This window comes from Neomonachus schauinslandi, chromosome 6, assembly GCF_002201575.2.
Source record: "Neomonachus schauinslandi chromosome 6, ASM220157v2, whole genome shotgun sequence".
Classification (NCBI taxonomy): Eukaryota; Metazoa; Chordata; class Mammalia; order Carnivora; family Phocidae; genus Neomonachus; species Neomonachus schauinslandi.
Window position 1 is genome coordinate 135186423 of NC_058408.1, and position 72089 is coordinate 135258511.

The window sequence follows — 72089 nt, forward strand, 5'->3', positions numbered from 1 at the left end:
CAGGATGGCACTCATTAAACACATCAAGTTAAAAGCAGGCTTGTGATAAGGGCAGCCAAGCACGCTTTCCCCAAGAGAGGAGTCGGAAAAGCGATTGTTTCATTTTGGGTACATCAAGTGACAGTCACAAATATGACCAGGAGTGATTGGCAAAAGATTACCAAGTATTCATATTGCGTAAAGAAAATGAGTCCAAATGCTTCATAAAATCAGCTATTGCAGACAAGCTATAGACTTCGAGGCTGGGCAGGTAATCAGAGAGAGTAAATCACTGGACCCAGCTAAATTCTAAATTCCCAGAAGGTTTTCTTAAAATCTTCAGAATAGACTTCACTGAAGTTTGCAACCATCCCTGGAAAAGCGAAAATTTCCACTTCAAGGTCCAATACCTGGAACCAGATCCCTTCCTTAGCCTCTCTCGGACTCCACAGCAAAATCCCAATTTCCTTCTGTCATCTGTGTTAACACCAGGGTGCTTGTCCTCGGGGCATCGCTCAGACTCTCTGGACCTCAATTTCCTCAATAGCTAAATGGAAATTAAAATTCCTACACTTCGTTCTGCATCCTGATTGTGATGCTAGTTACATGAATCTATACGTACTAAAATGCACGGAACATACATATCAGAAAGAAAGAAATCAATTTTACTGTATAATAATTTTTAAATAATTTTTTAAAAAAATCCTATGCTTCAAATAAGAAGCTCCTTACATATCCTTTTTTTACCTGTTTATTTTCTGTGGCATCCAGCACAAGGCTTAGCCCATAGACATTCAACAAGCTGAATATTTGTGGAATGAATGAATACTAGAAAGAGCAGAATGCTGATCCCAGGCAGGCACTCAAAAATTGTTTGATTCTGTCACCCTCCCTTTAGTCATTTTGGATAGTAGGAAGTCTTCAGACTATACTAGCGGCTTGCTCAGTTCTCTGCCACTTGGACAATGTTTGACCTAAGGGGAGAGAAGAGGAAAGCGGCTGGCCGGGAGAGTGACCTAGCTGATTCCTTGTAGCCATGGATACAGTTTATAGTGACGGAGTGTCTTCTCCATGCCAAGCACTGTGCTAAGTGGTGTGGAGACTGAGACCATTCAGATACATCCCTCCCAGGTCGACTTGCACAATGGAAACTGAGCTTTTATCTCAATGCCCTGGGTTACCGCATGTGGGGGCGGGGAGGGGGCGGGGATCACCCAGCTTCTGGTATTTATAGAAGCCACAGCTTATTTCAGATGACCCACTGGGAGCTAGAGTGAAGGAGGCTAAGCAGGAAAGCAGCTAGGGTAGCAACGCCTGCGAGCACGGTCCCTGGGCCTTGACCCACCAGGTCCCCCAGCCCTCATCGGGTCTGGAGGGATGGATGTACTCTAAGACATAACAAGAGTGGGAATGAGGAAACAGGAAATGAAGGTATTCATTTATAAGGCGATTCCTGGAGTCCAACAGCAGAACTGTTCCCTCTCCTGAGGATAAGGCAAGCCAAGGCTACTACATAAGCCGAGGGTTGCTCCGACCACAGAAAGAGCACAGAGAGAACTGGCAATTCTTTATGGGGGAAGCAAGTGGTGTCGTAGAAAGAGGGTGGCCTATGAGCGCGAAGGAATTGGTTTGAAATCGTGGCTCCGGCACTTATTTAACTGTGTGACCTTGAGCAAGTTGCTTCAAGTCTTTGTGTCAGTTTCCCGGTAAACAAAGTGGGCACAATAACACCTAACTCATACTGTTTTGTTTTTTTATTTTTTTAAAGATTTTATTTATTTATTTGACAGAGAGAGACGGAACACAAGCAGGGGGAGTGGGAGAGGGAGAAGCAGGCTTCCCGCTGAGCAGGGAGCCCGATGTGGGGCTCGATCCCAGGACCCTGGGATCATGACCTGAGCCGAGGGCAGGTGCTTAACAACTGAGCCACCCAGGCACCCCCCATACTGTGCTAAAGTATAAGTGGGATAACGCGTATGGGAAGATCCAGGCACAAACTAGACATAACCAATCGGTCACTTCCTTTTAATTATTTTTTATAGATAACTTTCATTTGCAAAGGTAACACATGCTAATAATTGAATATCGAAAATATCCTATAAGCTAAAAGATAAAACACTAAAACCTCCCATAATCCCATCATCCAAAGGGTGCTATTGGTAGCATTTTAGTAATTGTCCTTCCAGGCTTTGCATGCTTTTTAAAAACAGAACAGGGCGCCTGGGTGGCTCAGTTGGTTAAGCGATTGCCTTCGGCTCAGGTCATGATCCTGGAGTCCCAGGATCGAGTCCCGCATCGGGCTCCCTGCTCGGCAGGGAGTCTGCTTCTCCCTCTGACCCTCCTCCCTCTCATGCTATCTCTCATTCTCTCTCTCTCAAATAAATAAATAAAATCTTTAAAAAAAATAAAAATAAAAACTAAAAACTAAAAACAAAACAAACAAAAAAGATGGAATCCCACTCTCATGCCATCTTACAATCCACTCTTCAATTATGAGTGTGTACTAACATCTCATGTCTTGAAATGGTCTTCGACATTTTATTTATTTATTTATTTATTTTTTAAAGATTTTATTTATCTATTTTAGAGAGAGAGTGAGAAAGAGCATGAGAAGGGAGACGGTCAGAGGGTGAAGCAGACTCCCCATTGAGCAGGGAGCCCGATGAGGGACTCGATCCCGGGACTCCAGGATCATGACCTGAGCTGAAGGCAGTCACTTAACCAACTGAGCCACCCAGGCGCCCTGGTCTTCGACATTTTAAATCTGGCATAGTGTCCTACTACATGGCCATACCATCATTTATTTAACAATCCCATATTGCTGAGCATTTGCACCATGATAAACAATGCTAAAATGAACATCTTAGCAACTGAACGTCTTTTATTTGTCCCCTATGATGAGTTTCCTAAAGGAGAGTTGTTGGTAGAAACTAACAAAGAGCCTTCCAAGAACTTGATGTCAGGTTGTGCTCCCACCTACCAAGTCCAGTAGGGCCTGTTTCCTTGATCACTAGTGAACCCTTTTATTCTCTCCAGCAGCAGTAGCCTATTTTCTCTTCTCCATTCTAGGGATATTCCTGTCCAAATACATAAATTTGGCTTCCCAGCCTCGCAAATCCTCCTCTGCCCTGTCCAGTTGTGGAGGCACAAGGTCTGATGATTGTCTCCTACCAATTTTCCAAGCCAGCCACCACATCTTTCTCACAGAGGACCCATGACAATTAGACGACTGCTTATCTGCTATTGGCTACATTTCCCAAATCTCATCAGCCTTGTTCACATCTCATCTAGGGTGAGTTCTTTCTTGAAAAGATTTCCAGATAGCTAATAGCACTCATTTCCTGTTGGCACTCCTGGTTTCCACTTTGAGAGTAAACTCTGGCTTTGTCTCTAAAGGCGGGGGTGGGGAGGAGGGCACTGCATCAAAGCTGAAAGTAGCAAATTTGGTTCCTGGGACAATGAGCAGGGAAAGAAGGCTCAGATCGATGGAAGGGCACCCGTGGAGTAAAGGGGTATGGGGAAATCAGAGCTCCCTGTTCACGCATGCACGGGTTCCTCAAATCATTGGCCCCACATCAATCCAAGTCCTGTTTCTATCACCACGTTGACTTCTCTGACTCTCCTGTTTCCTTCTTTCCAAGGACCCTTTTGATTACTCTGGGCCCACCCGGGAAATCCAGGATAATCTCCCCAACTCAAAATCCTTAATCACACAAGCAAAGTCCTTTTTGCCATGTAAGGTCACATAATTATAGGTTCTGAGGATTAGGACTCGGACATATTTGGGGGCTATTATTCTATTCACCTCACCTGACCTGAGTTTTCTCATCTGTAAACTGTGAATCTTTAACAAAATATTCTCCAGGGTCCCTTCCAGGTTTGGCTGGTGGGACTATTTCAAAACATGAAATGTAGGGGGCCTGACATGTAGGAAGTGCACTGAATTTCTTTGGGTTTCCCTATTTCTTCCTCTAGGACTCCACCCTCTCCCCTGAATGCTGCTGATGTCATTTCTGCCTATGCTTCTATCGACTGAACAAGCCCACATAGTTTGCTTACCATGTGCCAGTCTGTTCTAAGCACTTCGCAGCTACGAAACCATTCAAACTTCATAACAATCCCATGAATGAAATGGACTGATAATCCCCATTTTATATTATTTTATAGAGGCACAGAGAGGTTAAGTCACTCGGGTAAGGTCACAGAGTGGCAGGGCTGAAGTCTGACTGCAGAGTCTGGCCTCTCCTCAAAGCCCTTGACACACAATCAGGTAGCCATTGTTTAAGTTTTGTAGATTGTGAGCAACTCAAGAGCAGGGGCCTTGTCTAATTCTGTGAATCCCAGCTCTAACAGCCTGGCACACAAATGAACAAAAAATGAAGGAAGGAAGGAAGGAAGGAAGGAAGGAAGGAAGGAAGGAAGGAAGGAAGGAAGGAAGGAAGGAAGGAAGGAATATGGGCATTACTACTTATCTACCTGAGAGTCTCTTACAGATCAGAGCCATGGTTGCAGGACATGCTAATAAACATTTATGGGTCACTTCAAAAGAGCTTGATCCTCGTACCAGCACCAGGAGCTAGGTACTATTATTATCCTCATTTTACAGACAAGTTAAATGCAGCAGAAAGAGGATCAGTAACTTGCCCAAGGTCAGGAATTGGATTTGAGTTGAGATAAAGCTGCTTGACTTCCATGTTTGCATCATGAATGTCGGCATGAACTCCCTGAGGCTTGCATTTTTAAAGTTAGGACCAGGGCACCTGGGTGGTTCATTCTGTTGAGTGTCCAGCTCTTGATCTCAGCTCAGGTCTTGATCTCAGCCTCACATTGGCCTCCATACTGGGCACAGATCCTACTGAAAAAAAAGAAAAAGAAAAAGAAAAGAAAGAAAGAAAGAAAGCAAGCGAGCCAAATATGACTCTGGACAACCAAAGAGAAGAAAGGACCCAAAGGAACATTTTATTGGGCAACTACTATATGCCAGGCCCTGGTACCAGGTGCTTTACAGAATATCTCCATTTAGTCCTCAGAACAACCTGATTGTCCCATTTCTCAGATGAGGAAACTGAGGTTTAGAGAGATTAAGGGAACTTCCTGAAGTCCAGGGGTAGAGTCAGGATTCAAACCAGGTCTAACTCCAAAATCTGTCATCTTTCCACCATTACTAGGCTACTGGGCCTCAGTTCTCCCATCTGTAGAATGAAGTGGGGTAAGATGCACTCTGAGCTCCAGTTCAGCTTTATTGTGTGCTTATTGCATGCCAGGCACTGTGCTGAGAACTTCACATACATTTTATAATATCATCCTTACAACACCCTTTGAGGATGTTGTTTCCACTTTAAAAATGAAGATAGTGGGGCTCAGACATACAGACATTGTGCAAGGTTAGAGAGCTACCACGGGGCACAGCCTGGGTTTTAACTAAGGCTTGTTTGATTCTTAAGCCAAACCCTTACCCATACCCTACACTGCTCCCAGAGGTGTCAGCCCGCCTTCAGAGTGAGGACATTCCTGTGTTCCTACAGATTCGGAAAAAGGCTGGAATAGACGTGGGATGAGTTCCTCAAAGCGTGGGCCCCTCTTCCTTTGGATCTCAAAGAATCACTTCAGTGAAGTTCTGTTAGAGTCAAAAGGTGACATCCTTCCACGGACAGTTGGCCAAGGCTGAGTCCAGCCCTGGCACCTCAAGGGCTTGGCCATTTCCCCTGATCTTGTTGTCAAGGCGACCCTAGATCGCTCTGTGGTTCTGTAGCTCTTCTCCCTCTTGCTTCCTTGTCTCCCCACCTTCTCAAGAGAACGCTTGAGAAACAGCTCCAAGTGGCCTACTTGCCAGTGATTGAAGGAGATGCAGGACCTTCAAGGCCCCAAACAGAAAGAACTATCTTCTCTAAACACCTTGAGGCAGAAGCTCATTCACAGCTGTTCTCCAGAGCCTTCCAAGGTGCCTGGAACAAGGAGGTAGTTGGTAAATGTTGAATGAACTGACTAATTATGGAGAGAGGGGTCCTAAAACAGTTGACTTTGGAAAAGTAGGGTAAAGCAATACCGGAATAAAAGTACATGTGTGTGTAAGTGTGTGTGCCCCAGAAAAGAGGCTCAACCGCCCCTTTGATGGGTCAGCCTGTGTGTCTCCACTTCTCTCCACATCTTGTGAGCTGGAGTTGTCAATGTGGACGGTTCCTGCCCACTCCAGGCTTCTGGCCTGAAGAGTCTCTTTCTGTCTCTCTCTCTCAGTGGTAGGGAAATACACATAATACAAATGTTACCATCTTAAGCATTTTTAAACGTACAGTTCGGTAGTGTTAACTATACTCAATAAATGGTCACTGGGTAATTGTGCTTGCTCTGTTTTATTGTTTCCTACATGTTTCAGTCTCTTGGTTTAAGAGCAATTTTGGCTTTAAGATGCACCCACAATTATAAGTACTTCTTGACTGCCCTCTAGTGGGAAGCATGAAAAAGTGAAACCCCAAACAGCTCATCTTTCCTGCAGGAATGAGTGGTCCCTTTCTGTGTTTTGTTTTGTTTTGTTTTGTTTTAAGCCCACAGCACCTAGTATTCCTAGGCGGAATCCAATCTAAGTACTACTCAGGCCTGACCCTGCTTAGCTTCCCAGATCAGACAAGATTGGGTGCATTCAGGATGATATGGCCATAGACTGAGTGGTCCTTTTTTTCCTAACTCATTGGACTTTACACCATCCAAAACTGTGTTGGATTCAAGTTGGCAGTTTATCCTAACCTTACAGATGAAGGTGACATGTACAGAGCTTCTCACACTATGGTGAAGAACCAGTATTTAAAAAAAATTATCTGTTGCAAATCAATCCATTTATAAAATTCAAAAAAAATGAGTTACTAGATAAATTATATTACAAAATTTTTAAAAACCTAATATAATAATATAATCAAAACATAACACAGGAAAAAGTAAAATAAATGCAAAATCTCTACATGTTGTTCATTCAATGTGCATATTATAGATGATTAATATAGAGAATTGCTATTGTGCTAATGACATTTTGTCCTTCTGCATTCACAATTAAACAGAAAATTATAAGTGAAATATAGTGATTCCCTACTTCAAATAAACAGTATATCAAGATTATGGGTTTTTAATGGACAAATGCACATTTTTATGGCTTGTTAGCCTATTTAGTCCCTGCAGAATGGAATATAATGCTACTCACAACGTACAATGGTCATCAAAACTGCTTTTATGTTTTGTCTTAATAAGAGCTTTAGTGGAGAAATCAGTCTCATAGAGGTTTGTTGATGGAAATGGAAGAAGACATTTTTTTAGAGATTATTTATTTATCTTGGAGAGAGAGAGCGTGAGCACACCGGGGGGAGGGGAAGAGAGAGGAAGAGAGAGAATCTCAAGCAGACTTCCTGCTGAGCACAGAGTCCAAGTTGGAGCTCTATCTCACGACACTGAGATCATGACCTGAGCTGAAATCAAGAATCGGACGCTCATCCAACTGAGCCACCCAGGCATGCCTGGAAGAAGAAATTTTAAAGCAATTTCACGAAGCTCAGGATTTTCATATTTTACTTTTATCCAAGATGAAGCAAATGATTCTGATTTTCAAAATACATCTCACCTCTCCATCCTTTGCCAGTTCCACCAATTTATCCTGTAAAGTGATACAGCTGACCCTTGAACAACATGGGGGTTGGGGAACCCCATGATGTTGAAAATCCATGTGTGACTTTTGACTTTCCCCAAAACTTAACTATTTATAGCCTACCGTCAACCAGAAGACTTACTGGTAACATAAGCAATTAACTTACATTTTGTATGTTATATGTATTATATACTGTGTTATTATAATAAAGTAAGCTACAGAAAGGAAAATGTCATTAAGAAAATCCTAAGGAAGGGCGCCTGGGTGGCTCAGTGGTTAAGCATCTGCCTTCGGCTCAGGTCATGATCCCAGGGTCCTGGGATTGAGCCCCACATCGGGCTCCCTGCTCAGCGGGAGGCCTGCTTCTCCCTCTCCCACTCCCCCTGCTTGTGTTCCCTCTCTCGCTGTGTCTCTTTCTGTCAAATAAATAAATAAAATCTCTAAAAAAAAAAAAAGAAAAAGAAAATCCTAAGGAAGAGAAAAGACATTGACAGTACTGTATTTACTGAAAAAACTCTGCATAGAAGTGGACCTGCACAGTTCAAACCTGTATTGTTCAACAATTGTACAGTTAAATCAAATTATCTTTTTTTAATTCTAATTAGTTGACATACAGTTCAATATTGGTTCAGTAGTAGAGTTCAGTGGTTCATCATTTGCATACAACACACAGTGCTCATCATAACAAATGCCCTCCTTAACACCTATCACCCATCTATCTCATCCCCCATTCACCTCCCTCCATCAACCCTCAATTTGTTCTCTATAGTTAAGAGTCCCTCTTGGGGCCCCTGGGTGGCTCAGTCAACTAAGTGTCTGATTCTTGATTTCAGCTGAGGTCATGATCTCATCAGGGTTATGAGATAGAGCCCTGAGTTGGGCTCCACGCTCAGTGGACAATTCTCTTTCCCTCTCCCTCTACCCTCTGCCTTTCCCACCTAAAATAAATAAGTAAATCTTAAAAAAGAGAGAGAGTGAGTCTCTCATGATTTGTTTCCCTCTCTCTCCTTTTTTCCCACCTCCCAAATGTTCATCTGTTTTGTTTCTTAAATTCCACATATGAGTGAAATCATATCGTATCTGTCTTTCTCTGATGGACTTATTTTGCTTAGCATAATACACTCTAGCTCTATCTGCGTCATTGTAAATGGCAAGGTTTCATTGTTTTTGACGACTGAGTAGTATTCCATTGTATATATACATTTACCACATCTTCTTTATGCAGTCATCAGTTGATGGGCATTTGGGCTCCTTCCATAGTCTGGCTATTGTTGATAGTGCTGAAAATTATTTTTCAATGAAGGCAATGGTTTCAGGATCTGTGAATTTCCCATGCACAGATCTTCTTTTGATGGAAATAAAATTTAAACAATTTTGTCAAATCTGTAAGTCATTTGGCTGTATCATTTTATAGATGTGCAATAACAAGATCATCACCTACTTTTTTGGTAATTGCTGTTAAATGATGGAGCATGGTATAACAGTGTGGAAACTCTTTTCTTCCAAGCTGCTTTTACTCTTACTCTCTGATCTTATCTGCCATTGAAAATCATATTGTAGTCTTTCCTTGCTTAGAAATAGTAACATCATCAAAAATGCCAAAAATATCACACAAATAAACAAGTCTGTTGTTCAAACCACATTTTCAAAAGGTTGGACCCTTATAAGGGTGGGTGGTTTTTACTTTCTAGAAACACCAAAAGTTTGTTTCACATTCAAACATTCCCAATAGAACTTTCCCCTTCAGGAAGCACCCTATCTTAGTATGCAACAATGGTTGTTGATGATCAGCTTCCATGTTATCACATAAAAAAGAGAATAATCTCAAATTTAATACATTAGCTTTTGCATAATTCATAATTTTTTGATATGAACTAGACCCTGTTTAATTTAACTGAAATGTTTTCATTGTAAATTTTTTTTTAAAGATTTTATTTATTTATTTGAGAGAGAGAGAGAAACAGCATGAGAGGGGAGAGGGTCAGAGGGAGAAGCAGGCTCCCCGCTGAGCTGGGATCCCGATGAGAGGCTCTATCCAGGGACTCCGGGAGCATGACCCGAGCGGAAGGCAGTCGCCTAACCAACTGAGCTACCCAGGCACCCCTCACTGTAAAATTTTCTTGATGAACAAAGCAGTGTGTTGATTTACATTCTCATGCAAGCTATTTAATTTGGGTAATAATTTCAGGATGTTTTTCTGTCAAAGGAGCTGCACCATTAGAGCGTATTCCTACGCCAAACTTAAACTCAAACCACATTCATTAACAACATAGTTCTTCATAGTTTTATATGGTTCACTGTTAGTTGTGTTTGTCATCAATGAAGCTGAAAAAAATTCTCCCTTGGGGTGCCTGGGTGGCTCACTCCCCCTGCTTGTGTTCCCTCTCTCGCTGTGTCTCTCTCCGTCAGGTAAATAAATAAAAAATCTTAAAAAAAAAAAAATTCTCCCTCATATCTCCACCATGTTCAAATTGCCTATACACTCAAGTAGTTGTCACGTTAGCAGTATGTGAACATTCAACAACTTGCAATGAAAAATACTTTACTAGCTGTATTTCTTTTGTGACTTAATCTGCCATGTTATTAGCTGGTTGATAAATTTATCTAGCTATGAAAAATAATACTTGACTTACCTTCTTTGGCACAGATTCAGCCATAATTTCCAAGATCTTTAAGACAGTCCTCACTAATGTCTATTTTTTTCAATTTTAGCATCTCAAAATGCTACTTTGTAAGACACAAATTTCCAATGTTTATATGTGAAATATGGAACCTCTGCTTCTATCAGTTTTTTAAATTCAATGGTCTTTCTTCCCAAGTGTTCTTTTTTTTTTTTTAAAGACTTAATTTATTTATTTGACAGAGAGAGAGACACAGTGAGAGAGGGAACACAAGCAGGAGGAGTGGGAGAGGGGGAAGCAGGCTTCCCGCTGAGCAGGGAGCCCGATGTGGGGCTCGATCCCAGGACCCTGGGACCATGACCTGAGCCGAAGGCAGACGCTCAACAACTGAGCCACCCAGGCGCCCCTCTTCCCAAGTGTTCTTAAAAAAAAAAGACAGAGCGAGAAAGAGAAGTGAGTCTCTCATGATTTGTTTCCCTCTCTCTTAAGGTTTTGAATGTATTTCTTTTGTTTTCTGTGTAAATGCTACCTAAGTTCGATGACTTTATTTACTAGCTTTATCAGCTAATACAACTCTGCAAATAACACACTAGAGTTTCAGCACTTCAGTAGCAATTATGGCTACAAAACTGAGCTCAATATGTGAGGAACCATACTTCCAAGTAAAACTGGTACAAATTCTTTTGGTTTTAATTTCTTCAGAACCACTTTCATTAGTCATTGTTGTTGTACTATTGTTGCTGCTTGCATGGTAGGAAAAGTATGTTTTTTCTTGATTAAAAGCAGTTGAGTGAAGTTTGACACCTGTAAATTATAGTTAAATATTACTATGAAAATTTGCTTCCCTAATTTAGATAATATTTTTATTAAAGATTTTATTTATTTGTCAGAGAGAGAGAGGGAACACAAGCAGGGGGAGCGGCCGGCAGAGGGAGAAACAGGCTCCCTGCTGAGCGAGGAGCCTGATGTGGGACTTGATCCCAGGACCCTGAGATCATGACCTGAGCTTAAGGCAGACGCTTAACTGACTGAGCCACCCAGGCGTCCCTTAGCTAATATTTTTAAATGATAAATTTTAAATATAGTTTTTACAAAAAGAAGTTATCTTTAATAGGTAAAAATAACAATCTAAAGAAATACTTTTATTTTCTCAGATTTTTACATGTGTTGTTTACCGTTGACCAACTAACCTTGAAATATCACACATGGTAACATGGTCCTACTACATACACAGCTCTCAAAACACATGACTCATGGACAGTACTTGGTCTATCCCTTGTTCAACAAGATAAGTTCCCTGATCATGCACTTGGATATTAAATGACTATGAACTTTTCTAAAAGCCTACTCTTAATTCTGTACTGCTTTCCTTGTGAAATGGTAACGAGCAGTTCATAGGCTTCAAGGATTCGGAGTGCACTTGAAGTAGTACTGACCTGAAGACCTGCATGGCTTGCCCAAGGTTCCCAAGGTTGTTGAGGACTAAATATTATCCATGAATTGTTTAGCACAGTCTGGTATAGAGTAGATGCCACAACTATTATTTTCAACTCACTGGTGTAAGGGAGACGAGATCTCACCCACCAGCTTCCCAGCCTTCAATATCTTCCCCAGGGTAAAGTCATGTGGGGAGGGGTCAGTTACTTGGCACCATTCAATGAGCAGAGACACCTACCAAACTTCTCTTCTCTCAGTCTTTCCTGTTTGAGAAGGAGCTTCCATTTGCAATTTTTATCTATAGGTCTCCATATTGCACAACTATGGGAATGGTGCCCCCAGGAGCTGTGCAGTGCAGTCTACACAGTTGTACTTGGTGGCATTGTCTAGACCAACTAGGATGAAACCTGGGCACAGGGACACAGTCCTCTTCCATATAATAGATTCACCAGCTTTCCTCCCACAGAAGTCATTATTAAGACTATAAAACCAGCTTAGATAATATAATCAGGACTCCAATGACCACCCCTTTCTCCTTTTAACAAATCAATTGAGAAGGTAACATATTTCAGACATGATCTGCAGACAGCAAAGATTTCATTTCATGACTTCCGACTCTTTCGCCCAGTACACCCTGTAGCTAATGTTCACCTAGACATCTGGTCTAGGGCTGATGAGACTGTCTAGTTTCCTTCTCTGGGATGCACAAATGCTGGGACAAAGGCAAATCCAGGACCCTGGACAACAAAAGGCAAGGTAGCTAGGTAAAAATTCGAAGAGCGTATCTTCCTTTCTTCTTTGCAGAACCATGATCGTCACATTTTGTGACGAATGCACAAATGAATGAAAAACAATCAACAAGTGTGTGTATGTCATTATATAATCCCAAGAGACTGTATTATACACCTTAGAGTGGCCAATAGCCCAGCCTTTAAGGTGTGTGAAATCCAGATGGTAAGATAAGACAAAAGCACGTGGAAACATTCAAAGCCAATAGAAGACTAAAGAGTAACAACACAAAGGCCACACACATGCTCTCAGTGCAGGGGACTAGAGATTCCATACATGTCGACAGACTCTCTCCTCAAGGGTGTGCCACTACAGCTGTCTGGTTTTCTGCCTTCAGTCTTTCTCTGAGGCTGGGGAAGGCTGCACAGCTAACTACAGGTGCAGTTCCCAAGCATGGGTGAGGTACGCATCCAAGGGTACTTTTCAAGCAGTGGGAGATGGGAATTGGCAGACGAATGCCTCAGTCTCTCTGTCCTTTGGTGTGACAGTCCTGAGGCATGTGGTACATGTTTCCTCAGGAGTCTCCCAGTGGGATTGATCATCTGTGCCCACGTGAGCAAAAATTTCACCATTGCACACGTTCTCGACTTTTCTCCCTTCCTGTTCTGTCACTTCCCACTCTATCACTTCTGCTCCCTGGGATCACTCCCTGCCCCCAAATCCTACTCTCAGGCTCTGCTAGTGCAGGGAAACTAAAAGAAGGTCCATGAGTAGCTGCCAAGGAAGCTAATCCTTTCTTCTCTATATTTGAGCCTAGGAGATCCCCTTCAATTAGGAGGACTCTTTTTAAACATTGAAAAGTTTCATGGAGCCTCTGTTCACCTTCTCATAGTTGTCTCCGGTAGTTATTTTTTATTCATTCAACAGGCACTATTCCAAACCCTGATAAAGTACAGAATGACCAAACTCTATGACATCTATAATCCTTTTAAAGAAATGTATTTACTTATTAAAATAGCATCTATTGAAAACAATGATGTTTATACAGAAAGAAATAAAGATGATTTTTAAAAAACCATTTTTATTTATTTTTAAGTAGTCTCTACTCCAATGTGGGGTTCAAACTCATGACCCCAAGATTAAGAGTCGCATGCTCTACCCACTGAGCCAGCCAGGAGCCGTGATGATTTTTTTTTTTTAAAGATTTTATTTATTTATTTGAGATAGAAAGAATGAGAGATAGAGAGCATGAGAGGGAGGAGGATCTCAGAGGGAGAAGCAGACTCCCCGCTGAGCAGGGAGCCCGACGCGGGACTCGATCCTGGCACTCCAGGATCATGACCTGAGCTGAAGGCAGTCGCTTAACCAACTGAGCCACTCAGGCGCCCCTGATGATTTTTTAATGTATGAGAAAGTGCTAAACCTCACTCACAGAAATAGAACTGCAAATTGAAAGATGTTTAAATACCATTTTTCATATTTCAGATTGGCAAAGATGAAAAAGTTTGTTAACACTGCGTTGGAGATTTGAGGAATCATTAACAAAGTATCATTAATCACCTATTACAAGTCTATGCTGGGCACTGAGTAACCAACAGTTGACAAAGTAAACAAAAATTCCTTCTTTCCAGGAGCATACATTCCAATGTGAGAGTGAGGTATGCAATAAATGAAAATGAAAAAGAGGAGAGACAGAGAAAGAGAGAGAGAATGTCAGATAGAGAGTGCTGTAAGAAAAATGAAGCAGTATCAAGGATGGTGAGTAACCAAGGGGTAGGTTACTTTAGATAAGGTAGTCAAAGGAGACCTTCCTGAAAAGTTAAAATTGAGCAGAGGCCTAAATGAGGTGAGGGGTGAGTACTGGAGATTTCGGGAGAAGTGTTTTCCAGGCAGTGTAAAGTAGTCAGCTGACTCCTTTCATAGATATCAGTTATCAAAATTGGACTAAAATTTAGGCAATGATTTCTTAGATATGACACCAAAACCACAAGCAACCAAATAAAAAAACAGATTAATCAGATGACATTAAAATGTAAAAGTTATGTACTTCAAGGGAGATTATTAAGAAAGGGAAAAGACAGGGGCCTGGGTGGCTCAGATGGTTAAGCGTCTGCCTTCGGCTCAGGTCATGATCTCAGGGTCCTGGGATCGAGTCCCGCATCGGGCTCCCTGCTCCTTGGGAGCCTGCTTCTCCCTCTGCCTTTCTCTCTCACTCTGTCTCTCATGAATTAAAAAAAAAAAAAAAAAAAAAAAAAAAATCTTAAAAAAAAAGAAAGGGAAAAGACAACCCAAAGAAATAGAAAATACTTGCAAATCTTGTATCTGACCTAAAGATCTAGTGTCCAGAATGTATGAAGAACTGTTACAATGCAGCAAAAAGACAAACTTAAAAATGGACAAGGTATTTTCTCCAAGTAAAATACATAAATTAACATGAAAGACATGAGCAGATGCTCAACATCATTAGTCATTAGGGAAATAAAAATCAAAATTACAATGAGATACCACTTCACATCCACTAGGGCTGTTAAAATAAAAAAGACAACAATAACAAGTTTTGCCAAGAACTGGAACCTTCACACATTGCTGGTGTGAATATAAAATGAATATAAAATGGCACAGCCTGGGGCACCTGGGGGGCTCAGTCAGTTAAGCGGCTGCCTTTGGCTCAGGTCACGGTCTCAGGGTCCTGGGATGGAGCCCTGCATTGGGCTCTCTGCTCAGCAGGGGAACCTGCTTCTCCCTCTCCCTCTGCTGCTCCCCCCTGCTTGTGTCAAATATAAATAAATTAAATAAATAAATAAATAAATAAAACAAATAAATAAAATGGCACAGCCCCTTTGGATATCAGTTGGGCACTTCTTCAAAAAGTTAAATGGAGAGTTCCCATATGACTCAGCTCTTCCACACCTGGGGACATACTCAGAAGAATGGAAACCTATATCCACACAAAAACTTGAGCATGAATGTTCATAGCCATTTTATTCCTAATAGAAAGTGGAAGCAACCCATGTGTCCATCAGCTGATGAATGGACAAACAGAACGTGATCTATTCCTACAATGGGATATTATTCGACCGTAAGACGGAATGTAGCCTCTGTACTATTACTATATGCTACAGGCTCCAACATGAATGAACCTTGAGAACATTATGCTAAGTGAAAGAAACCGGGCACAAAAGGCCACACATTGTATAGTATCATTTTTATGGAATATGAAGGCTGTGGGGATTTGGTGCAAGTATAGAGGTAATTATGGAGGTTAACCCAAGGTTTATTCAGGCAATTATTTTTCCAATGACTAAGTTTTTCATTATAGCTCCAATTTCCCCAATGTGATTGATTCTATGGAGGGACAGTGACTGTACATTCTGTAAGGTGTTGAGAATTTGGTCCTTAACTTGTTGGGAATATTTAAGGTACCCAAGAAAGTTTATCTCTAAGTTTTATTTTATTCTCAAGGTCTTTATTCGGAAAAATGACTCCAAACTTGGAACTACAGGGGGAAAAAAAAAAAAGATTGCATGACCTTTTAATGTTACTAACAACTTAGTATTCACAATTGATTAGGGCCCAAATAGTGTACAATTTTGTAAAAACTGGAAGAAAACTGATAACCTGTGATGAATCTCTTTTGACTAGTAGACTAGATTATCTTAAAGGTTATAGTTTATCACCCTGTATTTACCAGTTTTGTGTCTAATTTAGGAATAATATTTTAGCATTCTTTTTTTCTCCCAATGACTATCTAAATTTCAGTTTTTGATCTTTTAAACCAGCTTCGTCATCTTATTGAGCTTCTCATTAATTAAATAGAATGTTAACACATGCTTACATGAGAATTTGAGTTTTTAAAAATAAAAATATGAAGATTACTGTGGCATAAAGATAACACAAATAGGGAATCGAAGTGAAGGTTATTGGTGGTTTTCAGGCAGTTGTTTTTTGAATGGGTTTGAATGGGTTTTTCCAATAATGACAATTTCCCCAACATCATCCAGTAGAGGGATGAGAATGAGGGATGAGAATCTTTACTTCCTGTGAGGTATTGATGAAGAATAACTGGAAGAAAGGCAGGCGGGGACGAGGAGGCCTCCCCACTAAGAGGAAACCACTCTTTAAAGGATTTTACACCCACCCTGGAAGGAGCCCTCCACCCTTTTGCATGTGATAGATAGATGACAAAACTCTGATTGGATGACAGGTACAGGGAGGGTTAATCAGGTTAAAACAGCCCTCCAACAAAGCCCATAAAAACCCCTAGACTTAGAAACCCCGATGGGTTGGATGGCAACCCTCTCGGGTCCTCTCTCTCCTCCTTTGTGCTATCACTTTGATATTGTTCAATAAACCTGCCCACCACTCTGTCTGGTCTACCTCTTTCATTCTTCGAAGTGGCGTGACGCGGGCACCAACAGAGAAAAAAATCCTGCCAACAGTATCAAGTGTTTAGTCTTGGCTTTTGGGGCATGGTACCTGAAAAGGCTTCCTCCCAAGTTTTTTCCCTAAAGAAGTTTTGCAATGTCTCCTATATATCCAGGAGGGAAGCAATAAAATATTTTGTCTTTCTTTTGAATCTCATCTTCCCACAAATGCTATAGTTCTATCTTGCTTGGATGAGAGTTTTCTAGGTTTTCTTAGGTGATTTGGGACTTGAACAAGGAGTCACCAAGAGAAAATTATAATTTGGGATCATCTCTGCTGTGCTAGTTCTATCTCTTAGGGACCCTAAGAACTGAAAATGAACTGAGCGATAATGAGATATTTCCTTCCTGATCATTGGACTGGAAGGTACCCATAGAAAATCTGTGTAGCCTAAGAATAGATAGGGCACACTTTAAAAAAGAATCTTTTTTAAGAGGTTGGGAGAAGTAACTTAGAGATAGGTAAATTCAGTCTGTGATCCCTTTCCGGGATGATAAAAGATTGTGAACTGACAATAGCTTAGAGATAGAGCTTTATTTTGGAATGTCTTAACAATGGAGGAGTATGAGGAGGAGAATGAGAAACTATGACATCCAGGGTCTTATATCATGTGTGTACTTAGCCCTTGCCCTACACTTCACCTTCAGGGTCCTTGGAGTCTTTATTGCTCCAGATACTGTAAACCAGGTTGAGTATTTGTGAGAAAAGGTCTACAGCCTCAGAACTTTTTGAAATACGGTCCTAAGTCTGAGCAAAGCATAATTGGGTCCTCTCCTCAGGTGTCATTAAGCTGAAATCAAGATGTCAGCCAGACTGCAATTTCATATAAGCCCCAGGGGCATCCATCTCCACAATTTGAGTAAATATAATTATTTTATAGATTCTATTTTTAATTCTAAAAATTAAGTGATTTTTACCATCCTCATTTTATAGAGTAGGAACTGGAGGTTTCAAACTTTATTAACATGCCTACAATCCCACAGAAATGGACAGTGTAGGGACACTAATCCTGGAGAAATGTTTAAGAGGTTTTTTTTTTTTTTTTAACCCCAAGAGCTGTAAAGGATTGGATTCTGCCAGCACCAAGGAGTGCTGACAAGGATGAAGTTAGCAGGCTATTAAAAATAGTTCCATCTAGAAATAATTGTGGCTGGAACAGCCCACAGCTGCGGGAGGGGCAGCAAGGACCGCCAATCTGAATGGCAGGTAATTTCACAGCGGCCCAGAGATCCAATTTCTAACTAACTAAAGTTTTTCCCTTAAGACTGATGAGATTAGGGCGCCTGGGTGGCTCAGTTGGTTGAGCGACTGCCTTCGGCTCAGGTCATGATCCTGGAGTCCCAGGATCGAGTCCCGCATCGGACTCCCTGCTCGGCAGGGAATCTGCTTCTCCCTCTGACCCTCCCCCCTCTCATGTGCTCTCTCTCAAATAAATAAAATCATAAAAAAAAAAAAAAAAGACTGATGAGATTAGATACATCTAGGGTGCTGCTAGCACCTATTATCTTTGAGGCTGTTAAAAAAATAGAAGAGCTTTTATTCTTACCTAATTTCTTTTTGTTGCAATTGTCCATGTCTGACTAGATTTACAACAAATAGAAAAGTAGTAAGAGCTCCCAGGGTATTAATTATCACGTTATTAAAACAAATTTTCGAGCGTCAAGCCCCTTCCGGGCTGTGCTGTGAGTGTGCGGTCCCGAGCCAGTGGGGGCCATTCTAAGTTTACACAACTTCCCAGAGCGAGGGAGAATAAAGCAACAAGGATTCTGCACGCCGAACACCACACGTCCACAGTGCTCCACAAGTTCCCGCACAGGCGCCCGCGGCGCGGGGTGAGCATTTTTAAACAGCCAGAGATCACGTGGTCACCGGCAAGCTCCGCTACTGGCCCTCGGGCTCTCACACTTGGCTTTGGCGCCGAACCTTTCCCCCCTTGTGGACGCAACCATTAGCTCCGCTCTCGGAGGGAATACGAGCCAACCTCACGATCAAGGCTTTTCCGAAAGAAGCTTCCAGCGAATTCTCAGGAGAAGTTCAGCTACAAATAAAGCAATCAAATGAAACCCACTTAGGGACGCCGTAGAAGGCTCCTTTGGTCAAAAGGAAAGAACAGACCTGACCCTGACTCCCCCTACGCTCTGTAGGGGCCGCGAGGATGGTTCCGTCTAAGGCGCGGACTCCGCCTCCACGGGCGCCGCCATTTTGTTTGGCTGGACGGGAGCGAGCGACGCTTTGGGGGAGGGGTCTTGTAGGCGCCTCACTGGACCCCACGGCCGCGCTGTCGCTTCTCGGGGGGAGTCCTCCCCGGCGAGGGGCGCGGAACCATGTACATAAAACAGGTGAGGCCTGTGCGTCCCGCCCACCCCCTCACGGGCCTCTGAGGAACACTCCTTGAGGCTAGGGTGTCGCGATGCGACCCGGGGCCTCCCGCCTCCCGGCAGGGTGGACCCAGAGCTGGACGCGGGCGGCGGGGGAGGGGAGAGGCCCCGCCCCGCGAGCGCGGGGGGCAGCGGAGAATTGGGGCGCCTGCCTGCAGCGCGGGGCTCCTTGCAGGGCGTTCGTCTGACGGAGCAGTCTCTCCGAGAGGTTTGGAGGGCGCGGGCCTTCCCGGGTGGGCCGGGTGCGGGCTGAGGGCCCCGAGCTGGCTGGGGGCCGCGCCGGGGGCGGCAGCGGCGGGGCGGGAAGCTGTGTTGTCCTGCGCGGATGGCCCCGCGCGGGCCATTTGCGTGGGGTATATGGAGAGGTGGTCTCCCCGGCCCGGAGGCGCCTCTGGGGGGCTCAGGTTGGGGTGTCAGCTTAGCCCGGGGTCTTTGTCCCCGAATTACGGGAGACGTGAAAGGGACCCTCCTCCTTGCAGAATACGTAGCGCCACCTCGTTCACTTGTTTACTCCTGTCAAAATGGTCTTCCCGCGCAAGAGTCCACCGCGAAGATGAGCCCATTCACGCTCTTGGAGAGAAGTTTCTTTGTTGGGTGTGTTGGACTTGAAGCACCTTTTTCTTGGAACGGCTGCTTATTTTGGCTGGCGGGTGTGTCCGAAAGAAGCGCCCACCGCTCCTGGAGTAAGGGAAGCTGAGGCCAGCCTGCCTGCTTGACACATTTTTATCAAAGCAATGTAATGTTTAGCATTCCAAAGAATCTTATACACAATGTACTTGATTTTGAGAGTTCCTTAACAGGTTACTAATTATAATTCCTAAAAAAAAATGCCAGTGGTTACTAATAAACGGACTGTTAAGATTTTTAATCACCACTTTTCAGAATGAGTTTCTCTTACAAGAAATAGAAAGTTCTCTATCTTGCATTACATGAGAAGCCAGAAAGAGAAGAGCAAGGAAAAACGTTAGTTTAGGAGTTACTTCTTTTAGTATGTATTCTCTGAAAAGTATCTTTTTTATTTATTAGGTTATTATCCAGGGTTTTCGGAGTTACAGAGATCAAACAATTGTAGATCCCTTCAGCTCAAAACATAATGTTATCGGTAAGTGTTGATGGTTTACAAAATCAGATTGATATGTATAGACCATTTAAATTCTGTCTAGGCTTAAGGAAAGAGGAATTGGGTTTGAATATTACATGAATTTATACATATTTTTTCTATATGAAATAGCATGTCTTTTATCTACACTGATGAATTGCTTATTTTATACATTTAAAATATTTGCATAAGACGATCATTAGTTACTCATTTTTATTTAGGTAGCCTTGTATGTGTGAAAGTGTGTCTATGATTATAGCGAATGACACTAAATTTAACATTTGAGCTATTCTGTTCTTGATATGTCATTTCCTAATTAAAATGCCCACTGTTGCCTTATTTCAAAGATGACCATTATTTATTCACAAATTAGATTGTTCCCAGATTTTTTTTTCTGTCATACTGTTTAAAGTTACACCATGCAGCTTGTTGGGAAGAGCATAAACTTTGGAGCATAACAGAATGAGTTTCAAATCCCAGTTCTGAAACATACTCTTTCAAACTTGACGCCGGGAGGGGCTTTAGTTTTCTCATTTGTAAAGTGGACCTAATGATACCCATCTTACAGGGCTGTTGGGAAAATTAAATGAGAAAGTATGTGTGAGGATAAAGAGCTACAATGATTACTGTTCTGAAATACAGTATTTAGGGGCACCTGGGTGGCTCAGTCGTTAGGTATCTGCCTTCAGCTCAGGTCGTGATCCCAGGGTCCTGGGATTGAGCCTCGCGTCGGGCTCCCTGCTCGGCGGGAAGCCTGCTTCTCCCTCTCCCACTCCCCCTGCTTGTGTTCCTGCTCTTGCTGTGTCTCTCTGTCAAATAAATAAAATCTTTAAAAAAAAAAAAAAAGAAATGAAATACAGTATTTAGTCTAAAGACTCTTCGGATGAGAGTGTCCATTTTTTGCTGATACAGCCAGCAAAAGTGTTTTTTGACATCCTGCTGAATTTTTAAAGGCTAGATGAAACTCTTATAAACAGACTTCTATACGTTATCCCCCTTATGTGGTTTATTGGTATATTAGACTGCTAGGTCTACCATTAAATATAGACTGGGTGGCTTAAACAACAGTAATTTATTTTCTGTTTTGGAAATTCAAGTCCATGATGAGGGTGCCAGCATAGTCACATTCTGGAAGTCACCATCTTCATCATCATGCTCACATGACCTCTTTGGTTCTCTCTCCCTCTTCCTTATTAGAACACTGATTCCATCATGAAGGCCCCACCCTCACAACCTGACCTGATCCTGATTTATCTCCCAAAGGCCCCCATCTCCAAATACCATCACATTTGGGATTAGGACTTCCAACATATGAATGGGGGGGGAGGGGAATGACACAATTCAGTGTGTCGCACTCACCGAGATTAGTAAAGGGCAAACATTATTTAGGGGCCCCTGGGTGGCTCAATCAGTTAAGCGTCTGCCTTCGGCTCAGGTCATGATCCCAGGGTCCTGGGATCGAGCCCCGCATCGGGCTCCCTGCTCGGCGGGGAGCCTGCTTCTCCCTCTCTCTCTGCCTGCCACTCTGCCTACTTGTGTTCTCTCTCTCTGTCAAATAAGTAAATAAAATCTTAAAAATAAATAAATAAATAAATTTTAAAAATTGAGGGCAAGAATGTCAATATACTTCAGTTAAAAAAAAAATTGAGGGCAAGAAAAAAACCTACCCTCAGTACATCACTTGTAGCTTGTAGTTGGAAATAAATTATGAAAACATTTTCCTCCCTGCTGTACCTATTGAATAGTTAATAATTTGTGTGCCATAAGGATAGCTTGATCCAATATTTTACTTATATTTTGATTACAAGTGCCTTCTGATTGTCATCAATCAGAAAATCTTTAGAAATGGAAAAAAAATGAATAATTACTAGATTTCTGTTATTTCTTACAGGTTAAAAGTAGGTGGATATCTTAATTATATCAATGGTATAATTTTATAAATGAGCTATAATGATGACCATTATTACCTATGATGATTAGATTTTGTCTGTAGGATCTATCAAATATTTTTGTTTTAGCTATTATCAGATAGCTGTTTACTACTTTGTTTGCAACATTAGTGTTGTTAATAGTTACAGTTACAAAGGAAATTGTCTAAGTGTTCTTTCTTTTCTTTGTTTTAACAAACCTAATATGATTTTACTGCTTAAACATGTTTTAAAAACAGGTACCTTAATAATATAAGAAAGATCCAAAGTAGTATAGACTGAGATGGACATTAAAAATATCCTGTAAAAGCATACTACTTTGGTTATTTAATGATTTTGACCTTGAAAAAAAAAAGATTGGGAAGCAGGTATCTCTTGTGGTGATGTTTGATGTTTGAAACTCTTGTTTTAATAGTTAAATGATGCTTGAATGTACCAAGCATATACCTTTTTTTTTTTTTTAAGATTTTTATTTATTTGTTTGACAGAGAGAGACAGCGAGAGAGGGAATACAAGCAGTGGGAGTGGTGGGAGAGGGAGAAGCAGGCTTCCTGCTGAGCAGGGAGCCTGAAACGGGGCTCGATCCCAGGATCCTGGGATCATGACCTGAGCTGAAGGCAGAGGCTTAACCATCTGAGCCACCCAGGCGCCCCCAAGCATATACCTTTTTAAGGTTACCTTTTCTGTAGCTTTTTAACAAAAGAAATATATGTTAATTATAGAACATTATGGAAGAGTTTAAACGCTAAAAGGAAAAAAAAACTATAAACTGTAATCCTGCCCAGAAATAGCCATTCTTAATATTAACAATCTATCCTTGTGTTAAACCTGGTTTCCTAGAAAACAGTGCAAGGCGCACTCAGCTACTAATAAGCTTTAATGGGAAGGTGCAGTCTGAGGGCAAGAGTGAGTGGGAAAGCTGGTCATAGCTTTATAAAGAAGGCGCAGCTAGTTTGTGGTCACATTAGATAACTTCCAGACGGACTTTGGGAACCCACCATGTGTGGGAAAGATCAGATGGGAAAGGAATAGTCTCTGTCTCTGATTGGTCAAAGTTTACCACACAGGGCATTAATTTCCCCCATGCTCTTGGATGGTGTTACTCTGGGGACTAACCCCCCCCTGAAGTAGTCAGGGAACTATAGCCTCCTTTGGTTTTTCACAGATCTGACCTGAGTGCATACTTAGGGTAGGCTGAAACAACCTACGGTGATGGATACTGAGCCTCTCCATTGACAGGCAACCAGGACTTGGGTTGGGGCAGGTGAATCTGGGGCACATATAAACTGGATCTACATTGTGTACATCTATATAAATAAGCCTTTTTAAATAAAAATGGGCTTGTGTAATCTGTTGGTAATCTTTTTTTTTCTGTTTAAGAATAAGTCTTGGGGCGCTTGGGTGGCTCAGTCGTTAAGTGTCTGCCTTCGGCTCCGGTCATGATCCCAGTGTTCTGGGATCGAGCCCCACATCAGGCTCCCTGCTCTGCGGGAAGCCTGCTTCTCCTTCTCCCACTCCCCCTGTTTGTGTTCCCTCTCTCGCTGTGTCTCTCTCTGTCAAATAAATAAAATCTTAAAAAAAAAAAAAAGTCTTGAATATCTTTTTATAATCAAATATTCAACATCCTTAAAATTATAGTATTTCACTGTGTGGGTAAGAGTAATTCTTAAAGGGAAATTTAAAAATTTTAAGTTATTTATTCATGAGTAGATTATGGTTTGAACTATATGTAATTCTTTTAATGATAAATTATCTTTTTAAACTTTTATTTAGAGATAATTTAAGATTTATAGAAAAGTTGTATAAATAGGAACAATACAAAGAATACTCCTACCTCCATTACCCTAATCTACCTGTTAACATTTTCTTCACTTGCTTTATCATTTGCACTCACTCTCACACTTTTTTTTTTTCCATAGAGTAAGTTATGTAGGTCATGGTCCTTTACCTTTGAATTCAATGTATACTTTCTAAGAATAGGGATGTTTTCTTACATAAAACACAGTACAGTTATCAACTTCAGTAAATTTGACATTAATAAAATAAACTCTTCATTTTCCAGTTGTACTGATTGACCCAAAAACGTTCTTTATAGTATTTTTTCCTCCTTTACTACAGGATCTAATTTAATTTAGCGTTAGGTACTGCCACTAGTTGTCATGTCTCTTTAGTCTCCTTTGATCTGGATCAGTTCCACAGCCTTTCTTTGTCTTTGTCTCTAATAACATTGTTTTTAAAAAATACTACATAAATTATATGGTCTTCTGAGGATATTACATCTGGAGGTAAAGAATCATTCTTTCTACTTCTTTTTAAATGATGTTACTTTTGATCACCCAGTCTAGGTAGTTATCTGGTTTTTCTACTGTATAGTGTTTGTTCTCTTGCAAATAATAAATAGTATGAGGATGGGAAATACTTTTGGACCATGCAAATATTGTGCTCCTTTTCAGAATTTCCCCCTAGATTTAGCATCCATTGATAATTCTTGCCTTTATTCTGATGGTTACAAAATGATGATTTTCCATTTCCAGCATTCCTTTCACATTTACTGTGTGGTATTCTGTGAGCAAGAGTTCTCCTTCCTTAGCTATTTGTCATTTTATTATCAGTTTGGAGTCATACTGAAGGGGGATTATTTCCCCCTTCCAGCACAAATTTATAATTCATCCAATTATTTTGGTGCTCAGATTGTCCTAGATTAAGCCAGTGGAAATCTTTTTCAAGCTGGCCTCTGTGTCATATACCTTTTTTATTTATTTTTTTTAAGAATTTTTTTTTTTTTATTTAAGATTTTACTTATCCATTTGACAGAGAGAGAGAGCGAGAGCAGGAACACAAGCAGCAGGAGTGGGAGAGGGAGAAGCAGGCTTCCCCCCGAAAGGAGGGAGCCCGATGTGGGACTCGATTGCCAGGACCCTGGGATCATGACCTGAGCTGAAGGCAGACGCTTAACGACTGAGCCACCCAGGCGCCCAGTCATATGCCTTTTTTAAAAAGCGATTTATTACTTTCTGGCACAACAGAAATGATTTTTTTTTTAGGCTTTACTTTGCACTAAAGATGATAACTGTAAGGACTAATTTGTTCAGGTATCTTGGTCAAGATGAGAGAGATTGGGAATTTTGCTGAACAACAAAATTCAAATGAATTCATTAAATCTGAAACATTTGATATCTTTTTATGTATAGAATTGTTTATTTCTGAATTCAGGGAGTTAAAAAAAAAGTGCCTTATACTTAACCTATACTTTTGTGATTCTGAGATTATACATGATATGTAGGGCTGATCATAAGTACTTTAATAAGCAAATAGTTTGAGAATTTAAAATGATTATTTAAGCATTAAAAATTTAAGTAACGTGAATCTTTAAATTATTAAAAAGATTTCCATTATATATAATTTATTTTTTTATTTTTTATTTTTTTCCATTATATATAATTTAAAAAGAATTATATGTCCATAGTAATGATTGTAAATTATGAAAACCTGGTAACGTTTGGTTATTCCTGTTAATTTTAAACTATTAGAAAAGAGCAAAAGGGCGCCTGGATGGCTCAGTCGTTAAGCGTCTGCCTTCAGCTCAGGTCATGATCCCAGGGTCCTGGCATCGAGTCCCACATCGGGCTCCCTCCTTTCAGGGGGGAGCCTGCTTCTCCCTCTCCCACTCCTGCTGCTTGTGTTCCTGCTCTCGCTATCTCTGTCTCTGTCAAATAAATAAATAAAATCTTAAGAAAAAAAATAGAAAAGAGCAAAATAAATAAATATAAGAGAAAAAACCATCTGATGTCTATACAAAACTTGTACTCATTTGGTGATTGAAGCTGTTTTGTTTATTGATTTCTTTTGTTTACTCTTTTGTATTTAATTTCAAATATTAAGATGTTAAGTTAGTAGAATATAAATTTTTTAATATTTTCAGTAAAGTTTTAATTTTATTGGTTTCTATGCAAAGTAACATGTACTTTTTGAAATTTTATAGTGGGAAGAAATGGATCTGGAAAAAGTAACTTTTTTTATGGTAAGTATTGTTTTTTAAATTCTAAATATGTTAAGACCTGGGTATCTTCAGCTAATTTATTTTAAAAATTGGTTTTCTAAAAAATAAAAATAAAAAATAAAAATTGGTTTTCTGAGAGGCTCCTTCTGAGGGGTGCCTGGGTGGCTCAGTTGGTTAAGCATCTGACTCTTGATCTCAGCCTAGGTTTTAATCTCAGCGTTGTGAGTTCAAGCCCCTCATTGTGCTCCATGCTTGGTGTGGAGCCTACTTAGAAAAATTGGTTTTCTGAGGTTGTGTCTGCATGAAACTCAAAATACTTCTTCACACAGGGTTGTAGTTTAGTGTAGAGGATTTCAAGTATAATGATATAATGATCTGAGTTCTCTATACCTAGTGATTAATTAGGTGAAAAACTAGGCAAAACAATCTCTTAAAGTACTCTTTGCACTTTAAAAAGAGGTCTTTGAGGGCGCCTGGGTGGCTCAGTTGGTTAAATGACTGCCTTCGGCTCAGGTCATGATCCCAGAGTTCTGGGATCAAGTCCCACATCGGGCTCCCGGCTCAGCAGGGAGCCTGCTTCTCCCTCTGACCCTATCCCCTCTCATGCTGTTTCTCTCTCTCTCTCTCTCTCAAATAAATAAATAAAATCTTTAAAAAATAAAAAAAATAAAAATAAAAAGAGGTCTTTGACCTGCCTACTTTGATGGGTTGTGAGAATCATGAGATAACACAAATGGAAGTGCTTTTTAAACTTGAGTGCAGTATCTGAATTTTGCAAATGCATATACATATGTATGTATATATATATATAAAAATATAAATGCAGTAGAATAGCTAATACTGTTTTGGAGAATGGCTTATCTTTCTGTTTCATTTATTTATTTATTTATTTTTATTTATTTTTAAAGATTTATTTATTTATTTGAGAGAGCGAGAATGAGAGATAGAGTACATGGGGGAGGGTTAGAGAGAGAAGCAGGCTCCTCGCCGAGCAGGGAGCCTGATGGGGGACTCGATCCAGGGACTCCAGGATCATGACCTGAGCCGAAGGCAGCTGCTTAACCAACTGAGCCACCCAGGCGCCCTATTTATTTATTTTTAAAGTAAGCTTTGTACCCAATCTAGGTCTTGAACTCATGACCCCAAGATCAAGAGTCACATGCTCTACTGACTGAGCCAGTCAGGCACCCCTCTGTTTCATCTTCTAGAAAAATGCTTTTTAAATCTTTTTTTTTTGAAAGATGGAGGGGTGTAAAAAATCACAGATTCAACAGAGACTGTTGTCAATTTGAAAATAGTTAAATAGGGGCGCCTGGGTGGCTCAGTCAGTTAAGCGTCTGCCCTTGGCTCAGGTCATGATCTTTGGGTCCTGGGATCGAGTCCCGCATCGGGCTCCCTGCTCAGCAGGGAGTCTGCTTCTCCCTCTGACCCTCATGATCTCTCTATCTCATTCTCTCTCTCAAATAAATAAATAAAATATTAAAAAAAAAAAGAAAATAGTTAAATAGCTTTGAAAATTAAGTGGGGCACATGGTGGCTCAGTCAGTTAAGCATCCAACTCTTGGTTTCAGCTCAGGTCGTTATCTTGGGTTGTGGGATCAAGCCCCCCATTGGGCTCTGCACTTAGTGCAGAGTCCACTTGAGATTCTCTCTCCCTCTCTCTCTCTGCCTTTCCCCACCACACTCTCATTCTCTCTCTCTCAAATAAATAAACAAATCTTTAAAAAATGCAATTAAGTATAATAATGCTTCTGTTAAATCCTTCGGAGAGAAAAAACATTTTAACAGTTTTGGACTATACAAGAAGCAAGTTGAAAAATATTGAACCTCTCAGTTGGGTAGTGCTTGAGGAATAGCGGGGAACTTAGTAAAGTATCCCTTCTGTGCTCACAAATCCCTTCTGTGCTCACAAATCAATAGGCCTTCAGTGGTTGTAATTTGGTGATAAGAGAATGGGATTGGAGTAGAAGTACTTCATGACCTCCAGGGGATGAAGGCAATTTGAATCTATCCTCCCAAGGTGATTATAAAAGATAAACCACTCCACCCTTAGTGTACACATTCATAAATGCACACTCAACTCTTAGAACGTCAAAGGTCTCTTGGGGGTGGATTGGAAACAGGACAGCTGAGTAGAGTTTCATTTCTAGGACAGGGTGGTCTAGTTAGGTACCCTATATGGAAGCAGGAATAGTTTCTTACAGCTGATAAGGGCAGTGCAAGCATTGCAGTAGAAGGTGGGAATCTGAATAATGTCCCTGTATTTCCCACTTAGTTCAATTTCTTTTGACAAAAAGTATCCAGTTAAGGATATTCTAAGAATATATTCTATTTTGTTAATAAATATTTTGATATATATTATTTATATCTAGTGGGTACAAACAAAGTGTTAACCACTCAGTGTATACTTTGATCAAGAGGTAGACTTTAGTTTGCATGTCTCTTTTTGTTACCTCAGTGTTCTCTTTTTCTTCCCTTAAATGTTTCAGTGGAAACTTCTTAGTATTTTTCTTATCATTTCCAAGCTAATTAGTCTGAAATACATGCAAATCTTCTGCATATATGGAATAGATAATCTACTTTTTCTGCCTTGTTCATTACCTGGTAGAAAGTATGGGGAGTTATAAATAAGGCATAGATATTTTTTTGGACTGTACTAATAGTTACGTTTTTGTATTTTTAGCAATTCAGTTTGTTCTTAGTGATGAGTTCAGTCATCTTCGTCCGGAACAGCGATTGGCTTTGTTGCATGTGAGTGAAATTGCTTTGAGAGGTTACTGATACTTTGTATTTTTTAAACTACCCTGTTGATTCTGATAAATAAAATCATTTGTTCAGACTTCAGATCTTTTGTAAACATGATGCAGTCTCTCTTAAGTGTATTAATTCTGCTGTGGAGTTTAGCCTCCTATATTATGCATGACAAAGGCCTAATTTTTATATAATGGTAAGAAAATTGTAGGATTTTTCTATAGATGGGTATGTCTTCCATATAAATTCTTTATTAAGAGTATGGTCTGGTAATGCTCAGAAGCAGGTTTGCTGAGGAGAAAAAAAGAGTTTGAGGTTGGGAATTAGGAATTTTGAGACTTAGAACCAAAAGTTAATTGGGAGTATAGGGAAGCAACAATTGCAAACTAAACAACATACTTGTTTTATTTCTGGCCGTATTTGTAAGTCAAATGGTAACAGCATTTTCCAATATGAAAAGTAAGTGTATTTATAGTAAATAAAATTGTTAGAATTTTTCGTTGAATAATTATGAATAATGAACTAAAGAAATTTAAGGATAAAAAATTATAAAAGGCTATAATAAAATGATAAGATTTCTTTTTGGTTTGAATGTGGCTTATAATTAGTTTTAAGACCAGAAAGTGAAATTCCTTAGTATATCTCAATAGAGTATCTCACAGTTACTAGGGAGGTGTTTTGGTTATTTTTGTTTTTTTAACCATTATCTTTTATTTTGCTCTCTTAAACTTGAATTTTTAGCCCAGTAATCAGAACTGGTTACCTGTAGATGAACTTTTTTTTTAGGTTTCTAAGATTGGCATTGAAAGAATAGCCTCTTTAAGTATCATTCTTTATTGTGTTGAATCACTATGTAGTAACAGTTTCTAAACTCTGGAAATTCTCCGGACTTGGTATAGCAGTAGCTGGGTCATAAGTTGGTCTGTATGTGACACATGTTAAATGTGTGTCTTGTCATAGCAGATTTAAGATTATGTAGCATATTGCAAATTGTTTAAAAAAGCTGAGTTCCAGTAATTAATTTTGTTAGGGTTCCTTTCCAGCATTAAATGAGTCTATAAGAGAAAAGCCTCAAGTATTACAGGTATTAGCAAATAGGTAGAATTAGGTGTGCCTGGGGTCTTAGGTTCTAATAAAGTGGTTTTCAGAACAAGACCTAAATACATCTGACTTTGATATCTCTTCAATAGTTCTCATGTTTTTAGTTAGAATCTAAAGCCATTTGGTTTAGAAGTATTGTTATTCTAAGCCAGTGTCTTTGCTCTTTTGACAAGAAGGATATATACTAGTCTGATAGAAATTTTTCTCCATTAAATTAGGTTTGTTACCATGCACTAAATTTTAAAGGTATTTAAAGGAAAAAAAAAAAGATAAAGAATGTGAAAATACCAGTTAAATGATGTTTATTTTTTACATGTTTTAGGAGGGTACTGGTCCTCGTGTCATTTCTGCTTTTGTGGAGATTATTTTTGATAATTCAGACAACCGGTTGCCAGTGAGTAATGACTTTTTTCCCCAGTAATAATGTTGAGAATTTTATTGATGCAGCTGATTTTCTTCCAAGCTTTGAAACATTTACAACTGTACTTAAGGTCTTATAATTTAGTTTTTGCTAAAATAGCTATACAGTTTACATATTAATTTTGTCTTAAAATTATAATGAACATTCTAGTAAACAGATGGGGGTGTGTAAGCTGTTGTGGAAAAGTGTCTATCTTAAGAATTGTTATTCATAGCATATCTTTAATGAGAATTGAAGTTTCAAAATAATTGTTATGGTTAGGGACTATAGAATGACCTTATTAACTAAAAAGTTTCCCACTTTTACTGTGAAATTAATTTTAGGCTTTTACATTTTTTCTTAGATTGATAAAGAAGAAGTTTCACTTAGAAGAGTTATTGGTGCCAAAAAGGATCAGTATTTCCTAGACAAGAAAATGGTCACGTAAGCATTTTCTTTACATTTTAATTTCTTTACAAAAGAGTGAAAGTACTTTACTTAGCTCATTATATGGGTTTTATATATACCTCGTGTTCAACAAACCAGTATTTAGAGCATTAACATAAGAAAAAGGATTCTCGGGGCACCTGGGTGGCTCTGTTGGTTGGGCATCTGCCTTTGGCTCAGGTCACGATCCCAAGAGGCTGGGATCGAGCCACGCATTGGGCTCTCTGCTCAGTGGGGTGCCTGCTTCTCCCTCTTGCTCTGCCTGCTTGTGTGTGCATGCTCTCTCTCTCTCTCTCTCTCTGTCATAGCTAATATCTTTTTGGGGGAAAAAAAAATCAGGATTCTCTGAGGCTGATATAATAGATGGTTTAATGACTATAGTCCCTCATGCTTAACCCAGGAGTCAGCCTTCATTTTTTTTGCTTATTGGGTTATTTATCTGAAAAAATTTTTTCAATGTTTATTAACAGGAAAAATGATGTGATGAATCTCCTTGAAAGTGCTGGTTTTTCTCGAAGCAATCCTTATTATATTGTGAAACAAGGAAAGGTAAAAAAATTGTATGTCCTTTTTTTATAGAATTTGTTTTCTGAGTATATTCCCTTGAATGATGAACTTGGTTTATTGTTTTTAGTGGTTAAGTTGAAGCAAAAATGGACCTTACTGTCTTTTGTTTTCATTGATTTATTTTGTATTGATAGTATTACCTTTTATGTGGCCATAAAGTACAAAGTAGATCTATTGTGTAGTGGGATAGAATCATTTCTGCAGTTGGTGGATTTTGTCTTCTTGGTGGCCTATATCACTTAATAAGATGTCCTGTACTGGAAGACGTTTTTGGTTTGTGAAAGTCACAACGATCATATTTAAGAATAGTATAGAGGGGTGCCTGGGTGGCTCAGCTGGCTAAGCGTCCGACTCTTGATGTCAGCTCAGGTCTTGATCTCAGGGTTGTGAGTTCAAGCCCTGCGTTGGGCTCCACGCTGGGTATGAAGCCTAACTTAAAAAAAAAAAATACTATAGAAATTCTATAAAAATAACATTTGAAAAAAATTACTTCCTAGGGGCGCCTGGGTGGCTCAGTCATTAAGTGTCTGCCTTTGGCTCAGGTCGTGATCCGGGGTCCTGGGATCGAGCCCCGCATCAGGCTCCCTGCTCAGCGGGAAGCCTGCTTCTCCCTCTCTCACTCCCCCTGCTTGTGTTCCCTCTCTCACTGTGTCTCTCTCTGTCAAATAAATAAATAAAATCTTTAGAAAAAAAAATTTACTTCCTAAAATTAATGCTTTGTTACTTAATATATCACACAGCTAAAATAGTTAGAAAGCTTACATTGCCAGAAATCTACCATAATGCCACATATTATTTTTTCTTGTAGAAATTATATTTTCTATAGTTTTTAGTAGTTACATACTTTTACTGTTTCTTCATATACTTTAAACTATATCTAAGATAATTTCTTTTTTTAGAACATAGCCTGCAGTGTTCTCATAGTTTGTTGTAGTGTTTTTTTTTGGACTAGGGGAAAGTTCTTTTTAAATGTCCACTTATTTCATATTGGAGGATTTTTAGATATGTGTTGGAAAGGTAGCATCCAGGAGAAGTGATTAGGAAGAGTATGGTGTTTTGCATTTGGGAAATGCAGAACAAGTTTTTGAAAAGACCAGCTTTATAAGCAAGGAATTTCTTTAAAAGGAGGCTGATTATGAAAGACTATTTATCTGAGTCTTCCCTACGCACATACAACATAGGCCCTTATACTTCATTTCAGTTTCTACTTATATGTCATTTCATATAAGCCATTCAGGAAGTTACCTCAACTAAAAGAGCATTGCCTTTACTCCAGCCCTACATGTTTTCTCTATTCTCTGTTTTTCCTAACAGTTAGACTGTACTGGTATATATTTATTTCTTGTTGTCTTCCACTTAGAATGTAAGTTCCAGGAGGGAAAGACCTTTTCTGTTTGTTCATTGCTCCTTGCCCAGTGCCCAGCAGAGTGGCATAATGTTGTAAGCATTTGTTAAATATTTTTTAAGTGAATACATTGAATGACCATATTTGGGGTAATCAGGGATAAGGATCTGACGGAGGGGGTGCACCTGGGTGGCTTAGTCGGTTGAGTAGCCGACTCTTAATTTCAGCTTGGGTCATGATCTCCAGATCCTGAGATCAGGCCCTGCGTCAGACTCCATGTTCGCTGGGAAGTCTGCTTGGGGATTCTCTCTCTACCTCTTCCCTGGCCCCTCCCCGCACTTGAGTGTGCGTGCTCACTCTCTCTCTCATGAATCTTTAAAAAAAAAAAAAAAAAGGATCTGAAGAGGGATTCTTTGATTTATATGCTTTTGGTAGACCATACTGTCTTAGTTCAGAGCTAGTTCTCTTTTTATGTGAAAGTGAGAGTAACTCACTTCACTTTTTTAATGCAGTGAGAGCATTTTTTGCCTTTAATGATTAGTTTTATTTTTATGAATATGGTAAACTCATGCTTTTTGTTTAAAGTTGCATGACACTAGTTTGTACCACTTTCTGTGGTTTTTTTGGCCATATATATTTTTCAAGATTTTATTTATTTATTTTAGAGAGTGCGAGCAGGGAAAGGGGCAGAGGGAGAGAGAGAATCTCAAGCAGACTCTGCCCAGCGTGGATCCCGATGTGGGGCTCCATCACATGCTCTTGAGAGCACGACCTGAGCCAAAACCAAGAGTCGGACACTTAACTGAGCCACCTGGGTGCCCTGCCATATATTTTTAAGATTTTAAAGATGCTTTTGCTTATTTTATTTAATGGTCACTACCCCTGTTAGTTATTTTTATCTGTCTCTATTTAAAGCATACCATTTTTGGGGTACCTGGATGGCTCAGTCAGTAGAGCATGTGACTCTTGGGGTTGTAAGTTTAAGTCCCATATTGGGTGTAGAGTTTACTTAAAAAGTAATAATAATGCATACCATTTTTGTTATGTATATATATATATTTATTTATTAGTTAAGATTCTGTTTTAGAAAGAGTGCACACAAGTGGGGGCAGGGACAGAGGGAGAGAATCTCAAGCGGACTCTGCACTGAGCACAGAGACGGACTCAGGGCTTGATCTCACAACCCTGAGATCATGACCTGAGCTAAAACCAAGGGTTGGACGCTCAACCAACTGAGCCACCCAGGTGCCCCTGTTACATTTTTAATAGTATCATTATAGCTTTTTAAAAATATGGAGTGATTGTTTCCGCCTTGTAAAAATACTTGGCTCTTTCCAAGTGGAGTTCATCTTTTATACAACTTACAGTGTTGACTGAGAAAAAGTGTGGTGATGAGATGTTTGTTTTTAGAGTTTTATTCATAAATTAGATTGATGAATGTATCAATTCTATTTGGATTTTCATTTGATAAATTTCATTTAAATAAAGGACATATAGGTGTGTAGGTATATGCACTGCACAAATTACATTCTTGACGTGATACTCAAAACTTAGCATGTGAAAACTCTTTCAAGGTAGAGTTCTTAAAGAGCAATCTGTAGCTACGTAATAATTATTTTTCTGAAATTTGTAGATCAACCAGATGGCCACAGCACCAGATTCTCAGAGACTAAAACTATTAAGAGAAGTAGCTGGTACTAGAGTATATGATGAACGAAAAGAAGAAAGCATATCTTTAATGAAAGAAACAGGTAAAGAAGTGTGATTCTGCCATATTTTATGAATTACTTTTTCATTGTGTTATTATAGTTGAAAGGGCTTCTGTCTTTTCTCACCAGTATACTGTTTGGTAATTGGCCTGTGTACTGAATGGAGAGAAAATCAGTTTGTGACATTTTAAGTTTTGAGATTTCAAATTTCTCTCTTTAAATAAAGAATTGCTGTTAGATAATAATGCCTTTGTAGGTCAACTATTTTGTGCCTCCACTGTCCTCATTGTTAGTGAGGATAACAGAATTGGATGCAGTCCTCAAAAAAAATTGCTGGGAGTGTCAGCTGGCATTAGGTTTTAAGTTGTTCAGGAGCAAGTAAATGGAAAACTTTGAATCTTCTTTAGTACATGTATTTATGGAAACCCTACTTTGCTTTTCAAGTTCTGTGTTCTGTCATGTCTTAAGAGTCAGACAGTCTTGAGTTCAAAATCTGACTAATAACTAATAATTAACTGACACTGTGACTTGATCTCTCTGGTCTAAAACCTCTCCATCTGTAAAATTCTTTTTCATAGTTTATGGTGGTGAGTAGAGGAGCAGAGTAGCACCATGATTGGAATATAGTGGGTGTTCAATATATGGAAGTTATAGATAATGCTATTACTATAGAAGTTGAAAATCAGTGACATCAATGATATTAGTAGGGTTTTTTAAAATATTGTGGGAAGGCACAGTTGCCTTTAAAGGAAGTTTAAACTGAGGCCCTTAACCACATGTAATAAAAGAATTAGTGAACACTGGTTCAAAAAGATACATGCACCCATACGTTTAGTACAGCATTACTTAACAGTAGCCAAGAGGTAGAAGCAACCTAGGTGTCCATCAATAGACGAGTGGATAAAGAAGTTGTGGTATATGCATACAATGGAGTATTACCTAGCCACTTTTTAAAAAATGAGATCTTGCCATTTGTGACAACATGGATGAACCTAGAGGGTATTATGCTGATGAAATAAGTCAGAGAAAAGCAAATACATGATTTCACTAATATTTGGAATCTAAAAAAAACCAAGCAAACAAAATAAACTCATAAATACAGAGAACCACCTGGTGGTTGCCAGGGTGGTGGTGCAGGGGGAAGATGGGTAAAATAGGTAAAAGGGATTAAGAGGAAAAACTTACAGGTATAAAGTAAGTCACAGAGATGAAAAGTACAGTGTAGGGAATATAGCCCATGATATTGTAATAACATTGTGTGGTGAAAGATGGTAACTACACTTACAGTGAGCATTGTATAATGTATCGAATTATGGAATCACTGTACTGTGTACCTGAAACTGATATAACATTATATATGAACTAAAATAATAAAAACTTAAAAAGTGTCACCATGTGTAACGTTCTCTGATGCTTTTCATAATAAAGCATTTTGTCATTTTAGTATCTTAGATTTGGTTACCATATACTATTCTATAATGCTGTAGTTCTTAAGATTAATTTTAACTCACGGTATATTTGAGAATAGATACTATTTACATAAAAATTTTATTCAACTCCTTCACCCCTCTCTCATTTCTTTTTAAGAGGGCAAACGGGAAAAAATCAATGAGTTGTTAAAATACATTGAAGAGAGATTACATACCTTAGAGGAAGAAAAGGAAGAACTAGCTCAGTATCAAAAGTGGGATAAAATGAGACGAGCCCTGGAATATACCATTTACAACCAGGAACTTAACGAGACTCGTGCTAAACTTGATGAGGTAAAAGAATTTTGTTATTTAAATTCAGAGTGATTTTATTTAATGACTAGGTTAAGCTCATTCTATATTTATACTTTTCAGGGATTCTTAAATAGAAACTTAAAAAAAATTTTAAACCTCTTGGGCGCCTGGGTGGCTCAGTCGTTAAGCGTCTGCCTTCGGCTCAGGTCGTGATCCCAGGGTCCTGGGCTCGAGCCCCACATCAGGCTCCCTGCTCAGCGGGAAGCCTGCTTCTCCCTCGCCCACTCCGCCTGCTTGTGTCCCTGCTCTTGCTATCTCTCTCTCTGTGTCAAATAAATAAATAAAATATTAAAAAAAAAAAATTTAAACCTCTTAATGAAATCATTGGTCAGTAAATTTGTTCTTTCAGTTTATTCCAAGGAAAATGCCTAGACCTGTATTGTCCTTGCTATAGTTTTATCTGAAATGTCATCAGGTGGTGGTGCAAGGCAAACCAAAATGAGGGAAGCCACCTTTAAAAGCTTCATGAAGGGGTGCCTGGCTGGCTCAGTCAGTGGAGCATGGGACTCTTGATATCGGGGTTATGAGTTCAAGCCCCATGTTGGGGGTGGAGTTTACTTAATAATAAAATACTTCATGAATTTTTTTCTTGGCTTTTTAGTAATACTTAAAACTAAAGGAGCCTTTTACTTTAAAACCACTAAAAATTTAAAAAAACTTCAGGTGAATGATTTTGTTTTAGCAGATATTTTACAGTTTTACTACATGTTATGAAGTATTAAACAAAATACAAAATGAGTTAGAAATTACAGCTTTTTGTTCCCCCCAGCTTTCTGCTAAGCGAGAGACTAGTGGAGAAAAATCCAGACAATTAAGAGATGCCCAGCAGGATGCAAGAGATAAGATGGAGGTAAGATTATAAACTAGGCTTGGGTTAACTTACCTTTTTTGAGCACAGTAAATCCTTTTGTACCAGAATTAGGGAATGGTAACTTCAAATGCATGTCATTGGGATTGAGTATTGGAAAGACAGAATAGTACTGAAAGTGTAAATGAAGGAAAAAGGGACAGAACTAATGGTGTAAAAACTTTGCTTTTATACTTCTAATTGTCTGACTCATTTCTATTTCATACTTTTTGACTAGGATATTGAGCGCCAAGTTAGAGAACTGAAAACAAAAATTTCAGCTATGAAAGAAGAAAAGGAGCAGCTCAGCGCTGAAAGACAAGAGCAAATTAAGCAGAGGACTAAGTTAGAGCTTAAAGCCAAGGATTTACAAGATGAATTGGCAGGCAATAGTGAACAAAGGGTAAGTTAAAATGCTAAAAATGAAAGACGTAAGTGTTCAGTTGAATAGGAATTACAGAAGACCATCCTTTCTGTGACGGGGGTGCATGCTTAAATTTTTGTAGAAGATCTGGCACATTAAAATAATTTTCACTTAAGTAGCAACTCAATACTGTCTCGTTTCTTTTATTTAAAAATTAGTTTTGTGTTGCAGGATCAGTTTTCTCATGAATTTTTTTATCATGAGAAAATATTTTATGCTAAACTTAAACAAATTTTTAAGGTTGTTGGGGCGCCTGGGTGGCTCAGTCGGTTAAGCGACTGCCTTCGGCTCAGGTCATGATCCTGGAGTCCCGGGATCGAGTCCCGCATCGGGCTCCCTGCTCAGCAGGGGGTCTGCTTCTTCCTCTGCCCCTCCCCCCTCTCATGTGCTCTCTCTCTCATTCTCTCTCTCTCAAATAAATAAATAAAATCTTTAAAAAAAAAAAAACAACAAATTTTTAAGGTTGCATTTTTACTTATCCTGCTTTATTTACAGAAACGCTTATTAAAAGAGAGGCAGAAGCTGCTTGAAAAAATAGAAGAAAAGCAGAAAGAACTGGCAGAAACAGAACCTAAATTCAACAGTGTGAAAGAAAAAGAAGAGCGAGGAATTGCTAGGTCTGGGATTTCTTTCACCAATACTTCTACCTTCTACATAGTTCCTCTGTGAAAGCTAAATAGTTATGAGTTAAGAAGACACAGTAAGGGCAAAAGTTAAATCCAATTTCAAAGTAATAGCCTGTGTTAAACAGCTACTGTGGGCCAAGCGTTATTGTATACATATCACGTACATTTTTTTCACTTAGAAGCCCTAAGAGATTCACAGTATCCTCACTGTAAGTTCAGACTTGAGGCTCTGGGAGGTTAAATAACTTGCCTAAGATAAATAACTTGCCTAGATGTTGTTGGGCTTTTAAAAACATGGATGATGGTTTTTTTGTTTTTTACCCACATGACATCTTACTCTGTTTCATCCTATTTCCTTTTTTTATTGCTGTTTTAGCATCTAGACATTTTAGTATCTATATGTAGATTGAACATGCCAACTTTTGCTGATTTCATGGTTTAGTGCATTATTATGTTTTTATGCCACCAGTATTTTTTTTAGTGAATTCTTTATTTCCTTTGCCCCTTTTTTTCTGATTTTTTTCTTATTGTTTGATAAGGTTGTCTGTAATCTGTATTTGTTTTAGTATTCTGTGTATTGTAAATATTTTCTTTGTCTTTCTCTTGCCTTTTAACCTTGATAGTCTTTTATTATAAGGAATTAGAAATGTTTATATAGTTAAATAGAGTTTGAAAATTCCTGAGATAGGATATTAGAATTGTCTCTAGCTTTACTGACTAACCCAGAACTGGAGTAAAGACATTGCCCAAAATCCTTAGGATATGGGCTGTTTCACATGACTTTAACTGTGACTTTTCAAAATGAAATTTATATAGTATTAGCCCAAGGAGCTCTATTAGATACCAGTTGCTTTCTATATTTTTTTACGGAATTTTGAAAATGACTGTTATCTCTGTGTTCTTGACATATTGATTGTAGTTAAACTTGCTTATTTTCTCCTTTTTAATCCATTCTTTTTTTTCTGTCTTATATAGATTGGCCCAAGCTACCCAGGAAAGAACAGATCTTTATGCAAAGCAGGGTCGAGGAAGCCAGTTTACATCAAAGGAAGAAAGGGATAAATGGATTAAAAAGGAACTCAAGTCTTTAGATCAGGCTATTAATGACAAGAAAAGACAGATTGCTGCTATCCATAAGGATTTGGAGGACACTGAGGCAAATAAAGAGAAAAACCTGGAGCAGTATAACGTAAGAACTTTTATAGCTGCTTTGTGAAAATTTTTCAGAAGACATGTACATTTTACCTATTTCTTTAAGTTTTATTTTTGAACAGTACACTGCTACTCTTAAAATATATGAAACAGGTACTTATGTAGAAAAGACCAGCACAATTTAATATTTATATACATAATATTTATACATATACATTAATATTTATATGGTAGTTTTCCTTTTCAAGGAAGATTTTTTTCCATATCTGTGAGTGTTCATGTAGATTAAGTATATTTTAAAATATATTTTTATGAATTGGTAGAATGTTCCTGAACTACCCTTAATTTTAATGTGATAAACAAGTCTAAAATATAATTTCAGAGTAACTAATTTAATTTTTTTCCATTTTTACAGTCTTTTACAATTCTCTGTCAATTTAATAACTTACTGCAGAATATATTTTTTGTTGGTTAAGGCAGTGGTGATTTTATAAGATTTTCTAAATGAATAAAACATTATGTACTGTGCATGTTTAGTAGCATTTTCTTAAAAATTGAAGTAGAAGATAAAATCAGTTCCAGAATAAGAAAGATCTCATGTTATTTAAAATGAGAAAGGGGGAAAATGCTTTGTGAAGTGTTACGTGTGGCTGTATATAAGATGATAGAAGTGATGAGAAGGGATTATGTAGGACAAGTGTAGGGTGAGGAAGTTATATATGTACCTACACAGAGGAATCCTCTTACCTCATGAGATCTGTACCAGTTGGTTACTGGTTTATATCAAAGTCACTAAATGCATAAAATCTTCATATATGTATGTGTATATATTAAATTTTATATGTAATAGTATTTGTGTTTATACACATGTAAACATACATATATTTATATATATCGTAAGTATTTTGCTTAAAAAGATAAATGTTTGCTCATGTACCAGTCTTTTTTTAAGACCATTTTTTAGAGTAGTTTTGGGTTCATAGCAAAATTGGGAGGAAGGTACAGAGGTTTCCCATATACCTCCTACCACCACAAATGCATAGGCTCCCCCATTATCAACATCCCCCCACCAGAGTACATACCAGTCTTTTCATGTAGAGCCCAAGATGTTTCTTTTGAGTATGAGTAGTGATTGGGAGTTCTCAGGAGACTATTTTGTTAGGAGCCACATATATAAATACAGTTCTCCTTAAAGCTGGATGAAAACAGAATTCAAGATTCAATCTAGGATCATGTATTGCATTTAGTTGTCATATTTCTGTTATCTTGTAATCTGGACCAGTTTTCTAGTCTTTAACTTTGTGATTTGACATTTTGAATTATGATTTTTTATTATAAAATACATATTACTATATGTGTTTATGTATTATGTTATTTTTCGATCTTTTAGAGTTGATTTCCCCATTTAATTCAATTTTTAGTGTGTCACCATTGAGTGTATCCAGAACTAAATCAAGTTTTTAAAGAAACAACTCTTTTCTTTGTCTTCATATTCTGTTTAATATTTAATGTAATCACAGCATAAATGAAAACATAGTGGGGAGCAAACCCAACTGGCTCTGTAATCATAAATAACTGGTAGAAAAGTGACCAGGAGTAATAGACAGTAGCCTCGTAGCCTCTAGAGTCCAGTGTGCTTTGGTCAGGATATTTTATGGAGGGAATGGAAAACACAGGTTGATCCCAGGTAGTTATTTGGAAATTAATATAGTTTCAGCTGTGATAGCTACATGTCCTTTCCCAAAAGAAAGAAAAAGTGTTTGTCATGAGTTCATGGAAACAACCTCAACAAATGCTCTTTTTGAAACAGCCTGGTGAAGAGCCAAGATTTTTCAGTAGTTTTTATTCATTCTTTCTCAAGCTTGAACTTCATTATATTTGCAGTATTTCAGCTACACCTTCCACTGGTGAAGTCTGTCCTTTATACTGGATAGAGATGATTTTATAGTGCTGACTGAATTATGTAGAATGGTCTTTTGCTTCTTAGTATAATTCTCAATCTATCGTATGTGTGTGAGGGAGTGGTGTGAAAACTATTGAGCAGTATTTTGAGATTGGTGAGAATGTATTGTTTTCTTCTAAAATTCTAGTAGAAAGGTTTAGATCATTAGTGAGTAAATTCTATTTTAGCAGTATTTTATAGAGTAATTCATTTTATGGTTTATGTTTTCTCTTGATGTGTTCTTTTGCCTAAAGGCATTTTTAAAAAGTTAGAATTGAATTTTTTAATAGCTTTATTAAGGTACAGTTGACATAACGATAAATTGCGTGTGTTTAAAATGTATCATTTGATAAGTTTTGACATATGAGTGCATCTGTGAAATCATGACCACGCTTAAGATAACAAGCCTGTTGTTCACCCCAAAATGTTTTCCCTTCCTTCTTCCCCTAGCAACTACTGATCTTGCTCTTACTATGGACTAGTTTGCATGAAATTGTATTTTAAGTTTAAATTATTTTTATTTCCATAGAAACTGGATCAGGATCTTAATGAAGTCAAAGCTCGAGTAGAAGAACTGGACAGAAAATACTACGAAGTAAAAAATAAGAAAGATGAATTACAAAGTGAAAGAAAGTTAGTATAGACTAAAATATGCCTTAATTTTTTTTTTTTTTTTAAGATTTATTTATTTGACAGAGAGAGACACAGCGAGAGAGGGAACACAAGCAGGGGGAGTGGGAGAGGGAGCAGCAGGCTTCCCGTGGAGCAGGGAGCCCGATGCGGGGCTCAGTCCCGGGACCCTGGGATCATGACCTGAGCCAAAGGCAGATGCTTAATGACTGAGCCAGCAGGTGTCCCGATGCCTTAATTTTTTTTGAGTAACACTAATTACTAGCTGTTAAATGGTCTTTAAGTTATAAATGAGCTAGGGGTACCTGGCTGGCTCAGTTGGTGGAGCATATGCAACTCTTGATCTTGGGGTTGTGAGTTCAAGCCCCACTTTGGGTGTAGAAATTACTTGAAGAAAATCTTGGGGCTCCTGGGTGGCTCAGTCGGTTAAGCGTTTGCCTTTGGCTCAGGTCATGATCTCGGTGTCCTGGGATCGAGCCCCGAGCTGGGCTTCCTGCTCAGCGGGGAGGTCTGCTTCACCTCCCCCAGACGTGCGCATGCTTGCTCACTCTCTCAAATAAATCTTTTTAAAAATCTTAAAAAGTTGTAAATGAACTATTCAAATTTGATATTTTTTTCAGTATTTTATCCTAAACTATATACTGTTGGTGCATCCTAATGCTTTTAAAATTAAAAACAGTCTAATTTTTATTGATTAGTTACTTGTGGAGAGAGGAGAATGCAGAACAGCAAGCACTCGCTGCTAAAAGAGAAGATCTTGAAAAGAAACAGCAACTTCTTAGAGCAGCAACAGGAAAGGTGAGCAGGTTCTTTTCATTACTTCAGTTTACATTGAGCCAGTTATTACACAAGAATTTGTTAGTTTTCAAGCTGTAAGTCCTTGGTTTCAGGTGATAAATAAGAGTGTAAATCACTTGTCCTATAAATTTGAAATGATGGGTCTTGTTTAAGCAGCATTACTACAACTCATGCATTAATGATAACACTTTTGATTTTTAGATGAAGAGTCCCATTTTTAATGTTAGTGTCAGAACAGAACCCATAATAAAGTGTTTCATGTAATTGGCATTTTTCAAGGGGGTGATGTGGCATTGGGGAGGATGTTTAGTTTAATCTCTGAAGTTTTTTTTTTTTTTTTTAAGATTTTATTTATTTGAGAGAGAGAGAATGAGAGACAGAGAGCATGAGAGGGAGGAGGGTCAGAGGGAGAAGCAGACTCCCTGCCGAGCAGGGAGCCCGATGCGGGACTCGATCCCGGGACTCCAGGATCATGACCTGAGCCGAAGGCAGTTGCTTAACCAACTGAGCCACCCAGGCGCCCTGAAGTATTTTTTAATGTATAAAGTAATGGATTTGTTTCTTACCAGCAGGAGTGCCACTGGAAATATTATTTTAATATTTTTCATCTCTGACAATTTAACAGGCTATTTTAAATGGAATAGACAGCATAAACAAAGTACTGGACCACTTTCGTAGGAAAGGAATAAACCAGCATGTTCAAAATGGCTATCACGGCATCGTGATGAATAACTTCGAATGTGAGCCTGCTTTCTACACATGCGTGGAAGTCACTGCTGGCAACAGGTAAAGTTTTTGTTTGATATTTTGAATTTTTGAAGGAAAGAAGGAATAAGAATAAGCTTTTTGGAATTTTAGTATAATCTGTCTCCCATTACCTTCTTTTATCCTAGTTGCTTATTTAATTTTTTAAAGATGTACATGTTAAGTATTCCTAACTGTAGAAGCTAGAACTATCCCTTTTGGGGCTTCCTCTCCTTCTCCTCATTGGAGTTTTCTAAGTAGTTTCCCTCCCACCCTACCTCAGTACAAATTGGGTTGCATAGAAAAAAAAGTGAATTGTTTGCCTAAATGTTTATAGCACTTTAAAGTCTAGCAATAAAGATGTGTCTTGTTTTGTTTACATGCAGGTTATTTTATCATATTGTTGATTCAGATGAAGTCAGCACAAAGATTTTGATGGAGTTTAATAAAATGAATCTTCCTGGAGAGGTCACTTTTCTTCCTCTTAACAAGTTAGATGTCAGGGATACTGCCTATCCTGAAACCAATGTGAGTTGGTGTGTGTGAAGGTCTATCTTTCTTTCAATAGGTTATTTCTTCTTGTGGTTAGCACATGCTAGTGCATGGCACTGTACGTTAGGATTCACTGGTCTGTGAGATAAACATGCTTCTGTTACAGCATAGTCACTACTGGGTAGGGATGGGAAGGGAGACAGGTCACAGGCGACGCATGAAACAAATCACTGCAAATGTGTAAAGTGTTAAAATACATAAGTACAGGATACTTTGAGAGATTATCCCAGGGTGACAAAATTAAGGAGAAGAAATCCCTAAGGAACTGTCATTTGAAGTAAATTCTTTTTAAGTTTTTTGAATATACTTTTTAAATGGCTTATAAATTAAATAAAAATGTTTAGTAAGATAATAGGCCCTGAAAACAATGTTGCTTTTGTTACTTGCTGGTATACGTTTAAATGGATTAAGAATATTCCTCAGACAGTGTTCTTGAGAAAAATGTAATTGCTTTGAGGCGTTTGGTTTCAGAATGTTGATGGTATTAGCAACTATTTTACTATCCTAGTCTAAGGTTAGAGCTGAAACTCTATGATAATGGTAACAATTTAAGTGGAACAGTGAGAATCTTTTTTTTTTTTTTTAAGATTTTATTTATTTATTAGCACGAGAGGGAGGAGGGGCAAAGGGAGAAGGAGACACAGACTCCCCCCCCCCCCCTGCCCCGAGCAGGGAACCCCACGCGGGGCTTGATCCCAGGACCCCTGGATCATGACCTGAGCCGAAGGCAGATCCTTAACCAACTGAGCCACCCAGGTGCTCCTGGTACAGTGAGAATCTTAAAAGCTGCTTTAAAGGGTCCACCTTTTTCTTCTTTTAAATCTATAAATTTTCCTTGAAGTTTTGGGGAGGAAAATGTAATCACAGATGTGATGCTGTGAATGAAGCAAGACTCAAGAATGCATGTAGTGGGGCGCCTGGGTGGCTCAGTTGGTTAAGCGACTGCCTTCAGCTCAGGTCATGATCCTGGCTGGAGTCCCAGGATCGAGTCCCGCATCAGGCTCCCTGCTCAGCAGGGAGTCTGCTTCTCCCTCTGACCCTCTTCCCTCTCATGCTCTCTCTCTCTCTCAAATAAATAAATAAATCTTTAAAAAAAAAAAAAAAAAAGAATTCATATAGTATGGTTCCCTTTAAATACACAGACAGGGGCACCTGGGTGGCTCAGTTGGTTAAGCGTCTTACTCTTGATTTCAGCTCAGGTCATGATCCTCATAGTCCTGAGACCGAGCCCCACGTTGGCTGAGACTGGGCTCCACGCTTAGCGGGGTGTCTGCTTGAGATTCTCTCTCTCCTCCCTCTGCCCCTCACCACTCTCCCAAAATAAATAAATAAATCTTATAAATAAAGACATAAAACTAAATTTAGATGATAGAATTTGAAAGAAGTACAAGGAAATGGTTATCACAAAAGTTATGATAGTGGTCACCTCCAACAGGTAACCACTATGTGATTAGGAAAGGGGCACAGTTCTTAGTGTCAGCAGTGTTCTATTTCTTGTCCTCCATGGTAGTTACATTGGTGTTCTCTTTGTAATTACTGATTTAAGCTTAACATATTTATTGCACTGTTTTAGGTTATATTTCCTAATTTGAAAATTAGAAAAATCCTTTCCTAATAGTTTAGAAGAATTAGAAGAATGTAAAAAGGGAAAATTTTATGTAAAAAATATTTTCCTGAATACCTAAGACATACATATAATAAAATGAAAACATTTTGAGGAAATAGTATTAGTTTACATTTTTTTTAGCCTTTTTTAAATTTTTTAATGTTTTTATTTTTAGAGTGCAAGCCAGCAGGGGGAGCAGGAAGGTGGGAGGTGGGGGGAGAGAGAGGGAGGGGGAGAGAATCTTAAGCAGGCTCCATGCCCAGCCTGGAGCCCTACATGGGGCTTGATCTCACAACCCTGAGATCGTGACCTGATCCAAAATCAAAAGTCAGACGCTCAACTGACTGAGCCCCCCCAGGCTCCCCTATTTAGCCCTTCTGTGTGACAGATGCTATCCTATGTGTTTCACATATTATTAGTTTGTCTGGTCTAGTCTAGTCTTAACAACTTTATCAGGAAAGTACTGCTACTGCAGTTCTGTAGATGAAGTAACTATTAAATGGAGAAGTTAAGCAACTTGTCCAGAGCATATATCTGATGAGTGTCAGAACTAGGATTTGAACTTGAGCTGTCTGACTCCAGAGCTGCTAAACTCTTTGTCATTTTTCTCTGCTCTTGAAAACTTGGATGATTACATGAACATAATTTCCAAGATATTTCAGTAGAGTGATTTTTCTAACTTCTTCAGAATAAAATGAAAGCATTTGTGTTTATATTTCATAAAGATGTAATTCATAATTTTGCTAACATGTTTTAATTAACTGTGTTGTGATCTCTATCCTGACAAAATATTCATTTTTAGGATGCGATTCCTATGATAAGTAAATTGAGGTACAATCCCAGATTTGACAAAGCTTTCAAACATGTGTTTGGGAAAACACTTATTTGTCGTAGCATGGAAGTTTCAACCCAGCTAGCCCGTGCTTTTACTATGGACTGCATTACCCTGGAAGGTTTGTAATAGTAATTCTTGGCTTTAAGAGTATTTCAAAATTCATGTCCAGTTTTTTATCATTTTTAAATGGTTTGAGTCCAGACAGGATCCACACTTTATATTTAGTTGATGTCTCTTAAGTATAATCATTTGGTCTGTAGTAGGGATTCTTAACGTTTTTTGCACTGTGGACTCCTTTGGCTCTTTGGTAAAGCCTATGAGCTCTTTCTCAAAATATTTTTAAGAGCATAAAATAAAATGCTTTGGATCACAAAAGAAGCCAATCATATTGACATGGTAATCACAATATTTTTTCAAATATGACATAATAATTTATTCTTAAAGGTATTCAAAAACAAGATTTAGCAGTGGGTCTAATAAATAAAACTTTGAACTACTGATACACGTAAACAATATTTTGAGATTTGCAACAAATATAATCTGATAGAAAATAGCTGTTATTTCTCTTGGTAACAGAGTTACACAAGTACTGATAATACCACTGTGATTCTTATTTGTTGTAACAGAAGGATTTGCTAAATTTCATTTTGAAGTTAGTATAAAAATAAAGATGTAAATTTTTTTTCCTACCTAAGTCATGGATATCCTGAATTTTATCCATGGAGTCTAGGTTAAGAACCTTTGGTATATAAGTTCACCTACTCTCATTTTTCAATTTTTTCCTTTTCTTTATAATTTATTTGTTGATGAAAGAAGGTAACACACCCCCCCAGCTTTATCTTTATAGATAATTTTTTTGCTGTTTTGAACTACCTCTGAGAATAAGTTATAAAAATTATGATGCTTTATTTCTAAAAGTTAAGCATGTATATCTCATAAGAGTAAGGACACTCTCCTAAGCCCCAGGTATCATTGTTACACCTAAGTAATTTAACATAACCCAGTAATACCATCATTTAAAAAGTACATTAAAATTTTCCCAGTTGTCCCAAAATATTTTTCTGTCCAGGATCCGATCAAGGATACATGCAATGTCGTCTCTTTGGATTCTTTCAATATAGGACAGCTCCTGTTCCTTCCCACCCTCAGGAAATTGACTTTCTCATAGAATGTCCCATTTTCTGGATTTGTCCTACTGCTTCCTCATCGTGAGATTCAGTTTAAACATTCTTGGCATGAGTGATGTATATTCTTATTGCATCACACAATGTGTCCCACTGTTAGTGGTGCTAAGTTTGACCAGTAGCAATCTCTCAGTTGTAAAGGTGCCCTTTCCTCTTCGTAATTAATGTGATATGTGGGACTATGCTTTAAGAAAACAGGAATATCAGGTTCCCCAACAACTTTGGTTTTTTTTTTAAGATTTTTTATTCACTTGAGACAGAGAGCTAGAGGGAGCATGAGCGGGGGAGAGGCAGAGGGAGAGGGAGAAGCAGACTCCCCGCTGAGCCGGGAGCCCAGTGTGGGGTTTGATCCCAGGACCCTGGGATCGTGATCTGAGATGAAGGCAGACACTTAACCATTTGAGCCACCCAAGCACCCCACCCCAACAATTTTTTTACCAGTGGTTTGACTCAATACACTGGGGGTTTCCAAATGGTGATTCTTAAATTCTTTCAAGGCTTCTGTTTTGTTTTGTTTTGTTTTTTTAAGAGAAAGAGAGCTAGCAGGGGTGGGGAGAGAGGAAGAGAGAGACTCTCAAGCAGGCTCCATGCTCAGTGCAGACCCTGACACAGGGCTCAATCTTAACACCCTGAGATCATGACCTGAGCTTCAATCAAGAGTCGGATGCTTAACCAACGGAGCCACCCAGGCACCCCTATCTCTGTGCTTTTAAAAGCATTCAAAAAACTTCTCAAGACTTGCCATTATTATCGTGGATATTCACATTTTCCCAAATATGGCCAGTGGAATTCCAAACTCCCAAGTCCTGTGTCCTCTTGACCTGTCCCCGTTGGTCTTTAGCACTTCCTTCCTTTCTGGCAGATGTTCAGGTTCACCTAGAAGGCACCTTTTTTAATGCAAATTTTAACAGTTGGAAAGCAAAAGTTTCTCAGAGTGGCTTAAATCCTTTTAAATTCTCATTAAATAGGTAAAGCCTTTAAATTAGTTGTTTGATTATAAATCAGTTTATCACTGAATAAAGAAATTGTTATACAGAATTTCTACTTTCCTTGTGCTTTGTTTATAGGTGACCAAGTTAGCCATCGGGGTGCTCTAACCGGAGGTTATTATGACACAAGGAAGTCTAGACTTGAATTGCAAAAAGATGTTAGAAAAGCAGAAGAAGAACTAGGTGAGCTTGAAGCAAAGCTCAATGAAAACCTGCGCAGAAATATTGAAAATATCTTTTTGTCTTGTGCCACGATGGAGAACTGTTTGGGTTGAAATATGTAATCTTTTGCATGTTAAGTGTGTTTTCTCATACAGCGGGGAAAAAATTCCACATTTGACTTTTATTTAAGCATGGGAGTTTATATTGTTGTCAAAAGTTAACTTCTGAAGACAAGGAAAAAACTCTTGTAATATTGATTCTTTCCTTAGCTGTTAATATTTAAAGCTGAGAGCAGTGAGTCAGTCTATTTCTGAGAGCAAAGAACCTGAGGTGCACTAAAATTTAAAGTTATAGAGGAAACAGGAGGATTGGTCAGCATTGTAGAAAGAAAATGAGGTTAGTGTTTCAAAGAAGGGTTGGGGCCTCTAATGCCACATACTGCATAGAAGTTAAACACAGGGGTTGAAAAATGTGCATTAGATTTTTATTTCAAGGTCATTTTGTGCAGATGTATTAGTGGACGAAGGCTGTCAAAATCCAAGTCTTAGTAAACATAGTACTTTCACTTCTTTCAGATAAAACTGGTGTTCCATGAAGAGTGGCTAGTTTAGCTCACAACAGAAACATTGTACCTCTGCATTTTCTTAAATTAACCCCAGTACTTTGGTATAAGGCAAAAGTGTTTTATGTGTACTTTGAATTACATCACACAATTTAAAAAATGTAGATACTTGAGGGGCACCTACTGTGCTCAGTCGGTAGAGCATCCAACTCTTGATTTCTGGGTCATGAGTTTAAGCCCCACATTGGGTGTGAAGATTACCTAATAGGTACTCAAGCATCAAGAAAAACCATTTTTACAGAGTCATTGGAATACTCTTAATGATTTCTTTCTTTCTTTTTTTTTTTTTTTGGAGATAGTGAGCTAGAGAGCAGGAACAGGGGAGGAGAGGGAGAGGGAAAAACAGGCTCCCTACTGAGCAGGGAGCCCGACGTGGGGCTCGATCCCAGGACCACGGGATTGTGACCTGAGCCGAAGGCAGACACTTAACCGACTGAGCCACCCAGGCACCCCTGGGATATTCTTAATTGAAAGTGTCAATTTTTTTTTTTAAAGTGGGTTTATAGCTTCTGTGCCATCAGTGCAAGCAGCAGCACAGAGCAAAAGGTAAATAAACATGTTAGTTTTGACTTTGCAGGGGTCTGCAGAGCATATTTAGAACTGCCCAAATTTGGCAAGATGTTGGCGCAAAGAAAACATTGGGAAACATAAGAAAAAGGAGGATATTGACAACGTACATCAACTACCTTCCTGTATTTGATAATCCAGCTAGGTGGTATTATTTTTCTACATTGGACAAGGCCTCCTCTTCATACATAACTACCTTCTACAGTGCTTTAAGGATAATAGATAACACAGTAAATATTTCTTGAAAAGATACAAAAAACATATACCTCATTCAGATTCTCTTAGGGTTTCCCAAGAATTTTTGTTTTTATATAGCTTTAAGTAAAATATATGTTATTTTGAGAGAAATGGTGGGGTAAAATGTTTTAAGCTTCTTTATGATATAATACAGTGTAGTATTTAATTTAGCATTGTTATGGTCCATAAATTTGAGGAAATAACTTTTATTTGGAGGTAAAGAAAAGGAAGGGAGGGGATACACATGTTTTTAAAAGAACTAGAGAGAATTTTCCTTAGCCTTGTATATGGATTAATAATGAAATTGATCAGTTGATGAACCAAATGCAGCAGATAGAGACCCAGCAAAGGAAATTTAAAGCATCTCGAGATAGCATATTATCAGAAATGAAGATGTTAAAAGAGAAGAGGCAGCAGTCAGAGAAAACCTTTATGCCAAAGGTTCGTAAGTATGTCCCTTTTGTTACAGATCTATTTTAATTATTTAGAATTGGGATGGACCATATATTACATAGGTTATTATCTGGAGTTTATATGTTCCATTTTTTGTAGACCTATACTTTTGGACTTCCCCTTTCTATACTGCACTTACACCCATGGGTACCCAAAGTCTCATTTTGTAGTCTGCATTCAGATTGTCCAGCTTCAGTGAACAAGTAGACATTTTGAGCTATAGCATAATAGTATTTTCTGATGATCGTTAATTTGTTAGTAATCATTTTTGTCTGTTAAGCACTATTTATGGAGTTGTTTGAATATTTTATCCAAATTCTACTAAACAGGGTAGAAGCCAAACTATTACTGCTAAATTACAAGTAATAACACGTTAGTCTCATAAGCTTTGACAAAAACTGTTTAGTTCATCAGTAGTACTAAAACAATAGTTTTTAATTGTCCAACTATACCACCCTAACACATTCTAGCAGTTTTTTCTTTTTGTTCTTATTAATATTTAATATGTAAGAAGATTTTTATATGATTCAGTCATGGAATATGATTGGTCCCATATACCCTGATAGTATTGTATCATAAGTATTTTTCTTACTGCTATTTAGTTATAATTATCAAATTAAGTGGATACCTAATAGTTACTTGAGTTGATATGATTCAGTTCACTCTAATATCAAATATAGATTGTTCTCAATTTTTCACTATTAATAAGTAATGCAGTGACTAATACCTTTATTAATAAATGGATGATCTGTCACATAGCAACGTAGCTTACAAAGTTTGGAGGCAAGTTTGCATGCTATGGAGTCCACCAGAGAATCGTTGAAAGCAGAACTGGGAACTGATTTGCTTTCACAACTTAGTCTGGAAGATCAGAAGAGAGTAGATGCACTGAATGATGAAATTCGTCAACTTCAGCAGGCAAGTACAATTTATATAAGTATAATTGGCTGTTGTAAAAAGTTTATAATTGGCTGTTGTAAAAGTATAATTGGCTGTTGTAAAAAGTTTCTTGCTACTAAGGGAATGCAAAAGAAGGGAACTTTGAGAAAATAGAAAAATGAGACTTGAACTTCTCATACCTGTAAGAGTAAGTAAGTTTTTCTAAACCATTCTGGGTATGTTAGGATTATACAAGAAGTCTTCATTTTCTTCATCTTATTTAATGCACTTTTATTAGTAGTAAGATTGAGCTTGTTAGCTTTGCTGTCTCTTTTGATCTGACTGCCTTTATATAATTAATACTGTTTTTGATTAAACTTTTTTTTAAAGATTTTGTTTATTAGAGCACGAGTGGGGAGAGGAGTCAGGGGGAGAGGGTCAAGCAGACTCCATGCTGAGCATAGAGCCTGACCTGGGTCTCAATCCCAGGACCCTGAGATCATGACATGTGCCAAAATCAAGAGTTGGATGCTAAACGGACTGAGCCACCCAGACACCCCTTGGTTAAACATTTGATTTTTGTATTACAGAGACGTAAATACTAAGTCCAAAAAATGAAAAGTAGATAAATATTTTTGGCAGGATGTCTTATAAAAAGAACCAAGCACACAAACTGAGCATTCTGAATAGGTAAGACAGAAAATGAAGAAAATATAGGGCTTTCTATTGCAGGTCCTTTGAACACAAGTGATGGAGAGGACAGCAGATTAACAGCATTCCTGTGTGTGAAATGTGTGTGCCTATGTAGACAAATAATTTTCTTTTCTTCTAGGAAAACAGACAGTTGCTGAATGAAAGAATTAAATTAGAAGGTATCATTACTCGAGTAGAGACATACCTAAATGAGAATTTGAGGAAACGCTTGGACCAAGTAGAACAGGTATGTTCTTTTTTGGGGGTTTGTTGATGACCAGAACCTTTTGAAAGAACTTAAACACGAGTGGCTTTGATAGCATGGGCCTTGGGGACAGAAAGCACATACCCTGAGTTGGAGTTCTGGCACTGCCATCTAGTGTACGATCTTTTGCAAGTAATGTATTATTCCTAAGCCTCAGTGTCCTCTTGTGAAAAATGAGCATAACAGTAAAACCTGTTTTGTATGATTATCCTGGCCCATTCTAGGTACTCAGTAAGTGTTAGTAACTAATGTTTTCTCAGTATAGTCGGTCGCTGAGAAATTTTCTAGTTACTATATCGTTACCTTTTTTTCCCCTTTAATGGATACTTTAACTATTTGCAATTATACGGAGTGTACTTTCTATCTCTCTTGAATGCTTATTCAAAATAACAGCTATTGGGGAAAGTAATCTTTAGCAATAGAAAGCAGAATGATAGTTTTCTGGGGCCATGAGTAGAGGGAACTGATTATAGAGGGTACAAGGGAGCTTCTTGGTTTAATGAAAAACTGTATCTTCATTGTAGTGGTACTTATGTGGGTATATACATTATCACAGCTCACTGAGCTCTGCACTTAAAATTGCCTCATTTTATTGGATGTAAATTATACTTCATTGAGGTTGATTAAAAAGACAAGAATATTCATAGCATTATTTATAATAGTCAAAAACTAAAAACCGTACAAATATATATCAACAATTGGATGATTAAATTTTTATATATTAATGCAAAAAAAGTAACAGCTATTGGAAACTGTTGATGTAATTATTTTGAAACTAACAAAATTCATATTCTGTGGTTTAATGATCTTAAGTTTCTTTTATCTTGCAGGAACTTAATGAACTGAGAGAGACAGAAGGGGGTACTGTTCTCACTGCTACAACCTCAGAACTTGAAGCAATCAATAAAAGAGTAAAAGATACTATGGCACGATCAGAAGGTGAATTTTTGTTTAGTAAAAATTTTTTTTTTGTATTTTGTTAAAAGTTAGCTTATTTATTTGATAAAATTGTTTACTACAAAATGAAATACCCAAATAGGCAAAAGCATGCACTAACGATTTTGTGTGTTTTCCATCACCATAAATAATTTATGGTGAATGGAGTTTAGTGGGTTTAGTAACCTTTGTTTTGTTGAAATGTTTGTGACAATTTTATGAGAGACCATAATTATTAATTTTGTTTCCAAAAATGTGAAATAGCTGAATTAAGTTTATCACCTAGTTGCTGAGAAGAAAATTTTTTAAATTTTTTATAAACATTTAATGAGAAATATATACTTGACTAATGTACACTCTTATTTTTGTTCTGAATTAAATGTTTCATGGATTTACACAGTACAATTTAAACAAAGAGAAAAAAACCTAAAACCTATTTATTTTGATCGATTTGGCCATTAAAATCTTCAAATAGTACTCTAGCTTTAAAATAGGCATTATGGCTTAACTTGTTTTTTTTCCCCCTATTTTAGATTTGGACAATTCCATTGATAAAACAGAAGCTGGAATTAAGGAGCTTCAGAAGAGTATGGAACGCTGGAAAAATATGGAAAAAGAACACATGGATGCTATAAATCATGATACTAAAGAACTAGAAAAGATGACAAATCGACAAGGCATGCTACTGAAGAAGAAAGAAGAGTGTATGAAGAAAATTCGAGAACTTGGATCACTTCCCCAGGAAGCATTTGAAAAGTACCAGACACTGAGCCTCAAACAGGTATATTGTGTAGTTTTAAATTTGAAATCTTATTGCAAATTTCTCTTCATGTGAATTTATTTATATATTTGTTTTTCTCTTTGTAGTTGTTTCGAAAACTTGAACAGTGCAACACAGAATTGAAGAAGTACAGCCATGTTAACAAAAAAGCTTTAGATCAGTTTGTAAATTTCTCTGAGCAGAAAGAAAAGTTAATAAAACGACAAGAAGAGTTGGATAGGGGGTACAAATCAATCATGGAACTGATGAATGTACTTGAACTTCGAAAATATGAAGCTATTCAGTTAACTTTCAAGCAGGTATGTTTCTGTTTGTATTTAATGCATACACAAGACAAAAGCTTCAGCTGTTATTCAGTTTATTACTCAATTTGTAAAGGTTTTTAAGTTTTTTTCCCCCACTGATAGTTGGATCTAATACAAGTGAACAAATCCAGCGTATAGTTTTCTAACACACTAATTAGAATATCCTACACAGCTCTTAAAAAGGATTCAGTCTGTTGCTCTGGTTAAAATGTTTGTGATTGCTTTTAAGTATTTGTCTTTGCCTTAAGAAATAATACGTGCAGTGCCACCTAAGCAGAATTTATATTTGAATCACCATGTAGTTTATTCATTTGTTCGTTCATTCATTCTTTTTAAAGGTATCCAAGAACTTCAGTGAAGTATTCCAGAAGTTGGTACCTGGTGGCAAAGCTACTTTGGTGATGAAGAAAGGAGATGTGGAGGGCAGTCAGTCTCAGGATGAAGGAGAAGGAAGTGGTGAAAGTGAGAGGGGTTCTGGGTCACAAAGCAGTGTCCCATCAGTTGACCAGTTCACTGGAGTTGGAATTAGGGTAAAATACCTTTATATCCAATTTTCCCCAGTATTACCATAGTGGCATTTGTAGAATATTTTACAAATTAAATTGGTGCACTGTATGTGATTTAAGAGGTGATGGTGATTCTACCCCTTTTGGGTATTAACTCAGTTAAATGTTCTCTTAGGTGTCATTTACAGGAAAACAGGGTGAAATGAGAGAAATGCAACAGCTTTCTGGTGGACAGAAATCCTTGGTAGCTCTTGCTCTGATTTTTGCTATTCAGAAATGTGACCCAGCTCCTTTTTACCTGTTTGATGAAATTGACCAGGCTCTGGATGCCCAGCACAGAAAGGCTGTGTCAGGTAGTTTGGGTTTGTACTTAACAATGAGAACTTGCTTAAAAATGATAACTTGCCTCTTTGGTAGTGAATTCTTGTTGCCTAAGATATTTGGGGGGACTAGACAGGGTGTATATTCTGTAAATAAAATTTCTTTTAGTAAGTTTTTTAGAATTTAGTATTAGACTACAAAGCTTAATTCTGTGAGAGGTCGATGTGTTTGTCAATTGAAAATCCTTCAGTTAAACTTTTACACAGAAGTCTCTCTTTTTAAAACTTGTTTTTCTCAATGTTTGAATAACCCCTGACATTAAATGTTGATTCTGTATTTAAAGAATCTATATTTGGGGATGCCTGGGTAGCTCAGTCAGTTAAGCGTCTGCCTTCAGCTCAGGTCATGATCCCAGAGTCCTGGGATCAAGCCCTGAGTGGGGTTCCCTGCTCAGCGGGGAGCCTGCTTCTCCCTCTGCCTCTCCCCCACTACTCATGCTCTCTCTCTAAAGATAAATAAAATCTTGAAAAATAAATAAAGAATCTATATTTGATCTTTAGTAAATTCAAAAGATCTTTGGGGACGTGGGTAGCAGGGGAAGGTTGTTCTTGTTTTGTGTGTGAGAAAGGTGGTTTTGCTCTGACAATTTTAATGCTGTGTTATGAGTTGAGTAGCCACTACTTCATATTCTGTAACTTTAAGATACTGGGTAAAAGATCTATCCCTAATGTAAGAGAGTAAGTTGGTAATTTTGCATATATGCATGAAAAATAAAGTCACAGGCTGTTTTGAATTTTAGGTAAGAGTGAAGATAGTTGCTTTTTAAATGTTCAGATCTACTCAGAAAATCGTTTTATTAAATTACTATTTCTTTTTATAGATATGATTATGGAACTTGCTGTACATGCACAATTTATTACAACTACTTTTAGGCCTGAACTGCTTGAGTCAGCTGACAAATTCTATGGTGTAAAGTTTAGAAATAAGGTAAAAAAAAATTTTTTTTACATTGAGTTTAAGTTTGTATTGTATTTGTCAAATTCTTGTTTTATGTTACTTAAATCATAAAGGAAAACTTAGAAATTTGTTGCTTATGAGTTTGTAAAAAAAAAAAACAAAACTTTTCTTTCAAATGCCTGTGAAGTTTAGTTTTTGTGGCATTTGTTGCATTGGTTTTGTTTTCATTGGCATTAAGAGACAATATCTTCCTGTGTGGTCTATTCAGTGCACAGTCTTTAAGTTATATATGGTCATTTCTATTTGGCTAGGCCACACATCTCTTCCTGATGTCTTCGGCCTTAAGATTCTTTGAAATAGCAAAATAATAAAAACTGAAAAAACATGGTTTGATAATTAGACGTTAGTACTTACCCGGATCTTCAGAGTTCTAAAATGCAGAATATTTTTTAAACTCATGCTTTCAACAAACAACATTATAAAGGTCTTATCCATCAGTGTTTTAGACTCATTTGACTTGATATGTAAAATTTATAGGTGAGAGGCCATATTTTTAAAATATTACTCTGAACAGTGAGAACACTGATATTTTTTTTAAGGTTTAACACAGTTTTTAACATTTTTTCTTCAGGTTAGTCATATTGACGTGATCACAGCAGAGATGGCCAAAGACTTTGTAGAAGATGATACTACTCATGGTTAAACAGAAAATATTGTCCACTGGTTTGGAAGTTGTGTATAGTAATATGAATCTCATACCCAGGAACTGTACATTTAAATATTGTAGTCACTACTAATAGTTTTCAGACTTAGAGCATACATAGTCCTTTTATATTTCTGTCATTGTATTTTATAAGATACTCTGTAATGTTACATTTCTACTTATAGTTTAAGAATTTTATTTCCCACACAACTTTTTGTAAAGTGTCCTGCTCCTGTTTTAAATCTTTTGAAACATGCTAAATATTCTTTCCTAATTATTTTATCAATTATATTGCCTCTTTTTTTATAGCTTCAATTAAATAATTGGTTTATGACTACTTTAGTATTTTATGTGGCTTTTTATTTATAGTTGTATGATTAGAAACAAATTTTTCTTAAATATCTGCTTTTTGTTTTGCCTAAGAAAGGTCTGCCTTTACCTAAAAAGATTCTTTAAACGTGGCTTCACATTCTTTTGAAATACATCCGCGATTCCCAGTCCTGGCTGCATGCTTAAATCCATGTTGGGGGAGCTTTAAACTGCTGGTGTATTTCCCTAGACCAGTTGAATCAAAATCTTTATGGAGTGGGGTTCTGGTTGTTGCTAGTTCTTAAGTTCCCCCAGGTGATTATGACCCTTGGTGAGGATTAGAACCCTGGCTTTAACTCATTGTAATGGTTCTTTAAAAATAGTTTTTAATTTAAGAGAGCAGTGTATTTATTAGACTTTAGGAAGATAGTTTTAAGAGTAGCTAAGAACACTAAGCCAAAAAACTGAGTCATAAAGTTTCCTTGTTTTTCTGATTAAAAGTTTGGAAAACTTAATTGTTAAAACTTTTTTCCCCCCCTCAGATGAGGTCTTTGTTTTTTGTTTATTATGTTTATTAAATCACTTTATTGAGATTTAATTCATAGACCATAATATCCACGTATTAAAATTATTCAGTTCAGTACTTTTTTAGTATATACACAGAATTGTGAAACCATCTCTACAGTCTAATTTTAGAACATTTTCATTACCCCAAAAAGAAACCCCTGTACCTATTAGCACTCACTCTGTGTCTCCCGCCTCCCTCATCCCTTGGCAGCCATAAATCTAGTTTGTGTCTCATACTGTGGATTTGCCTGTTCTGGACATTTCATATAAATAGAATCTTACAGTGTGGGGCCTTTTGTGACTGACTTGTCTCAGCATGTTTTTAAGGCTCATCCATGTTGTAGCACATATCCATAATTCATTCTTTTTTATTGCTGAGTGATATCCCATTGTCGGAATATATACTGTGGTTTGTTTATCCAACCATTAGTTGGACACTTGGCTTGTTCTCACTTTTGAGTATTATAAATAACACTGCTATGAACATTCATGAACAAGTTTTTATGTGGATATGTGTTGCCATTTTTCTTGGATTGGAATTGTTGATCATATGGTACTTTTTCACATTTTCAGGACTGCCAAACTTTTTTCTTTTTTTTGTTTAATTTTTTTTTTAAAGTTTATTTAAGTAATCTCTACACCCAACATGGGGCTCAAACTCATGACTGCAAGGTCAAGAGTCTCTCATGCTCTTGTGACTGAGCCATCCAGGCACCCCAGGAACTGCCAAAATTTCCCAAAGGAGTTGCACCATTTTAGATCTCCACCAGTAATATATGAGGGTTATGGTTTTTCCATATCCTCATCAACACTTGTTATTCTTTTTTATTATAGTCAGCTATTCTTGTGAATGTGAATTGGTATCTCATGATCTTAGTTTGCATTTGCCTGTTAACTAATGATGTTAAGCATCTTTTTATGTACTTATTGGTCGTTTGTATATCTTCTTTGGTGAGATGCTTATTCATATTTTTTGCACATTTTAAAATTCTGTTACTTATTATAGAATATAAATAACAGGGGTGCCTGGGTGGCTCAGTTGGTTAAGCGCCATGTCAGGCTCTCCACTCTGTCTGCCTGCCGCTCCTCCTGCTTGTGCATTCTCTCTCTCTCTGTCAAATAAAATCTTAAAAAAAAAAAAAAAGAATATAAATAACAATTTGTAAGAGTTCTTAAATATTCTGGATACAAGTCCCTTACCAGGTATAACTTGCAAATACTTTCTCCCAGCCTGTGAATTGTCTTTTTGCTTTCCAAATGGTGTTTTTTGAAAGATAATATTTTTATTTTTATTTATTTATTTTTTTAAAGATTTTATTTATTTGACAGAGACACAGCGAGAGAGGGAACACAAGCAGGGGGAGTGGGAAAGGGAGAGAAGCAGGCCTCCCGCGGAGCAGGGAGCCCGACACAGGGCTCAGTCCCAGGACCCTGGGATCATGACCTGAGCTGAAGGCAGATGCGCAACAACTGAGCCACCCAGGTGCCCCTGAAAGATAACATTTAAAAAAAAATAAAGTTAGGGGCGCCTGGGTAGCTCAGTCGTTAAGCGTCTGCCTTCGGCTCAGGTCATGATCCCAGGGTCCTGGGATCGAGACCCGCATTGGGCTCCCTGCTCCCTGGGAGGCCTGCTTCTTGTCTCCCACTCCCCCTGCTTGTGTTCCCTCTCTCGTTGTGTCTCTCTCTGTCAAATCAATAAATAAAATCTTTTAAAAAATAAAGTTATAGGTTCAAATTTCTTCCTCACATAAGGACACCAGTCAGATTGGATTAAGGCCCACTCTTAATCATCTCTTTATTTTTTTTAAAAGATTTTATTTATTTATTTGACAGACACAGAGAGGGAACACAAGCAGGGGGAGTGGGAGAGGGAGAAGCAGGCTTCCCGCGGAGCAGGGAGCCCGATGTGGGGCTCGATCCTAGGACCCTGGGACCATGACCTGACCCTAAGGCAGACGCCTAATGACTGAGCCACCCAGGCGCCCCTTAATCACCTCTTTAAAGGCCTTTTCTCCAAATACTGTCACATACGGCAGTACTGAGAATTGGGGCTTGAACATACAAATTTTGGGGAGGGTTGGGGGAGACAGTTCAGCCCAAAACAATTACCGTGGTACATTTGTCACTCAACATGTATACATTTAGTTTATCAACTAAGCTCCAGATTGTATTCAGATTGCACAGTTTTTCCACTAATGCCCTTTTTTTCTCAGATCCCTCAAGGGGATTTCCAGTACATTTAATTGTCATAGCTCCTCTGGTCTGTGATAGTTTCTCAGTCTGTTTTTCCTATCTTGACAGTTTTGAGGAGTACTAAAGTATGTGTTTTGTAGAATACCTCTCATTTTGGGTTTCCCTGATTATTTTTTTCATACATAGTCTGGCATGAAATAATAGCACCAGGGGTAAAGTGTTTGCATCTTATCAGTGGCACCTGTTATTAACATGTCTTACCTTGATGTTTACTTTACCTTAATCACCTGCCCAAGATCATTTGCCAGTGTCTTTCCTGTAAAGTTAAATTTTTTTTTCTTTGACTCTATTCTTTGTAAGCGAGTCACTAAGTACAGTCCACACTGGGATACTCCTATGACCTTGGAAATCGCATTTATTCTAGTAGGGCCTTTTGGAGAGTCTTTGGACAAATCATGTTCTCCATAAATCCTTTTTTATTTTTATTTTATTATTTTTTTAAAGATTTTTATTTATTTGACAGACACAGTGAGAGAGGGAACACAAGCAGGGGGAGGGTCAGAAGGAGAAGCCGGCTTCCCGCTGAGCAGGGAGCCTGATGCGGGGCTCGATCCCAGGACCGTGGGATCATGACCTGAGCTGAAGGCAATCGTTTAACCGACTGAGCCACCCAGGAATCCCTTTATTTTATATTTTTAAAAGATTATTTGAGAGAGAAAAAGCACAAGTGGGGGAGGGGGAGGAGCAGAGGAAGAGGGAGAAGCCAACTTCGAGGTGAGCAGGGAGCCCAACATGGGCCTCGATCCCAGGACCCTGAGATCATGACCTGAGCCGAAGGCAGACGCTCAACTAACTGAGCCATCCAGGTGCCCCGTAGAGACCATTTTATTTCTTCCTTTTCAAAATATATATACCTTTTTTTTCCTTGCTGATTTCTCTCCCTAGAGTTTATAGTTGTTTAGGTAACAGGAGGGTTGGTTTGTTAGGAGCTACTTTGTTAGGAGCTACTCCATTAGTGGAAGCCAGAAATGCCTAAAGAGGCATTTTTAAAATAAGGAAAGTTTTGTGAATTTAAATTAAAAATGTATATTCACTTTCATTTTGACAGTTAAATCTGTAGAGTTTAAATGTTAAACATTGTTTATACTCTAGTTTTGCTATAATATGATCTTCCCAGGGCCTCCTGGGTGGTTTAGTCAGTTAAGCGTATGACTCTTTTTTTTTTTTAAGATTTTATTTATTTGACATTGAGAGAGACAGCGAAAGAGGGAACACAAGCAGGGGGAGTGGGAGAGGGAGAAGCAGACTTCCCACGGAGCAGGGAGCCCGATGCGGGGCTCGATCCCAGTACACTGGGATCATGACCGGAGCCGAAGGCAGACGCCCAACAACTGAGCCACCCAGGTGCTTCTAAGCGTATGACTCTTGATTTTGGCTCAGGTCATGATCTCAGGGTCATGAGATGGAGCCCTGCGTCATGCTGCACGCTCAGCAGAGAGTCTACTTGAGATGCTCTCTCTCCCTCTCCCTCTGCTTCTCTCTCCCGCGCATGTGTACGCTCTCTCAAATAAATCTTTAAAAATATATGTATATATTTACAAATACATACAAATATATATATAATTGATCTTCCCTGACAGACTTTGGTATAAGAAATATTGTATGTAGGTCCCCATCCAGAGGGTTCTGTAAGCATAATCTTTCTAATATTCCTAAAATGTTTCTTAAGCATCTCCCCAAAAATACTCATCGGTCACTATGTATAGAGGTTGAAATGTCTGGTGTATAGTTTATGATAGATAGCTTTGCTTTGATATGACCAACCTCCATAATACAGATTTGGGCAAGGGATGTTACATGCATAGCATCATTCTAGAACTTAATAATGTTCTTAAGCATCTCATGAATATCCATATAATGAAACTCCAGTGAGTTTGTAGCAATAAGCACCTAAATAATGAAACATAGAATGTAAATGTTTTTAAAACCCATATGCTTGGGGTGCTTGGGTGGCTCAGTCAGTTAAGCACCTGACTCTTGATCTCAGCTCAGGTCTTGATCTCAGGGTTGTGAGTTCAAGCCCCTCATTGAGCTCCATGCTGGGTGTGGAGCCTACTTAAAAAAAAAACAACCCATATTTTTTGCTATATCATAGTGATGACATAAGATTATTAATTCTAATGAATAGAAATTGTTAATTATAATGAATAGAAAAATGGAAAAGTACCAATTTTTGAAAATGATGCAATTTGGGGCATCTGGGTGGCTCAGTCAGTTGGGCGTCTGCCTTCAGCTCAGGTCATGACCCTGGGGTCCTGGGATCGAGTCCCGTGTCGGGCTCCCTGCTTCGTGAGGAGTCTGCTTCTCCCTCTCCCTCTGCTGCTCTATCAAATGAATAAATAAAATCTTAAAAAAAATGATGCAATTTATAGAAACAGTTTACTCTGAATAGTGTCTTATAACAGAAGTATATAAAAGGTGAAAGATGAGTTTTGGAGGATTTCTTTTTTTCTTTGTTTTTTAAACGAGGCAATAGCAACTCTGTTTTTAAAAGCATTTGGTTAATTCTTCTAGTATTACACTATATGTTAACTAACTGGAATTTAAGTAAAAACTTGAAACAAAAACAGTAACAAACATTTGGTTAATTCTTAAAGGAGTTTCCATCCTAACTCTGGATAGAGGACTAGCACTTTCATTTAGCTTCCCACAAACGGAAAATACCAGTGTTGAGGAAAAGAGAATAGTATTAGGATTCTGCTGTCACCCAGCAGATGGTCTCCTTAAACAAGGAGCAGCATTGCATTGCTGGGATCTTGCCACAGAGGTGCAGAAAGTATGTTCTGTCTTAAGGATTCTAACAGTTTTAGGAATAGTATTCATTCTTTCTCTTTACCTTTTACTCAGGCCTAAGTCCTTATCCTGAAACACTAACCCAAGTTTGCATATTTATGTTGTATCTGCTATGTTAAGCAGGGGAAGAGTAAGTAGAAAACAGATGCATATTAATGCTGTTAAAATTGGTGACAGCACAGTGTAAACCCAATACCTAGAAAATAGGGAGGTTTTTCCCTCCCTACTTGAGGATTTTTCCTTTGTTTTTAATTATATGTAATTAGGTAGAAATTCTCTTCTGTGTGAAGATTAAGCAGTAGTGAAAGCCTTGTCCCCTAGGTTTCATACTTCTTTTGGGAGAAACAGGTAGCTCTTTCTTTTCCTCTGCGATAAACAATGGAATCTATTTCCAGAAATTTCTAGGAATATGTTATGGCCTTTGTTTTGGTCACATTAAGTAATTTTAAACAAAGTAGATTAATTCAGTTACATTTCTAGGAAGAATATTAAGTATAGCAGGAGCTCAAGATTTTGTAAAGCATTTGCTCTTAAATACAGCTTTTTTTGGTCAACACTTTCTCTAAATTAAAAATATCAGGACCCTGCACATAGGATATATTTAGATCTGAAGACACAAGATTTTTAAATTTTTAGTCTAATACTTTTGTAGACAAGGAAATTTGAAGCCCAGGTTAACAGCCAGGTAAGTAGAACCCAAATGACTTGAGCTGAGCACACATAGCTGACCTTCCTAACTAGAGCCAATTTTCTAATCCCTGAGTACTTTGATCCCCCCACTTAACTATGAAAATGAAGATGTGTCATATTTGTACAGTGCTGATTGATCCTCTGTGTTATACAGCGTTAACAGATTTTAAGGGTGAGTCACTACCTTCTTTTGTTTTCTTCAGCCTTTCCCTCCATACCCTCCTCCCTTTTTCTTTAGACGTCACGTATTTAGGTGGAGTCTGATCATTTGTCTCAATGTCCTCGGGGGACTGGATTACTCCTGGCTGCCAGTCTTGCTCCATAAATCTTCCACCGCGTGGCACTGCGTCTCCCCTTCCTAGAGACGGAGAGTCTCCTGGGTGTAAGAGCCCTTGTGGCTGCCAGTAGCTGCATAGGGATACGAGGCAGCACCGAGATTAGGTTTGCTAAGAGAACACGGGTATATTTACTCTCAAATCATCGCATTGGCTGGTTGAAGGTCTATTGCAAAGGGAACACTAGCATTTGAGTGTTCTGTTTTATGGATTCCGTGTGGTTTCAGACCAGCGCCTGGTGTGCTGATTATATAATACACAAACGTTCAAGTGTGCAGTGATAGCAGGTCCAGCGTTAGCCTCATAATTTTAGTCTGAAATTATTCAGCCATTAAAAATGCTGGTTTTAAGAACTGGTGGCATGGAAGTGTACATACAGGTGAAGGAAGAAAAGAAAGAGAATTGAACTTGAAGGACATGGGTTGAAGGCCAAATCATTTGGGACTCAGGTCTCAGAGACCGTCTGTAAAGAACCAGGCCATGTCTAAGGCAGAAGCCTTTGCTAGGAGAGGTTGCAATATCCTAAATCCCGAGTTACTGCATTTATTTCCAGGACCGCTAGAGGGGGCTCTTGATACATGCCAACCCCTCGGCTTATCTCAGTCCAGTTTTCAAACTCCTTTCCTCTCTGATTCCTCTTTAGTGGAGTTCCAGCAGCAATGAGAAGGTTGAGGTGTGATATTCTTGAGATTTCTCTGCTACAGGAGTTTATGAGCTAAGTGATAACTGCTTGCAGCTCAGTCACAAACTGGATGTTTTAGCCGAGGGACCTAGTGCTGGCAACAGGTGTATTGCTCTTTCGAAAGCTGTGCATCAGCCCTTTAATGGGACCTTATTAACAAAACGGCAGCCCTTTTTTTCAGTTGTCCTACTTGTTTCTCAGAGCAGTACTGTTTTCTGCCTGTGCCTTCTGAATCTCATACACACCCGAAGGGACTGCCTTCGTGTTCCTTATGTACTATTTCTGACTCTAACCTGGCCTCCCTTAATTGAAACAGCGTCACCCTATTATGTTGCTTTTCATTTGACCATTTCAAAGTCATCTCCCCAGCAAGACTGAGTCGGAATTAGGGTCTGTTAATTTGCTCACAGAATGACGGGAATACTTGCTGATTTGTTTTCTTATTCGAGACCTTATTAGAACCCCGGTAGCCTTGGAGAAAATCCTATCTTTAGGATTGTTCCAGAAGTCCAGTTTCTATACTACTTACGAACCGCGTTCATCCGCTTGTTGAGCAGGTGTGCATCCAGCCCCGCCTTCTGTTCCTCAGCTGGGGTTGCACGCGGCCTCAGTCTTACCCCGCGTGATGCTAAGTCTGTGACACAGCTGTGAGTGCTGGCACGGAGCACGGATGGCCTCACGATGGACAGGAGTTCAAGGGACAAGTAGATAAATACGCAACATGGTGTTTCAGTTCTGAGAAGGAGAGTGTCTCTTTCATCTCACGGGTACAACTAAAGCTCAGAGGAACCTCCTAGAAAGTGAAACTACTGAAGTGGTTGCCAAAGAGATCTTTCTTGTGACCCTTTGTTTTCTTTTTCCTGTGGACATGCTCCTGGGGTGTCTGTCTAACCTCTGCCTTTAGCTGAGTAGAAGAAAGAGACCTTTGATTTCAGGTGGTTATCCTGATCCCTTGGGGCAGAGGCGTGAGGATTAGCCACAGAGACTGTGCCTTTCCTGTGTATCGATCTATATGGCTAACCTTGTGTATGGACTTAATAGTTATGAATTACCTACTAAGTACCAGACAGGCCCTTTGATCTTCTCACTTAAGGACAGAGGTGGGTGGTGTTAACCCCAACCTCCAGAAGAGGAAATTGAGCTTCCATGAGGGTGAAGTAACTTGCCTAAAAATTCCAGTTAGAAAGGGTGGAGCTGAGAATAGAATCTTGGTCTCTCCAAGGTCCACCAGATCTCTCTGGCTTCCTTTTTAAAACTCAAAATGCCTGACTGGCTCAGTCGGCAGAACATGTGACTCCTGATCTCAGGGTCGTGAGTTCAAGCCCCACCCCCATGTTGGGCGCGGAGCCTACTTCAAAACAACCCAGAGCGAAGATGGGGTCAATACCTGCAGCTCCAGCAGCCATAATACAGAGTGGGAGGCGCCTCTGAACCAGCTGGCTTCAGAGCTGTCTACATATCTGAGGAGTATTTGTGGAGCTTTGTTCTTTCCTGCAGCCTCCCCACTCCCATCCCACTCTGTCACCCCCTCGCCCCCCCGCAGAGATGCCAGGCCACAAAAGCAGAGGTTTTGTTGGTGTAAGAAGATCCTGGGCTATGCAGGCTCTTTCAGACGGTACCCAAGAAGGAGTTGCAAATCCCAAACCAGGAGCCCCCTTCTTCCTCTCACTCTGCATGACTCACATGCACCTTTGCAGAGTGGGGAGCTGGTTGAGGGCTTTTGATTCTGGGATTCTCTAGTGTTAACCTTCAGCTCCTCTCACCTCCCCCAACCCTATCCTCTGCTCCCAGTTTTAAAAAGGCTGAGCCCCTGCCACTACCCCACCCCCTTCCCTGACCATGCGGCTTAGAGCTCAGCCTTCCTGCAGGGGAGCCTGGGTTCAGTTCAGTTCTCATTCATCTTCCAGTTCAGAAGAGCAGGCCTGTGATACTGACCCTCCACCCAGTGCCACACCGTCCCTTTTCTCTTTTGGTCCTCAAATCCATTTAATTATTCCCCACTGGGGCGTCTGGGTGGCTCAGTTGGTTAAGCGTCTGCCTCGGGCTCAGGTCATGATCTCCAGGTCCTAGGATGGAGCCTTGCATTGAGCTGGGCTCCCTGCTCAATCGGGAGTCTGCTTCTCCCTCTCCCTCTGCCTCTCCCCTCTGCTTGTGCTCTCTCTGTCTCTCTCTTTCTCTCAAATGAATAGATAAAATCTTTTTAAAAAAATTATTCCTCACTTTGTAGTTCGCACATGTAGGAAGGTTTTTAAGCAGAAACTGGAGACATTGGAGGTAGAGAAGGATATGGGAGTTGATAGAACTAAGAATAGTTCCAGGTCACCAAGCTGTTAAACATAGTGGTGCAGAGGCAGGTGGAGTGGGTGGCAATTTTATTTGTTCTATGAGGCTGACGGCTCTGGGGTCTCAGGAAGTCACATCCCCTTTTTGGGACCTCCACAGTCTATTCTTGCTCCAACAGACTGAATCTAAAGCAGGGGCAAGGACAGAGCTCTTGTCTTCTGAATCAAACTGGTCCTCTAGCCCCATACTTCCCCCGCCTCCGTCACTTTAAAAACAAAAAACTTTGTCTTCTTTTATTTACCTTCATTCAAGTGAAATCTCTTTAAGACCCTTTACCCTGTAAGCGCCATGAGGCCTGGGACCATGTCTGTCTGTTTTTTGTTTTGTTGTTTGCTTTTGTCATTCTTACCCAGTGAGTGTTTGTTGAATGAATGATTGATAACGCTGCTGGTGCCTACCGAGCACTTACTATATGCCAGGTTCTGTGCTGAGTGATTTATATTCGCTATGGCAGATGAGCCTCATAACCTTGAGAGAGAAACTATTGTCCCTGTTTTCCAAAGAAAGTGACTGAGCCTCAAAGAGGCCTTTACCCACCCACGGCCTTGCAGCTCTCAGTGGTGGCAGCGGGCCCCAGCAGGCCAGTCCTCCTCTCAGGTCCAGAGCGTCACGGTACCTCCCCGTCAGTAAGCCTTCCACCTGCCAGTGGGCCGTTTCCTGTCCCACCCGGTGCCCCTCAGTGACTTCTCCCACAGACTCTATTTCTATCTTCACCACGGTTCTCTCTGACGAGGTTCTCCCCATAGAGGAGGAGTGGGTGTTCGAGAGAAGCTATGCTCTGTGGGGTCTACTTTGCCCCACCCGCGGGATAAACCTGGTGGCTAGGGAAGGATCTAGAATAATCTTCGTCTAGACGTGTGTGTGGGACCCCGTATACCCACTCATTAGCGCACTGGAGCGGTTCTAGTCTAAACTGTTAGCTCACCGGCAGCTGCACTTGGGGTGGTTGTTGGAGGTGCGGGTTCTCCAGGCTTCGCCCCCGGTGGTTCGGACTCAGCGGGTCTGCGTCAGGGCCCAGGGGGGCCGCGGGCCAGGCCTGCTACCCAGGGAGCTCAGCTGGCCTCGGAGGTCGGGCCTGTTGAAACCTTTGGCCCGAACCTGAGGCCTGAACCCGGGAGACGTCCTTCCTGAGGCATCTATGCAAAGGAAAGCGCCACATTTTTTTTTTTTTTTTGGTTTTATTTTTATCCAAACGGGAACTGAAACTTACATCTGTACTAAGGTAAACCGTGTGCAGCCTCCGGTTGTGGGAGCTGGGGGTCCCTGAAACGGACAGAACTTCACACAGAAAGGCCTCCAATCTAGAGGGCTGGGGCACCAGAGACAATAAGCCAGAGTCGTCCCCATCCTGAGCCGCCATGGTGGGTGCCACCTCCCCCATTTTACTTGGGGGCCTGAAGCAAATTCCCGTCTTGGAGGGAGAGTCGGTTTAAACTCACCAGCTTGACTCATCAGCTTCCTTAACAGAAGGGACCTGGAAGCTCCCAGCTGAGGGCCAATGCCTGCTGGCAGTTTGGGGTGGGACTTGGGGGATAATCGCAGCCCCGGAGTTCCAGTACCTGCACTGGAGGACCTCACGGTTCCCCGCCATCCTGATACCTCCCGTGTACACCAGAGGTTCTGAGGGAGCTTCCTTTTACGTGCTGACGATTTCCTCTGAGATCTCTCAGCCTTGAAACCCTTTTGATGGAGACCACATCTTCTCCCCTACCTCTTCTCTCAGGTTTAGGAAGAGGGACCACTGAAGTCCTGGCCTCAGCACTGTTGCTCAGCAGTCGATTACTCCTCGGACTCAGGACACGCGTGCACTCCACCTTTAGCTCAGCCTTGCTCGTCTCTCCATCCTGCGGCCGGGCGTCATCCCCAGTGGCTTTGACCTTCTTCCCAGTGTCCACCCTCATAGGTCTTGCCACTCTAACTCTGGCCTCATCCCAACGCATGAGATCTGTATTGAAGCATGAATTTTGAAAGTTGGACACACGATTCTCATACACACTATAGAAGCGTGTAGTCGAGATTTATTTGTCTCCTTAGTGAGGGAACCAGCAGGACGACCAGACTTCTGTAGGTGAATCCAACCATAAGCTTTGGGGTATCTTTCTAGGCCGCGGAGGCATTTCCAACTTCCTAGTGCTCTATTTCTTTGTAAGCTAACATTTAATTTTACAAAGTCTGGGCCCTAACAGTAGAAAATAGTGGGTGACCACCCCTTAGAGAGTCAGATGACCCTCAGGGAGCTGTGGGACAGCACTCTAGTGTGGCTTTGAAAGAGCATCCTTTGGGTTTGTTGCCTTATTTCCAAGTATCAGACACATTTTTTAAACACCCAAAGCTTCTCTAAATACCCACTCCCTAGGGGTGCCTGGGTGGCTCAGTCGTTAAGCGTCTGCCTTCGGCTCAGGTCATGGTCCCGGGGTCCTGGGATCGAGCCCCGCATCCGGCTCCCCACTCTGCGGGAAGCCTGCTTCTCCCTCTCCTGCTCCCCCTGCTTGTGTTCCCTCTCTCGCTGTGTGTCTCTCTGTCAAATAAATAAATAAAATCTTTAAAAAAAAATTAAAATAAATACCTACTCCCGTCAGAAGCGTGACCTTGAGGAAGGGGGCTCACAGACTTCGGGTTACCAGAGAGGAGTAACACAAAGTAGCTGTGGTCAAGCCCAGTTGCGTCTGTGTTGGAGAGGTGGGAAGGGCGGGGAGGGGGGAGGAGAGTGGGAGTCAGGACTTGCACCAGACGGAATGAATGGATAGACCTGGGGGATGATGGGCTTTACTGAACAAGCATTTGGCAAGGACCTGGTAACCTATAAGCTGGGTGCTATGAAGAAACGTTTCACAGATGAGGAAACAGAAGCTTCGGTTAGGAACCAGCCCTGAGTCACCAGGTTAAGAACTGCTGAAGCCCTGAGTTAATCCACGCCTGGGTCTCCGGAGCCATAAGCGTGTGGGAGGTAGAGGTGACTTCCTCTGTGCGTGTGCACGTGTATGCGTACTGGGTGGGAGGTGACTTCCCCTGCGCGTGTGCGTGTGCATGGGTATGCGTACTGGGTGGGAGGTGGGCGGTGACTTCCCCTGCGCGTGAGCACGGGTACGCGTACCGGGTGGGAGGTGACTTCCTCTGTGCGTGTGCGTGAGCACAGGTATGCGTACTGGGTGGGAGGTGGGCGGTGACTTCCTCTGTGCGTGTGCATGGGCACGTGTCTGCGTACCGGGTGGGAGGTGACTCCCCCTGCGCGTGAGCACGGGTGCGCGTACCGGGTGGGAGGTGGGAGGTGACTTCCCTTAGCAGCAGGTGCAGAGCCCAGGCCTGGCGGCCCTCACACGTCTAAACAAAGCCAAGTGCAGGAGTCCACACGGCCCCACTGCAGGGCCCCCATTCCTGTCCCTCTTCAGTACCAGCCGCCTGAGACCTCTGGGAACGAGTTCAGAGGGCGGGGGCCGCAGGCATGACTGCCGCGGACACTGCCTTTGACAGACTCATCCTCCGCCTTCAGCGTTGTTCCCTGGCAGGATGGGTCTCTGCCATCGCCCGCGCAGCGGCGGGAGGAGGGGCAGCCGGGGGCTCTGGGGTCTGTAATCGGATTGGACGCTGTGACGGTGACAGCTGCTGTGGTGGAGGCCTGAGGAGGGGGCTTGGGCAGATGGAGAAAGGCTAGGCACGGGGTGTGTGCTCAGTGGTCATCCTGGAGGCAGCTCTCCTGGGGCGCTGGGAGCCCCACTCCAGCATCGAGGCTCCAGCCCCTAGTGCCACCAACACCGCCTGTCCAGGCATGTGGCCTCATATGTGGGGAGGGTCCCGGGGACCTCCAGCCAGCCAGGCAGTACTGGCAGGCTCTGGAAGAAAGGCGGGTTTGTGAATCCCAGCCCCGCCGTTCGCTAGCTGTGCGGTCGCAGGCTCCCACTGAGGGAGAAGGTTTGCTAACTTCTGTCTCTACGTCCTCTCTAGCAGAATGCAAACGCCGCATGACCCTCTGAGAAAGGGGAGTGTGTCCCCGCTTTAGAAAGGACTCAATAGCCAGCTGCACTGTTCTCTGGTATGTTCGAAACGCAACGTCATTGTACGGGCATCTATTACCATGTAATAAATGACACCCAAACTCAGTAGACTGAAACCACCACCATTTTATTCTGCCTCACGATTTGCTGGGTCAGGAATTCGGGCAGGACTCAGCTAGGTGACTCTTCGCTCTACGGGGTAGCAATGGCAGCCGCCTAAGTGAGAAGAGCCTGGCAGATTGGCTGACCTGGAGTCTACAAGGTGGCTTCCCTCCTGTGTCTGGTGTGATGCTGGGGGAAACCAGCCATGAGTGGACATCACTTCCACATTAGTCAATTTGTCAAGCAAGTCAGAAGCCCAGCCCAGTTCCAAGGTGAGGGGAACTGGCCCGCACCTCTCTATGGGAGGAATGGGCACGATTTTGCAGATCTTTAATCTCCCACAGACACCCTCAAATAGGACCTTATGAAGTATTTCTTTGTTTAGAACTTTTCCAGTGCCATCTTGGGGGAGTGGAAAGGGTCTAGGGCTGGCCACCAGGAAACGTGGGTTTGAGTCTCGCCCACCATCCTTTGAGCCCCTGTTACTCTCAAGGCCTTAGATCTGATGTCAGGAACCCAGAGACAGGGAGAGAGTATTCCTGGGTTTTAGGCTTCAGCCTGACCTGTTCCTCAAGCGGGTGACGTCAAGCAAGTCCTTCCCTTCCCAGAATCCCACTTTCCTGGTCAGTGGAGTGGGAAGGAGGTTGCACTGGGTGCCATGGAATCTTTCCCAGGGACCAACCCCCTGAGGGGTTAACTGGCACTGCTGGGGAAACTGAGACCTGCCTGGCTTCATGCCGGCTTCCAGAGGTGTGTGTGTGCCTCACACCTTCAGCAAAGCCACAGAAAAACAGCTTTACAGAGCTCAACAGGGAGGAGGTGGCTGGTCTGTTTAGAAATGGATTCATGAAAGTGGATTCCCAAAGTATAAGAACAGGAATGGATATACAAACACGGGGATTCCCGGACGCCTCTCAGAAAAGCTGAGGCCTGACGTGCACCCACCCACTCTGTGAGCTCCAGTGTGGAGGGACTTGAGA

The 72089-nt window shown here is 39.8% G+C and overlaps 1 protein-coding gene and 1 pseudogene across 2 annotated transcripts; one reads left to right on the top strand and one right to left on the bottom strand.

Moving 5' to 3' along the window:
* Positions 1–6519: 6519 nt before the first annotated feature.
* On the bottom strand, positions 6520–6638 carry LOC123325217 (annotated as a pseudogene).
* Positions 6639–19019: 12381 nt separating this feature from the next.
* SMC3 (structural maintenance of chromosomes 3) lies at positions 19020–57374 on the top strand. 2 transcript variants are annotated; one of them, XM_021700149.1, is made up of 29 exons: positions 19020–19157; positions 20223–20298; positions 26206–26244; positions 28907–28974; positions 30398–30469; positions 30840–30919; positions 31393–31471; positions 34468–34585; positions 36131–36306; positions 37097–37177; positions 37413–37577; positions 38094–38215; positions 39200–39413; positions 41848–41951; positions 42647–42746; positions 43372–43532; positions 43877–44018; positions 46451–46601; positions 48735–48887; positions 50534–50685; positions 51457–51615; positions 52409–52516; positions 53365–53473; positions 54004–54251; positions 54338–54550; positions 54895–55086; positions 55238–55415; positions 56264–56370; positions 56972–57374. In XM_021700149.1, exons 1-29 carry the CDS (start codon positions 19143–19145, stop codon positions 57041–57043), a joined length of 3654 nt encoding a protein of 1217 aa, XP_021555824.1. In that variant the 5' UTR covers positions 19020–19142; the 3' UTR covers positions 57044–57374. The 2 variants fall into 2 exon arrangements, with proteins under 2 accessions (XP_021555824.1, XP_021555825.1); XM_021700150.1 differs by lacking the exons at positions 46451–46601; positions 48735–48887 and having other exon boundaries at positions 50557–50685.
* The last annotated feature ends 14715 nt before the right edge of the window (positions 57375–72089 follow it).

Excerpts from the sequence above, each read along its gene's own strand:
- SMC3 (XM_021700149.1), top strand. Across the intron at positions 30,470-30,839 it reads ATTCAGACAACCGGTTGCCA|ATTGATAAAGAAGAAGTTTC; the intron begins GTGAGTAATGAC and ends ATTTTTTCTTAG. Across the intron at positions 51,616-52,408 it reads AAATTCGTCAACTTCAGCAG|GAAAACAGACAGTTGCTGAA; the intron begins GCAAGTACAATT and ends CTTTTCTTCTAG.